The sequence below is a fragment of the Thalassophryne amazonica genome, chromosome 8, assembly GCF_902500255.1.
Source record: "Thalassophryne amazonica chromosome 8, fThaAma1.1, whole genome shotgun sequence".
Taxonomy (NCBI): Eukaryota; Metazoa; Chordata; class Actinopteri; order Batrachoidiformes; family Batrachoididae; genus Thalassophryne; species Thalassophryne amazonica.
The window spans coordinates 77,670,015-77,742,103 of NC_047110.1; the positions used below are offsets into that span (position 1 = coordinate 77,670,015).

Below are 72,089 nucleotides of genomic sequence, written 5' to 3' on the forward strand. Positions count from 1 at the left end.
TGGTTCGACTGTATTTCCCTTTATGAAACACGTTCTGTGTGATCATGATGACGCTCATATTCCGGTGATGTCTGTACTGGGTGAAAATTCTTACAACTTCAGGATGATCCGTTGCTTGAAAGATGAGATCGTCCAAAATAACCAGATGGCTCTGACCTTCAGGGAAAAGGCTGTCGTCCAGAAATGAGTCAGGGAGTCCTCTTACAAATTTAATATTTTTATTCTTCAGTTCAGAATACAGAGGTTGTTCAGACGTATACAGCCATACAATGTTGTCAGGCACATATCTCATAGCGTGGCTACAATTTTCCAGCAATGTTTTCACAAACACAGTCTTTCCCGAACCACTCGGTCCAACGATGAGACAGGAGAATGGGAGCTGAAGTCTGGGGTCAATCTCCACCGTATTTCCAGAGTGAGACATGTTTCAAAATCCGAACGGTTCGGTTTCCCCGTCCTTTAAAAGACGCCGCTTGTCATACACCACCCTGAAGGATTTTTGAAATGACACGTTTGTCAAACTGAAACTGCTTTTATGACGTTTAATTCCCTGCTGCGGCGTTATGATAGATGCAGCGAGGGCGGGATCTTTTATATAACCCTCGGCTAGATCTTTGACGCTGTCAAAGTTTATTTTCTGACAGCTTTCGTGGGTTTGCGTGATCCCCTTCACACGCATGACCGTTTTACCTCGTGCGGTTTTATATGCGTAACTTTTAGGTCCCGCCGCTGCAAACTCTGTGATGACGTCGCCGTTCAACTCGTCGGTGAGCTGCCCCAGATAATTACCGGTAGGCAGCGGGGTTTCACCCCGCCTACAAACGTAAATCAGGCTATCGGTATCATAATACAGAATCCTGTCAGGATTTGCCACAGCCTCCATAAAACCGTACAAGGTCAAACGCGCGTACGCCGTTGTAAATGCCGCGATGAAAATATTGACGGTTTTACCCGGTCGGCTGACGTGCCGCGGGCCGTACCTCCATTGAACCATAGCCGCCTGACTGCTGAGGAATGTTAGATATGTGACCTCGTACTCTTCAGAAAACAGATACCTGAACAGATCGTCAGCATTTTTAACGAGCGCGGTCTGCGTCAGATTTGCCCTCTGGGCGAATTTCCCCCAGAAGGAGTTGAGGCAGATCTTAGCCATCTGTCGTTTTGCCGGATTGTGACTGATTTTTTCTGGGTCTAAACGAATCTTCTGATTCAGCCAGTAGTCCGTGATGTATTTTTCTCTGCTCTCGGAGTCTTTATCAAATTCGGGAGGGAAACCAGAGGCTTCCTGCTTGTGTTTTAAGAAGGTGTTTATGTACCCCTCAAAGATTTTATCACTTTTTTCCTCAAATGCCAGACTTCAAAAATCTTAGCTACAGCATAGCCTGTATCCAGAGCTTTGTGGAATTCCGGGGTCGTCCAAGTCCCAGACAGAGCTCTCTGCTGCTGACTGTGTGTGCACGCTGCAGCTTGATTATTTTCATCAGCGCAGGTGCGACACAGAGTAAACACCAGTTTACCGTGAGGAGTTCTGTGTGGGAGGACGGGGAATTTTAGCCCCTGGGGCGGGTACACGATGGCTTTGATGAGCCCGAAATAAGTCCTGGGGTCTCTGAAATTTCTCTCGATAATTTCCGGATGCCCCGTGGGATATGTGAAATTTACGTTAACGTAAGGATACAGCGAGGTCACGTCGACGTAATAGACCGTCTCATCTTGCTCAGCCGTGTACCTCAGACGGGCCGCGCAAGTCCGACCGCCGTATAAAGCGTCGCGAGGTTCGAGGGGCGGCGGTAACCCCCTGCGGGCGAGGAAACACCGAACGCTCTCATCCCTCAGCCTCATTTCAAGCCATTGATGCTCCCAAATTACGTTGAGGGTGACGCCCGGCATAGCCCGCAGAAAGGCTATTTTTTTCTGACACGCTGCGTGGAGCTCTCCAAATGAGGTGTTTGTGAGAGGGTTTATTTCATGCTGTGTAAAACACCTTGCACACCCGTGGTAAAAACATCCGAGAAACTCCCACACTTTTATCCGGCCGTCAATCTGAGCATACCCATCAACATAATAACCTCCTATTTTTTTCTCGCCCCTGTTTAGAGCATGATCGATGATAATGTTTTGCGTCTCAGCAACCCATTCTAACCATTGCACGGCCACGTCCGAATATTTTTTATGCCTCGTTCTATAATTGTCGGCGGAGGGGATCGCCAGCGTTTTTGGAGCAAGAAAGTTAGTTTGGAAGACTTTCATACACGCCGAGGCGATTGTAACGCAGGTAAAAGGATCCACGAGTGTTTCAGCGATGAATTCAGACATAAATTTGGAGCAGGCTGCAGCCAAGATTTTTGTGTCGTTATCACAATACATAACGGCCTCGGCTTTAAAATCGAAAATTGCGTTTTTTTTTCCGCACGTACCACGCGTTAAATTCCTCTCTTTCTCCCTCTGACATATTTGCGACCCCGTAAGCCGCTGAGTCAGGGTACGGACCGACATAGTTCAGATTTTTTTCTGAACTGTACAGGTGCGGAAAGTAACCTTTGCGGATGATTTCGTCTTTCAGCCGGATCCCCAGGGCTTTAGGCATCTGAGATAAGCGCATTGTAAGGAAAGATAACGAATCTATATATTTCTGTTTAAAGGCGGCGTCTGTCATGAGTAATAGTTTACTCCCGGTCATAATCACAGCGGGGGTTACGCCCTGCTGGACTAAATACTTTAGAAGCAAATAGCCGTCAAAACCTTTTGAGTTGTGAGCGATGAACACGTATTCTTTGAATTTTCTCGTTCTAAAATGTTTAAAGAAGCGGGCTACGCAGTCTGTCCCCCATGCGCTCCAAAAATCACCCGTCTTTGTTACAGCGCTGACGTAAAACGGTACGTGTTCCCCGTTATTATCGACATACGTTTCAAAATCATAAAAAACATATTTCTCTGAATGCGTCTCTTCAGCTTTGACCGGCGTCATATAGCAGAGGTGACCCTCGCTCGGCTCCTGGAGAGCCTCGCCGCATATATGACACCTCTTCTGCTTACACACGTGCGGAGCGCTGTTTTTAGAAAACGCTATGTAATACTCACGTTTACATCGAGGGCATTTTTTTCTGTTATCACACACATTAACGAACTTACCGGCGGAAGGACGATACTTCGGCTGTTTATGCAGGCTGTAACAGGTGGGAGAGCGACACTCCTTGTTACATTCGCTGCAGAATACAGGGTTATTTTTCTCATAACACTGCGTGGATTCACAAATTTTACAATATGACGGACAATTATGGGAGGCGTGGTTATTGTACCCCTCAAAGCAAAACTTACATACATATTTCACTCCCAAAAATCTCTTTAAATCGATGATTCCGTAAAAATGATTATTAAACAGAAAAACGAAAAGAGTTTTCTGCTGCGCCGGTATTCCTGTCTGGAATTTTGTCAGCTTTCTCTCCCCTTCGGCTCTGAAAAACACCACAATTTTACAACCCAGAGCGTTTTCAAATTTTCCCACCTGCTCTAAAGATACCGGCGTAGCTTCCGTTAATCCGACGCTATTTTGTAACGCCAGTCCGCGCTGCTCCGCCTCGTGCGTACTCAGATGAGGATTCAATAACTGAACGAGGTTTATCGCGAAACATAAACTGTTGTCAGGATTATACACGATATTAAGGCATTTGGATTTTTTCCTCAGAACCTCGTGATGGAGGAGGTCATCTATTCTGCGCTTCCCCGCGCCGTTCTGGTTGCGGATGACTTGAACCACTAATTCCAGAGACTCGTCGGCTAAAACGTTGGAATTTGATTGTATCAATCGTTCTAACAGATTTTGGAAGCCCGTCACATCGCCAGCGTCGTTATATGAGCTGATCAAAGCGGCCTCGTTGTAGACTGAGTCCCCACGAATCTCCATTTGGATAAAGTCCCCGGCCCTGGCGTGTGTTAAAGCCTTTTCGACCGAGTTATGAAGAGCCCCAACGACGTTACGGTAAAATTCCGCGTAGTCGGGAATTTCGTCGGCGCGCTGGAAATTGAGAGGCAGCCTGATTTCGATATTGTTAAAAGCAGGTCTCCTGATGACGTTAGCAGCCCCACCACCCGTCATGGGAGAGTGTCGGCTGGACCCCGGTCGTGCATCATCCCCGTCTTCCATCAAAACAGAGATCGCCGCGTTTATCGGGGTTAAATGAGCTCTGTTTAAAATCTCTTCTCCGAGCGCATTGCGCGGGGAGGGACTTCTTAAAGGTGAAAAAGCGCGAGCGTTGTTAGGCGTTTGATTTAATTCATCCACCGCGGATTGGACGTGAGGATTAACTTCACACGCGAGGAGGTTTACGGCGTTATTTAACGGAGTCAGACGTACCTGGTTCAACGCCGCGGGACCGGACTCGTCTGGAGGTGAGGTGTGCGGGGGGTCAGGGGGCTCTTCAGTATCAGACTGGACCGTCGAATTTATAGCGTTAATCGCAGAAATGATGTAGGGGTTAATTTCTTCCGATTCTCGTTCAGCCGCTAAATTGTTAAGAGCCTCATTTAACGGTGTTAAACGAACACGGCTTAAAAGTCTCTCTCCGGACTCGATGTTATTTTGAGGCGGCGAATTTAACGCCTCGGGTAATGGGCCATCTGCTCCAGGAGCGCTCCCCGCTGAGTCGATTATTGAAGCGTTTAAATCCAATACACGTCCGAAGTTATTTTCCCGATGTGAATTCTCTCCTTCCATCTTTTAAAATCTGTAGCAGGAAGAATCTACCTCAAGAAATTCAGTTAATATACCTCTTCAAAATGAATTCTCCCGTTCCATCGGAATAAGAGAAAAAATAAAAAAATAAAAACAGACTACACATTTTCAAGAAAGTTGCGTGATGAGGTTAATCCCAGCTCAGAATATCTTCGAGCCTTGCGTCTCTGTGGAAAATAGACGGTCTCCCTCCACCGCGTGCTGAAAAAAGAGAAAATCGTTAGTTATTAAATATTTAAAATAAATAAATACATAAACTCCGACTCCTTACCGTGTACATCCGCGGATCGTTTTACGGGTCTCTCCCACTGACCCGCTGTGACAGAAAAAATCGGGTTATTCCAGAGTTTTAATCGTGATTTAATCTCGATCGCTGTACTTACATCTGCGTGGTGAAGTCGGGGCTTCCAGCCTTCGAACTTCTTCAGGGGGCTCTGACTTGATTTCTAGAATTAACATAAATAAATGAATACAAAGCATCACCCTCGCAAGCGGATATTCTGTACTATTTCAAATATATTACCGAGGACGGGTCCGAACGCGCTCTGGACCGTCTGCGTGGTTTTGTCTAAAAAAAAAAAAAAAAAAAAGACAGTTTCAGACGGCGTGCATCATTTAAAAACACTCATTTCTATCAAAACAGATTACTTAAATCACTTACCCTGAAAGCTGATGCGGTTTTCGCACTCTGCTCGAAGACAAGAAAACTTAATTAAACAACATGGTTTTCCAGGATTTTTTCCGCAAATTTATTCTATTTTATACCCATAGCTGGGGGTCCAGGCATCTTCACTCTTCACCGGTCGTAGTGGAAATGCTCGCTGACTCGTTCCCAGGGACGTAAGTGATAAGGAGCATTGTTTATTGTTCGGGCTCGGGGCAGCATCTCCGCTCAGTGGGTGTCCCGCGCCCCATGATCGATCGGCTAATATCTTAAAAGAAAACATCATCTGGCGTGAGTGATAAGGAGCATTGTTTATTGTTCTTCGGGTTCACACACACACACACACACACACACACACACACGCACACACACACGCACTCACACAGACACAGCGTCTGCAACAGGTTTTACAGCCGTGGGGTCATGTTTCCGCGAGCGGCTCTATGCGTGGGTATTTGACCATCTTGCTGCAAAGACTTACAGCCGAGAGAGACGGGTATTTGTTCCCCTTCTTTAATTTACGAATTAAAAAACAGAAAAGGAAACGTAATAATTTAAGAATTAAAGATATTAAAGGGGCATTAAATAATAGACAGTGATTTATGTTTAATTATTTCAGAATTAGTTAATTCTTTAATACATTAAAAAGATCTAGGTATTTTTAATCATTCTTTAATTCATGAAATAAAATGACATTAAAATATTAGACCCTGGGTGGGAGGGGAGGTATGGCTTGGAGGCGGTGCTTGGCCGGGGTTAGGGGAGGAGCTTGGGGGTGGGGCTAGGGGAGGAGCCAGGGGCGGAACTAGGGGAGGAGCCGGGGGGCGGGGCTTAGGGGCGGGACATACTGACGTCATCGACTCTGATTGGATGTGACGTCATAAGGGGCGGGGGCTCAGAGGCGGGACTAGGGGCGGGGCTTGGGGGCGGGGCATAATGACGCCATCGATTATGATTGGCTGTGACGTCATAAGGGGCGGGGCTTGGAGGCGGGACTAGGGGAGGGGCTTAGGGGCGGGACATAGTGATGTCATCAATTCTGATTGGCTATGACGTCATAGAGGGGGCGGGGCTTAGTGACGTGGCCGATTTTGATTGGCAGCTGTCACTTTTTTGACGAAAGGTGGGTCAGTTTTCTCTCTGCAATGGATAAGCCAAACAGTAACAATTTAATGTTGTAAATTGTGCACAACGGAATACAGACAACAACAAGTTTGGAACTACAGTCAATTACACGTTGGGTGACGTGTGGGCAGGCTTGAGGATAGGAGACGCCCGTCCAGAACCGAGCCGGATCCCACATGGCCCTCACCGCCAACGGATCTGAAGAACACCGGAGCCGCCAAGTCCTGAGTCCCCAGGTGGCCACCGTCTCCAGCTGTCAGACCTGGCACTGCTGGCAGAGAACAAAAACAGCACAGGTGAGTGTGAGTACGCACACTCAGTAATCCCACAGTCTGTGTTCTTTTGGGAGGGAGCACCTCCACCTCCAATCACACACTCGTGCAGCTCCTGTTTAACCACTTATCTGGTTGGGGTGTGAAGCGAAGCCGTCACTGATCACACCAAACTCCAATCCCACAGATAAGGCAAACACCACAGGAAAACGGCTGCAAAAGAGTTCAGACTATTATTCAGTTTTAAGTCAGCAGAGAAATTACCTCCAAGGTAGCTGATTTCTCGGCGGGGAGGTGGAGTTGCAGTCCGGCCTTTATGGTAGTGGTGATGTGGATGAGTGACAGCTGGTGCTGATGACGAGTGACAGCTGTCACTCCCGGTTGCTATGACGCCCTCTCGTGCTTGAAGCCCGCACTTCAAGCAGGGCGCCATCTGGTGGTGGTGAGCCAGCAATACCTCCTCTTCAGCGGCCCACACAACACATTCAGCATCTCAGTAAATCCTGGGTCCCGAAATAAAGATGTATTGAGTCTCCACCTACTGCTCCTAGCTGCCTCCTCCCCAAGCATCATGTCCAGCACCACAGTTGCGTGGTCTGTAAGTGCAATGGCCCCAATCCTACAATCAACACAGGCACCACTCAAACAATTTGAAATTAAAAAGTAATCAATTCTTGAAGCTGACTTGTGCTTGTGGGAAAAAAATGTATATTCTTTTTCTCTAGGGTTGATAAGCTGCCATATATCCACCAAACCTAGATCCTCAATTAGCTGATGAATTGCCTGCCTGTCCTTAGGGACCCGCTTTGTATAATTTGATTTATCCAATATACCATCCTGAATCTGGTTGAAGTCCCCTCCTAATATTAATTTTTCCCTGCCCAGTGCTCCCAGAATACTATTAGTTTTGTGAAAAGAATTGGTATCTTCCATGTTTGGTGCATATATGTTACATAGATCAACCCTGCTTCCATTAATCCTTGCTTCAATGCAAATAAACCTGCCTTCCTCATCCTTGTGTTGATTTAATTTCTCAAATTTTAACTTCTTATGTACCAAGATGACAACACCTTGTTTCTGACTATTAAAACAGCTGTGGAAAAACATGACCTACCCCCATGCCTTTAAGTTTCATCACTTCTTTATCTGTCATGTGCACTTCCTGGAGATATGCAATATCAACCTTTTGAGGATTTAGATAACTCAGGCATTTTTTCCTGTTAACAGGATTGGACAAACCGTTTACATTCCAAGTAATAATTCTGAGGTTCTTAGCCATTGCAGCTTTATATGACTATTAGCTGAATGTTAATAAACATAGCACCCTTACTATAATCAAGGAGACATAAAACAATTGCAGTTTGCTGTAATAAAACTCAAGTCTGTGCACAACAACCAAACCCAACCACCAAAACACATTAAGAACATATAAAAATAATAACCAAACTGTGCGGATAATCTGAGATGGTCAACCCCCCCTCCCCCAACCCCTCCCAAAAAAATAAAATAAAAACAGCCAACCATCCTATCCACTACCCCTCTCAATGGTCCGTGAGGTGCAACCATGGGTCACCTCCACAAATCTCCTACCAAGTCCCCATAATTTAGATTTTTACTTTCTACCCATTTTTGTGCTTGCCCACCGTATAAACAATAATATTGTGTTGAACCCTGGAACTCAAAACAAATCTCCCTAAGTCAAAATGCACCCCCCCCCCCCCCATTTCTTGTTTTTAAAAAGTAACCAACTTGTCCGCCTCCAAGTCCTGCTCCGTTCCAGCGACTCCACTCCATATTACACTGTCAGCCACTGCCAATGGACAAACAAATAACAAAAAGACAAACCCAGTCATATTCCCGTTGAAAAGCGTCAGCGGTACCGCTCGTTTGTCCTAATGACTGTTAATAAACTCCATCGCTTTCCGAGGATCCTCAAAACTTTTCCTCTCCTTTTCCCATGTAAAACGGAGAACAGCCGGATAAGCAAACGTAAATCTTATAACCAGCTCGTGAAGCTTCTTTCTGACTTCGTTAAACTTTTTCCTCTTCACCACCACGTCCTTGGTGAAATCAGGAAAGAAAGAGATTCTACTGCCATTCCACAGAATTCTCCCTCCGCCTCATGCACCTTGCCTTGCGGCTGCAAGGACTCGCTCCTTCTCCAAGAAGTTGTGAAAACATATAACAATGGGTCTCGGAGGTTTTCCCTCATTCGGTAGTGGGCCAGATGTGCGGTGAACTCGCTGCAGCTCAGTATCCGACAAATCAATGCCCAGTGTCTCTGAAATAATGCTTCTCAGCAATTAACTTAGTTTACCGTTCTCCGTCAGCTCCTTGACCCCCATCAGGTGAATATTCACTCTTCTGTCACGATTCTCCATGTCCTGTACTGCCCTCTTAAGTTCCTCATATTTTCGAGTTTGCTCCCTGGCAGCCTTGTCAAGCCTTTCATTATCTTTGTCCAAGTCCATGATGTGCGCATCAGCTTGTTCCAGTTTATCGTTAAGTGATGAGACGTCACCCTCCATTCTAATCTGCGTAGCTTTCACAGCCGAAACATCTGCCAAATCCTGCAAAATGCTGCTCACTTGAGCCATTTAACGCATTGCTTTTTCCAAAGTAGAATGCAGTCCTGTTATTGCATCCATTGCCGTGGGTGCAGAGGGGCCCGTGTCTGAAACATGCTCCTCTTCAGTGGCTAGGCTAACTAGCATGTCACTGCTAGCCACGCTAGCGTTAGCGGCCGCCTGCTTCGCTGCTTGCCTCGTTATAGTTGACATTTTTATGATATACCCGTCAAAAAACAGTTGTACCAGCGCTCTCTCAAAGCGAACCGACTTTTATGTTGTAGAAAGTAAGGAGTCACTTGAAAAAAGTAGGGGAAAATGGAGATTTCTCAGGAGATCTGCTCTAGGCGGCCATCACAGTCAGCGGTCCCACGTGACTCCCCACGAAAAATCCTTTTAGGTTTTTTATCAGTACGTACCACATTGATAGATTTTAGCCATCCCACTTTGCTGGCAGTGAAGCTTCAAAACCACAGAAGAAGAGGAGGGCCAAGCTTCCACATTCAGAGGACATGTCCACGTTCACTCCTCATGGACAGATCGCCAGTGAGAGGGCATGTCCACATCCACTCCTCATGGACAGATTGCCAGCGAGAGGACATGTCCATGTCCACATCTCACGGACGGATCGCACTCTCCATCGTGCTGCAGCTCTGCAACTTTCTTTCACTTCCAAGTTCTCTCAAGATTGTGGCAAGTTAAATACAGTCCATTAACTCCTGCTCATGGACCGATCACCAGCGAGAGGGCATGTCCACGTCCACTCCTCATGAAACGCATGCACAATTGCCAGCTGCCACTCCTCGGCACTTTCACCTTCTTAAATGCCCAGTCCCACTGGTGTTTAAGAAGATTTGCGTATGAATTGCGCACAAAACTGGTTTACATTTGTAAACATCGGCAATATCTATGAAACATGCTTGTATGAGTCAGCCGACATCCACACACGTCCGCAATTATTCGCGGAAGCACGTTTTTCTGTTGCCAAGATTTTTGAGCTACACAAAATTTTGGTTGTGGATGACATCTGCCTTACATATGCAAAACATACTCAATCTATGTGCTATATATCCGCCATTATCTGCTGATATCCGCAACTGACAGGGCATTGCGGCTTGGTAGCAGACTGGGACAGTGTGTAAAATGGATATATAGCGTGCCTATCAGGTCAACCTGGTCTCATGGCAAGTCGTGCTTCAGCAGCACGAAATATACATTAATCTGTTGGTTCATGATATTGTGACGAAAAGCGCCTCATTTTCGTCACGGCAGCACGAATTCATTCTCATTCATTCCATGATGGCTGCACGAAATTAAAAGTGAAGCGGGGGGGTCGGGGGTGGTTATGGTTAGCGTGGGGGGAAGGAGTAAGATTAGGTTATGGTTAAGGTTAGGGTTGGGGGTAGGAGTAGGGTTAGGAATAGTGAGTTTAAAAAAGCTCTGTCACGAAAATTTGACTAATTTCGTCACGGGCAAAAAATGTGACACTGGGCTGATCAAGTCCACATCACAAACTAAAATAAGTTGTACAAACAAACAATAAGTAAAAACAGACAACTATTTTTACACAACTACAACCCCTGGCAAAAATTATGGAATCACCGGCCTCGGAGGATGTTCATTCAGTTGTTTAATTTTGTAGAAAAAAGCAGATCACAGACATGACACAAAACTAAAGTCATTTCAAATGGCAACTTTCTGGCTTTAAGAAACACTGTAAGAAATCAGGGAAAAAAATTGTGGCAGTCAGTAACGGTTACTTTTTTAGAGCAAGCAGAGGGAAAAAAATATGGAATCACTCAATTCTGAGGAAAAAATTATGGAATCGTGAAAAACAAAAGAACGCTCCAACACATCACCAGTTTGTTGCACCACCTCTGGCTTTTATAACAGCTTGCAGTCTCTGAGGCATGGACTTAATGAGTGACAAACAGTACTCTTCATCAATCTGGCTCCAACTTTCTCTGATTGCTGTTGCCAGATCAGCTTTGCAGGTTGGAGCCTTGTCATGGACCATTTTCTTCAACTTCCACCAAAGGTTTTCAATTGGATTAAGATCCGGACTATTTGCAGGCCATGACATTGACCCTGTGTGTCTTTTTGCAAGGAATGTTTTCACAGTTTTTGCTCTATGGCAAGATGCATTATCATCTTGAAAATTGATGCCATCATCCCCAAACATCCTTTCAATTGATGGGATAAGAAAAGTGCCAAAAATATCAACGTAAACTTGTGCATTTATTGATGATGTAATGACAGCCATCTCCCCAGTGCCTTTACCTGACATGCAGCCCCATATCATCAATGACTGTGGAAATTTACATGTTCTCTTCAGGCAGTCATCTTTATAAATCTCATTGGAACGGCACCAAACAAAAGTTCCAGCATCATCACCTTGCCCAATGCAGATTCGAGATTCATCACTGAATATGACTTTCATCCAGTCATCCACAGTCCACAATTGCTTTTCCTTAGCCCATTGTAACCTTGTTTTTTTCTGTTTAGGTGTTAATGACGGCTTTCGTTTAGCTTTTCTGTATGTAAATCCCATTTCCTTTAGGCGGTTTCTTACAGTTCGGTCACAGACGTTAACTCCAGTTTCCTCCCATTTGTTCCTCATTTGTTTTGTTGTGCATTTTCGATTTTTGAGACATATTGCTTTAAGTTTTCTGTCTTGATGCTTTGATGTCTTCCTTGGTCTACCAGTATGTTTGCCTTTAACAACCTTCCCATGTTGTTTGTATTTGGTCCAGAGTTTAGACACAACTGACTGTGAACAACCAACATCTTTTGCAACATTGTGTGATGATTTACCCTCTTTTAAGAGTTTGATAATCCTCTCCTTTTTTTCAATTGACATCTCTCGTGTTGGAGCCATGATTCATGTCAGTCCACTTGGTGCAACAGCTCTCCAAGGTGTGAGCACTCCTTTTTAGATGCAGACTAATGAGCAGATCTGATTTGATGCAGGTGTTAGTTTTGGGGATGAAAATTTACAGGGTGATTCCATAATTTATTCTTCATAATTGAGTGAGTCCATATTTTTTTTCCCTCTGCTTGGTCTAAAAAAGTAACCGTTACTGACTGCCACAATTTTTTTTTCTTGATTTCTTATAGTGTTTCTTAAAGCCAGAAAGTTGCCATTTGAAATGACTTTAGTTTTGTGTCATGTCTGTGATCTGCTTTTTTTCTACAAAATTAAACAACTGAATGAACATCCTACGAGGCTGGTGATTCCATAATTTTTGCCAGGGGTTGTATCTTGCACAGTGCACAATCTTTGTCCTCCAACCACGCCCTCTTTCTGGATTATTCACCTCCTGCACCTTGTTAACTCCTGTCTATTGAAACTTCTCACAGCCACCACACCTCTGCCAGTTTGTCATCTTTGTACACATTCCAGCTCTCATATTCAGTCCTGTTTTTGCCTAGCCGTGTTATCGAATCCTGCTCTGTTTTCCTCGACCGTGCTTTTTGCCTCTTCCCCGATGTCTATGTTTGCTCATGCCACTGAACCCTGCTCGTCCATGACTGCATTTTTGCCTGATCCTAATTGTATCTCTGCTCTGCTGACTGATCACCTGTACCTAAGCCTGGAATAAAGACCATGATTTCTTTTACACCTAAGCCTAGTCTGGGAGTCTGCATTGCGGGTCCAGCCGCTTCGGGTGCCTGGCACCTGCCCTCCATGACAAATTCAATTTAAAGTTGTACATATGGTTCATTTCTCCAGATCTAGGCTTTCTGAGATATACCCTGATATTGTGGATGTATGTGACAAATGAAAACGCTCTCCATGTCATCTGGGCCACATGTTCTTTTTCTGGCCTTCACTATATAATTTCTGGTCAAGTTATTTCTCAATCATTTCTTCTGTTCTCAAAGTGAATCTGCAGCCTTGTCCATGCGTTGCTATATTTGGTATTCCTTACTCCTCTTTAGCATTCAGTTCTGCTCAAAAGGACATTATTGCTTTTACATCTTTAATTGCTACACGATCCTTATTGTTACATTGGAAGTCTGATAAATGTCCCTCAATTTCCTTGTGGCTTAAAGACATCATGTTTTTTTCCAAAACTCGAGAAAATGAAATACACTTTATGAGGATGTACGCAAAGGTGTTACAAAAAGGGGCAATGTTTTATTTCTTATTTTTCAAATATGGAGGTTTTGCCCAACTGAATGTACCTGTCATTGTCTTTACATTTCACATTTGTTGTGTATATGTGTGCATATATCCGACGAGGTTTTTGTGTTGACTTTGAGGAGCTGAGATGGGAAAGGGGGCGTTTTTTTTTTCTTTGTTAAAAAAACAAACAAAAAACTTTGTATTGTATTTTTTATTAAATTTTTTGTGCACTATTGTGTTAGTATTATATTGTTTGTATTAAAATGTGTATCAGTGGGTACATAATGTATGTAAAAAAAGAAAAGAATTATGTATTCTTGTAATTTGTTTGTTTGGTTCTAATAATATATATTATAATATTATATATATATATATATATATATATATATATATATATATATATATATATATATATATATAAAGAAAAGCGTTAGGATGTTAAAGGTATAAGCTCTGTCCAGGTGTCTCTTTATCTCAAATGCTGGGGACCCAGACACATGAACGTCACTGCCGAGATCTTTCATTATGGGCTTTAATGCAGCATCCCATTGATGATGCAAGCACCAAATTTGGTATAAATACTTCTGAAAACTCATTTTCTTTAAAAAAAAAAAATGCATTTTGGAAGGGTATAATGAGCATATCCGTGAGTCACAGCTGGACAACACATATCGTGTTATGACGGATATCACCTTACAAGACTCTGCCATGAAGCACGTGCATTGGCATGCTGTCCTCACGTGGAAATACATAAAAACATATATCACCTTTGCCACGGGCTGGAGTGGCCGCTCAGTGCGCACACCAGCAGGCTGTTCCATGTGAAAAAGACCGTCTGATCATGTGTACACTTAGCTGGCCATCTGAATGTCACGTCAGCTGTCGTCCACATGATGCGGTGTCTCTCTCGCTGAACATGCATGCCGCTCACTGGACACGTGCCCTGGGCCGGCTGGACATGATGGACCAGCAGATGTAGACATGATGAGCGCACTGCTTCATTCATGTCATTTCATGACTTGACATCTATGACCATGGGTCATCTACAAAGGAACAGAAAATTCATACTTGTATTGTCTGTTCGCTAAGAGAGATTAAATAAATTGCGGTGTTTTTTACGGTGTGTGGTTTTTATTTTATTTCTCCACAGCAGCAGAGCGATGCGGTGTCACACATTCCAGCTGCTCACACTGTATATTGTTACCACTGTATCGTGTACACCTGTCCGACCGTGTGTCCCTCCCAACAGCAGGTGAAATGTTTTGCACTTCCCCATTTCGTTTTTTTGTTTGTGGATTTTCTTCCAGTTTCTGCGTCTTTCACCCAATGTTGTGCTATGTATAAAGGGGCCCTTAACAGGTACAACATAGAAATTAACCGAGATTGTGTAAATATATGATGAAAATACATCTTGAAAAATGGTCGCCATCTTGATAACTGAAGTGGCTTACGGCTTTTTTGCAAAAAGTACACCAAGAAGTACCGTTGTGCCATATTTGGTGTTTGAATCACAAAATGAAAGATTCTTATGACATATATCCATTTATCTGCTGCACTGTTGACTTTCAGCTTTAATTCGAGGTGTTGAACAAAAATATTGCATTAACCATTTTGAAATTATGGCCAATTGCACACGTTGTGCCTCCCTTTTCAGACAATCAGACAAATTAAATAAAAGGATCATTTTTAATATCACTTTTACAGCCCACTTTCATCATTCATTGTACATCAGGGAATGGACACATTTCCAAGTCATTGAATATAACTGGCAGTCTGACCAGAGAGCACCCCACTTCTCGCCCAATGACTGCAGGAACAGGCTTGCCCCCACACCCTTTGTACCTTTCTTTAATTCCATATTAATAAAACATTGACTTTTCCTCAGGTCAATTTGTAATTGTTAGACTATCAGAGGATATTATTTACAGTATGCGGGTGGTTTTATTGAATCACCAAAAGTCTCTTCGGTCATTAACTCTGATTTCAGTCATACTTCCCACTGTCTATCCTCACACACAGTTTCCTAACATGTTTACTCCCACGTTACAGTTGGGTATATAAGTGCAGCTTCAGCTTCGGTCTGGCTGTTCTTCACAGACTTGCTCAGCAGTGTGAACTTCCACCTCAGAAGACACTGGCAGATCTGCACAGCAGGACCATGTTGTCCAGAATCTTTTTCATGTGCTTAGCACTCGCTCTGACAAATGGAGTGCCAACGTGAGTATGAGTCTACTTTTTGTGGATTAACACTCTGAATAGACCATATATGCAAAGCCATATCTGTTGTATTAATCCCAATTCAAAATTTGCTTTATGTGTATTTGCTGGCAGGTGTAGGGATGTTATTTTTAAATTCCATAAAGAAAAAAGACACATATGCTTGCAGATTATGCAGGGAAGCTTAAAATAAATATGTAAAGGGTTAATGTGTCTCACAGTAATGTACTTCTGGTTTCTTAAAATATGTTCTTTTGGTATATAAAATAACATATTGCAGTCCAATGTAATCACTTTGCAATAAACTACACTTTTGAAGAAAAAAAAACATTGATTCAAGTGTGCTGGCACAGGAATTCCAAAGTCCCCACCTCCCCACCTTTGGAGCACCACCTACATATATGTAGGCTGAACACCCCTCTACTCCCCACCCACCCAGAAAAAAAGGCAAACTGATTCTTTGCAAATGTTCCTTATTTTGTTTTTTCTTGGCAACAATTTAATTTAACACATATATAACTTAAATTACAGTTTATCCTCCTTTTAGTTTAATTTATCCAAAGAGGAAAATGATGTTTTTAATGAATTTTGATTGTCCAGTACGCAGTTTTTAAGCAAGTCTACATAACACCCCGCTACTGTACGTGAATCTACACAACATGGCGCTACTGTACACCAAGCCTCCGCAATTCAGCTTGGTGTACAGCTTGTACCGTGCACAACGATGGTACTTCCACACAACCTACTGGTGATCTCACAGCATGTACAACATCACAGACTCCACAGAAGACCAAGGGATAACCAGAGTAGGTCAAAGTTTGCAGCTGAAAGAGGGATTTTTATTTTATTTATTTATTTTTGCATTTTGAAAACCCCACCATGGTTAAAACGAGACCATGGCACAATGACAGAATGACCGGCTCACTATGAACACACTTCCCATTCCTCTCAGCTTGATCAAGGTATGGACAAGGCTTCAACCATGACCTTCGTTGATACAAGTCAATGAAAACAAAATTTTACTCTCTTGCCAGAGGTGTGCATGATGTAGTATTCTTCTATTTTATCCCTGTGATCATGAAGTGGGTATTTGTTAATTGTTTGTTTGTTTGCAAATGAAGTATTCTGTTTTGTGCCAAACTCTTATTTGCAATCAAATAAAGGTTTTTGGGGGGTTTTTTATGTCCACAGGGTCACTGTGGATGCAACGGATCAAGGTGGGTCCTTAACAAACAAATCCATTACCATCCCTTTGTCACTTATTTGTGGTAATATGTCTTGCATAGAGTACTCAACAAGTTCATTTCATAACAGTTTCATTTTGTTTTTCTTCTCTTGAAAAACATCTGAACTGATGAACCAGCAGCTCTCGCCCTCTCCTTTCATGATAAACAGCCACTATAAATGTTTAACCCTCAAGTAACCAAGTGGGGTCATTTATTTTTGAGCACCATTTTTCTAATTTTAATTGGAAAAAGTTTCCTACCACGTATTTGTCAATGTATTTGTCCTGTATTTCTTCATAGAATTTTGCAAGGATCGGCCGATCTTTGTAGCAAGTATAATCCAAACGTGTAGGGTCACTTAGAATGAAAATAGCTTATGATTGTAACAAAGGATGACTGATGGGTTCATTGAGATTTGTGTTGAAGTATTTGCATATTTTGTAGTTACCGGTTCTTCTATACGTATTTGATGCTAATGATGTTTTCTGTGTTAAATAAGATTACTGATGCAACATACAGAAGCAATTATGAGTTCCAAAGATTTAGGGCTTAAGAAATCACAATAAGTACATCTCCTTAGCATTTCCCTTGTTTTTCGATCACGGTCACCACAGTAGATCCACTTCATATCTCAGTGTTGATTTAGCACAAGTTTTATGCCAGATGCCCTCCCTGATGCAACTCGACATGACATGCACAGATGTGTCTCTTTAACCACTTGTCCACCACGGCTGCTCGCATAAGAAATCATAGTATATGTACTAAATTAATCGATTTGATGTTCTCCAAGTATTTTGCACACTCAGGTAGACACACCCAAAACTGCATATTCATGAAGGCTAATGTTTAGAATTGACAATACATGATGTTTTGCTCACAGATGCAGCCATCAGGGTTCACATTAGTAGATCAAGTTGCATATTTTTTTATGGGTGATATGGAGTTTGCACATGTTTTTACAAACACTAACCTTCAGTAAATCAGGCCCTTATGACTATGCCTGCATTAAATTTGTTGGTTTACTATTTCACAATAGAATGTTGTCTTTTTAATTTAATAAAATAGTTTTGACATTTGTTTGTCCTTATTATATGTTTTGTTTTGTTTTTTTTGGTGTTTATTTGTTTGTTTTTGGTTTGTTTTATCTAAAACAGCTCCAAAAAAATGTTCTGAACTGGCAAACAGTAATCCTATGCCGGGAGCATACATACCTCAGTGTGATCAAGATGGAAATTACTTACCTAAACAGGTATCATTCTGCATATTTATGGAGTATACATCTCCATTTTTTAAAGCTAATTATCAAAACTCATTTTTAGTGCCATGCTTCTACTGGACATTGCTGGTGTGTGGACGAAATGGGGACTGAGAAAGAAGGAACCAGGTGGTCGGCTGGAACAACACCCACTAACTGTGAGAAACCAGGTGAGACTTCTGCTCAACACTTTCCCATTTAGACAAGTCAAATATTCTTAACAACTCACATGACTCCTACTACAGGTCTGGATCATTCATAGATTTTGTCTGTGCCTTCAAAAAAACTCAGGTAGCTCAGTGAGGTCAGGAATTGGGCTACAAATATTTAGACCTGGGTTTGAACATTACCTGCCTGTACCCTTGAGCAAGAAACTTCACCTGAATTGTCCCAGTTCACTGACCTGTAAACAAGTACTAGCCTTGGCTGGAAGTGTAATCTGCGATGGACTGAAGCCCAGTCCATTCTGCTTCACACTGCAGAATCTGGGGGCAAAGACCACCACCAGCTGGGCCTCATGACTTATGTAGGACTTACTACTTCTACAAAAAACACAAAATACAAGAAAATTGGTGAATGGGGGAGGTTTAGCTCATAAACACCATTTACAATTGAATCAGTTAGTACAAGTGCTTCTTGCTTGAGGCCCAATATTAGCAATGAAGCCTCTGAGTGTTTTTCTTATCAATTCTTTGTAAAAAAAAATTAGTTTCGGAAGTTAATCCATTTGAGTCAACAGGGCAGCCACTCCAGCAATAAAAAAAAATGCTGTAGATGGGTTTGGCTTAAACTGTATTTTTGTGTGGTTTCTAGGTGTGACTATTGTTGTGATTTTTTTTTCTGCATATAAATAAACTGAATCTCAATCTACAGTACAATCTAAATGATAATGCTGGCCACCTACGACATATTAGTGGTAAAAAATGAAGAACTACAGGTACTTTGTTGTAATCTTTTTTTCGTACGCTTTATACAGTTTATATCAAGATAGAAACAGCCAGTTTGTTTATGGCGACAATATAAGTTGTAGCTTATCTTAAAATACATAATTGCATTAATAAGTATCCAAACAATTTCAAAGTTTAAAAGAAAAAACACAAAAAAGGCTTTTAAGCTCATTTATATCTTAATTGCCTGCGCATTGTTCACTCATGTATTTTCGACACTAATTTCTTGTTTATGACGTAATTGTCCAAGATTAGCAGATCACCCAGACGGTTGATTGCTAGCAATGCTTTAATATGTCTGAGGCTGTACAAAAGGGAACTTGTCCTTTCAAGCTACAGTATTTAGGATTTTGGGGTGTCTGTTAACATCAACTGTTGTGTTTTCACAAGTTTCAAATAAGCCCTTCATGTCTTCATGGGAGTGGGGCCCCTCATGGAGGCCGTCATGAAGATACAGTAGCTTTAAAGAGACATACTTACTCCATCTTTCACATTTTACAGCATTATGTTCATAATTTCAGAATCTTCACATTCTGCTCCTCAATATCTTTTCACTATGTGTTTCTTTACTATTTCAGTTTTTTTTTTCACAATTATTCCATAAATTGGCACCTTTGATGGTAATGTTGTAATATTTATTTAAACAAACTGGTTCCCCTCAAGTTGTGCTGATTTTCTCTTGTTTAGAACAACTCCTGAAAATTATTGGGTGTCCTAAATCCTACATACTGTAGCTTTAAGACTTAGAAAACAGGAGCTGTAATATTGTCTTTCGTGAACCTTCTGTCTTTGATTGCAGGTGATGAAGTCCCAAAATGCAGTGAAATCAAGATTGACGCCATCACCACTGATGACTCCGGCAAATCTTACATGTTTATGAGTAAAAGTCAAATCCTGTTCCCATAGTTTCACACAGTTGATATATTTGCTGCCATGCTTTGGACTGAGAAATTCACTGTGTTCAGATCAGATTTACTCACAACTGGACGGCAACCGTGACACCTTTTATATCAACAGCACATGGAAGGAGGTGAACGATGGCGTGGATGCTGTCTACTCCTACGGTGACACAATCAACTTGATTAAGGTAAATCTAAATAACCTGTCAAAATGCTGCCACAATCTCGAACTGTGCTGAAGCCAAAACAATTCTCTTATTGTACCAAACACCAGAACGATCAAGTTTACATCTATAAAAAAGAAGCTTCTAAGTACACGCTGGTTGATGGTTACCCTAAAACCCTGAAGGAAGAGCTGAGCATCGAGGGACATGTGGACGCTGCTTTCATCTGTAACAATGAGCACATCGTTCATGTCATCCAAGGTGCACCATTCATTCTCTTTTATATTTGTTTTTTGGGTTGAACTTACTTGATATTAACAAAATTTACAACTTTTCAAATGTCACTTTCTTCCAACAGGACACATGATGCACAATGTTAATCTAACTGCCACACCCAGGGTCATAACCGAAAACTATCCCTTACCCTTGTCGGACATCGATGCCGGGCTGTGTAAATCAGAAGGAGTGGAAGTATACAAGGGCTCCACGTATTATGAATACGCAAGCCCATTTGTACTGGCTGTGTCCAGAATTGCTCCTGAGCCTCTACAGGTCACCTCCAAACAACTCAAGTGTCAGGATTAGGACAAGAAGTTAAAAGTCAGCTTCAAGAAACAACTCAAACATAGGGACAGCACCATCCTTGCACTTAAAGCAATTCATGGTGGAAAGAAGGTTAATGGAAACAAAATATTCAAGGAAGCCCAAAACAAATACTACTAGTACCATGTATTTTTTTGTGTGTAAAATGCTTATCATCAGGTATGAAGTGGTTGTACGGTGAATAAAGAGCATTTGAAACATTTGAAAAATGGAGTGTGTTCAATTATAATTTCTTGTTTGTTTATATTTGTTTGTTTTCTTTTTTTTCTTAAATGCTTAACTCATTTTTGAAACATACAGTGCATTTGGAAAGTATTCACAGTGCTTCACTTTTTACATATTTTGTTATATTACAGTCTTATTCCGAATTGAGATAAAAAAAATTTCCCTCAAACTACACAAAACACCCCGTAATGACAATGTTAAAACAGGTTTTTTGAGATTTTTGCAAATATATTCCAAATAAAAAACTAAGAAATCACTTGTACACAGGGCCGGCCCAAGCCTTTATGGGGCCTTAAGCAGAATTTCATTTGGGGACCCCCTACCATCACCTCAGCACCAGATGCCTCATTATTCCATAGGCTACACTGTTATGTGTGTAATGTACACACAATCATTAGCATTATTTGTAATTATCTTACATCATACAGGTGTCATTCTTGTTTTTAACCTTAAAGGGGTAGCAAACTCATAAATATGTTTTAATTAACTTCTACATACAGAGTGATGTATAAGTATGGCTCATTAATTTAAATATTTGAAAGTAACATCAGCAGACAGGAGACTGCATCTATAGTAAACACATTAAATAGTTTAATTTCTTTCAGATGTGCAATGGTGTGCAAAATGTTCAATATCCAAATACAAAATAGAATCAAATGACATTCACATCTTACAGAAAAATAAAGTTGTAATCAAAATTAAACATTTAAATAATAAATACAATACTTAAATAATCTCCAAAATGAACACAGAAATCCACAACATAACAGCAATGTGTGTGCATAGCAATGCACAAACATTGCACTGGGGGTTACTGCTTTAACTTTGGCCTGCAAACCATTGAGAGCTGAGCTACTTTTCCCCACCTTTTGCACCAAATTAATCTGAGGAGTTGATCTGCCCTGCTGTTTAACTCCAAGTTTTTCTTCGTAAGGAAGAGTATCAAATGGCTTCGCCAAAATCCGGTCCACAACATTCAAATTGTCTGTCATTATGTGCAGCTTCCTACCTAGCTAGCTCGCTAGCTGGGACTGGCGCGAGGCTAGTGTGACGTTTGTCCGCCTGTGAGTGCTTTGTGACGGTGGAGGAGCTCAGCAGCACCCGCTGCTCAGTAGGAACAGAAACTGCGATAGAAGTCAGAAAGAGTGATAGAAGTCAGTCTCCAAACACAAGCAGCTACAAAAAAAAAAAAAAACACCAGAAATAGAAGTTCGATTTGTTGCTAGTCAATGCCGGTAAGAGGATTAAGAAAGTCTCCGGTTCAACTCAGAACAGAATGAAAATGCTCCCACGGATGTTTACACCAAAAGATCGCTGATTCGCTCATTTCGCTGTCAATCAAAAAGGGATTCAGCCTCAGACAGATCATCCAATCATCATGCAGAAGCTGAGCGTCCGGGCCAGCCGAGGCCAGCCCACTGCCCCTTAGACCCCCAGACACGCTGAGCACTTGATGGGCGGGACAAAGCCCAGCATTTATCCAATGACTCGTCTCGTTTCGCTGCATGCTTTGTGTCGCTATTGAAGTCTGTGGACGCTCAGCGTCCACACTGTTTAAAGCACTGTGAAGCTGCGGGTTTGAGTGAGAGGAAAGCCGCGTCGTTACCAGTGATAAGAAGCTGATTCTGAACAAAAGTTGAGCGCGTTGTAGCGCATATTTAGTCAATGACATGTACACACAACAGTATATATTTGATCACTTATTTTTTGACATTTTAGGGGAAGCTGAGGTTCCCTTGCAATCGCCTCTGACTTTAAGACACCTAAAGCACTTTACACTAAACGAACGGAGCATTTCACAGATAATGACAACAAAAATTGTAATATTGGACATGCAAACCTACCTTTGTCTTGTTGTTTTTTCTCGTCTTCCAACTTCTTCTTTTTTCTTTTCTCCGCTCCAGAGGGATAATTTCTTTTCTGAGACATGACTTACACTCACTTCGTCATCGACCTCCTGACCCAAGCGGTGCATCTAAATTTGCCCAACGGTGGCAGCAGCCAACAGGAGGCATCAGTTAACCTAGTATTGGTATTTTGTCAAAATGGATATTTTTTTCGGGTGTAATACAATTTCGTTTAAATTATTCAATATTATTTTAATTTCATGTATATATTTACTTTTTTATCACAACGTCTCAGTGCTCTTGGGCCCCCGGTGTCATGGAGGCCCTAAGCGACCGCGTAGTTGGCGTATGCCTTGGGCCGGCTCTGCTCGTACATAAGTATTCACAGCCTTTGTCATGAGGCTCAAAATGGAGCTCAGGTGCATCCTGTTTCCATTGATCATCCTTGAGATGTTTCTACAGCTTAATTGGAGTCCACCTGGGGTAAATTCAGTTGATTGGACATGATTTGGAAAAACACACACCTGTCTACATATAAGGTCCCACAGTTGGGTGACTAAGAACCCAATAATCACTCTGTCAGAGCAGCAGCAATCCTGTGTGGAGAGAGGAAAACCTTCCAGAAGGACAACCATCTCTGCAGCAATCCACCAATCAGGTCTGTATGGTAGAGTGACCAGACAGAAGCCACTCCTTAGTAAAAGGCACCTGGAGTTTGACAAAAGGCACCTGAAGGACCATGAGAAACAAAATTCTCTGGTCTGATGAGACAAAGATTGAACTCTTTGGTGTGAATGTCAGGCATCATGTTTGGAGGAAACCAGACACCATCCCAACAGTGAAGTATGGTGATGGCAGCATCGTGCTGTGGGGTTGTTTTTCAGTGACAGGAAATGGGAGACTAGTCAGGATTGAGGGAAAGATGAATGCAGCAATGTACAGAGACATCCTGGATGAAAACCTGCTCCAGAGCGCTCTTGACCTCAGACTGGGGTGACGGTTCATCTTTCAACAGGACAATAACCCTAAGCACACTTTCAAGATATGAAAGGAGTGGATTCAGCACAACTCTGTGATTGTCCTTGAGTGGCCCAGTCAGAGCTCAGACCTGAATCAGATTCAACATCTCTGGAGAGATCTGAAAATGGCTCTGCGCCGACGCTCCCCATCCAACCTGATGGAGCTTGAGAGGTCCTGCAAAGAGGAATGGGCAAAACTGCCCAAAGACAGGCACACCAAGCTTGTGGTATCATATTCAAGAAGACTTGAGGTTGTGATTGCTTCCAAAAGTTCATCAACAAAGTATTGAGCAAAGGGTTTGAATACTTATATACACGTGATTTCTTAGTTTTGTGTTTTGTTTTGTTTTTTAAATAAATTTGTAAAATTAAATAAAACTTTTTTCATGTTGTCATTATGGGGTGTTGTGAGTAGAATTTTGACAGAAAAATGAACTTACTCTATTTTGGAATAAGGCTGTAAGATAACAAAATGTGGAAAAAGTGAAGCAATCTTAGCATAACCATATTCCTGAAAGATCTGAAATGTTAGTGTTGAAAATGTAAATCCCCAAACACAGAAACACAACACTGAAACTTACAATTTTACACCTATGCTTGGTTGTGCCATGTCACTTTGTATTGTAGGTAAGGACACAAAATGCTGTTGAACCTTTCAGCATGTGAACGTCTGCCTGTCTGATCCAATCTTGAACCTTGCTTGCACTCATTATCCTGTTCCTCCTGACTGGAGACCCTGATTTTGTACACTTTGTTTTTTGGGGGGTGTTTTTTTTCCTCTGTCTCTCTCTCTCTTTCTCTCTCCTCTGGTCTACCCCCTGGTCATCTGAAGAACAATCCTTGTTCCCCTTGTTCCACTGCTGTAGTTACTCTGTATTTGTTGTTCGTCTCGGCTGGTGTGTACTTTGACCCTACTGTATCACTGACCTGCGTTCAGTGACTTGTGGTACATGGTTGTGGTACAAGGGGGGGGTGAGCCTCGAGCAGGCTCTCGCTACTGGTGTCAAGCACCCGACCCGCTCTTGCGACAGCAGCACATGTAGAGTTTGGCTGGGGCAGTACACCTGTCAAACGGTAACGTAGGTGTCAAACCTAGGCAGGACAGAGTATGGACTACGAGGTCTATTAGAAAAGTATCCAACCTTATTATTTTTTTCAAAAACCATATGGATTTGAATCACGTGTGATTACATCAGACATGCTTGAACCCTCGTGGGCATGCGAGAGTTTTTTCACGCCTGTCGGTTACGTCATTCGCCTGTGGGCAGTCTTTGAGTGAGGAGTCGCCCACCCTCTCGTCGATTTTTTCATTGTTTAGGAATGGCTCAGAAACTGCTGCTTTGTTTGATCAAAATTTTTTCAAAAACTGTAAGGCACAACTGAGTGGACACCATTCGATAAATTCAGCTAGTTTTCGGTAAAAATTTTAACAGCTGATGAGAGATTTTGGTCTGGTAGTGTCGCTTTAAGGACGGCCCACGGCGCCTGACGACGATCTGCGCTTCAAGGCGGCAGCGTCTCGCCGTTTCAAGTTGAAAACTTCCACATTTCAGGCTCTGTTGACCCAGTAAGTCGTCAGAGAACAGAGAACTTTCAGAAGAAGTCGGCATGAGGAGTTTATTCGGACATTCCATTGTTAACGGACATTTTGTAATGAAAGAACGTGCGGGCAGAGTCGCGTGTCGGGCTGGACCCGACCGCGGGGGTTCGCAACGGGAAAAACACCTCCGTTGGAAACCTTAACGGGCAAGTTGGAACATGCCCAAGCTGTTAAACAATTTCTCAGTTACTCACTTGTTGAAAGCCATCAAAAGCCGCCTGAATTTTACAAATGGTTTTTAACATGGAGGTGTTTTTCCTGTCGCGGCACACACAGATTCATTGAGTCGTCACGGAAACGACTCGGCGAATTTGCGCGCACGTCTTTCATTACAAAATGTCCTTAAACAGTGGAATGTCCGCATAAAGTCCTCATGCCGGCCTCTTCTGAATCTTCTCTGTTCTCTCACGACGTCCTGGGTCAACAGAGCCTTAAATTAGGATGATTTCAGGTCGAAACAGGCCGATGACGGTGCCTAGGAGCGCTGCATGACGTCCCGCTCCGTGGGAAGTCCTTACATCGACAGAAACACCCCATAATCTCTCATCAGCCGTTAAACTTTTCACCGAAAACCAGCTGAATTTCTCGAATAGTGTCCACTCCGATATTCCTCACAGGTCCAGAAAAAAGTTTGATAAAGCAACGCGCGCCGTCTCGAGCAGCGTGTGAAACAAAGGAATTCAGCCGAGAGGGCGGGACCACATCTCACTCAAGGCCTGCCCACAGGGAAATGACGTCACCGACACGCGTGAAAAAACTCACGCATGCGCACGAGGGTTCAAGCATGATTGGTGTAATCGCATGTCATTCAAATCCATATAGTTTTTTTTTATAAAACTGCTGGTTAGTTTTGTAAGATACCTCGTATATGCACGCATTAGTTCCGCGTTCTACGCCTGATGGCACCGGAACTTCTGGTGGCGGGCAGACTATAGCGGAGCGCACTGTACTATGAAGATGGCTGAGTCCTCAGAGTTTACTCGCTGTTTACTGGAACTTCCCAAAGTGTCAGTAAATGATGTGAGGCGGATTGTTCGTTTAGCGACCTCAACTCCACAAAGCCCGATTGAGAAAGGATTTAAATTTTATGTTTGTTCCTACAGCCCTGACCGGAGCACTTCGGTCTCTTCAAGTGCCAGATCCACTGCACCTGGCTCTGTGGAAGAGCAGTAGTCGTGGTCAGGCAAAGTTACCTCCATTGCTAGTTCCTCCAGGTGATCAGCGAGAGGGTTTGGTTGCTCTCTTCGCTCCCAAACACCGGGACGAGGGACAGGAATGGAGTAGTTGTTCCACTCAAAAAGAACAGGGACGGCTCCTTTTTTTAAAGAAACGACGCCCCTATGTGGTTGACGGCTGGATCACATCAGCAGGCAGAAACTGCCGAGAAAGACTCTGGTGTTACCCGTTACTACAAAATGATCCCTTCAAATATTTATGACCCATTTCCTTTACTGCTCAGCATCTTTCGGGAAAGAGAAAAAACTCAAAACGGAGTTACACCACGCAGAACCTGTACATTTGGGTACACAGCAGTGATAGCTCGATGTGCTAGCCTCTCACCTCTGGAAAGAAAACTTGGTCTTCTTCGATGTTAAGACGGATACACATAACCACAAAAATATGAGCAATGACAAAAAAAAAAAAACTAGAAACGTTATAAATTGATTAAACGCTGGCATCCACCATAACTGGAAATGACACAGCAATCAGAGATTTTAACGGAAATATGTCACACCCAGTGATGCCGGTAACGTTACTTAGTAACGCGTTACTCTAATCTGACCACTTTTTTTAGTAACGAGTAATCTAACGTGTTAATCTTTCCAAATCAGTAATCAGATTAAAGTTACTTCTGCAAGTCACTGTACGTTACTATTATTTTTCATTGTGGGTCGATAGCAGCATTAAACTTGGTCTGTGGGCAGGAGGTCGGGGTTCGACTGAACTGCCCACTTTAAGCAAGCTGTGAGCTTTTCATCTGCGGTTTTCTGCAGCAGCTCGTCCTCACCTCTCAAAGCACGGTGACAACAGCACACCTGCACTGAGCTTTACAAAGACATTTTTATGTTTTTAATCCTTTATTTAAAATTCTGAGCTGAGCTGTTCCATATCTGGTCATTAGCAACAGTTGATCCTCCGCGACGCGTCAACTACTAACACTATTTTCCACTCAAATGCACCTAAACTCTCTTTCTGAGGACCACATGATGTGAAAACGCAATAAAACTTTCTTACCTGTAAATCTGGTCATGTTTTCTGCATAAATAAATGTTATCCATTCTTTTTACATTTGCGCAATATCTCTAAAATTAGAAAGGTCTTGTCTCAGAGTGATGCTGAAAAACTAATTCATGCATTTATTTCCTCTAGGCTGGACTATTGTAATTCATTATTATCAGGTTGTCCTAAAAGTTCCCTGAAAAGCGTTCATTTAATTCAAAATGCTGCAGCTACAGTACTGACAGGGACTAGAAGGAGAGAGCATACCTCACCCATATTGGCCTCTCTTCATTGGCTTCCTGTTAATTCTAGAATAGAATTTAAAATTCTTCTTCTTACTTATAAGGTTTTGAATAATCAGGTCCCATCTTATCTTAGGGACCTCATAGTACCATATCACCCCAATAGAGCGCTTCGCTCTCAGACTGCAGGCTTACTTGTAGTTCCTAGGGTTTGTAAGAGTTGAATGGGAGGCAGAGCTTTCAGCTTTCAGGCTCCTCTCCTGTGGAACCAGCTCCCAATTCAGATCAGGAAGACAGACACCCTCTCTACTTTTAAGATTAGGCTTAAAACTTTCCTTTTTGCTAAAGCTTATAGTTAGGGCTGGATCAGGTGACCCTGAACCATCCCTTAGTTATGGTGCTATAGACTTAGACTGCTGGGGGGTTCCCATGATGCACTGAGTGTTTCTTTCTCTTTTTGCTCTGTATGCACCACTCTGCATTTAATCATTAGTGATTGATCTCTGCTCCCCTCCACAGCATGTCTTTTTCCTGATTCTCTCCCCTCAGCCCCAACCAGTCCCAGCAGAAGACTGCCCCTCCCTGAGCCTGGTTCTGCTGGAGGTTTCTTCCTGTTAAAAGCGAGTTTTTCCTTCCCACTGTCGCCAAGTGCTTGCTCACAGGGGGTCGTTTTGACCGTTGGGGTTTTTCTGTAATTATTGTATGGCTTTTGCCTTGCAATATAAAGTGCCTTGGGGCGACTGTTGTTGTGATTTGGCGCTATATAAATAAAATTGATTTGATTTCTGCTCAACCACCAAAGCAGGGGCGAATCCAGATGGAATGGGGGCGTGGGGCAAGGATGTGCCCTCCCCCCACAACACCCCTAAGGTCCAGTTTTGAAGCCTTTTTTTACTACAACTACTAATACTACTTATAATAATAATAATTTCGACAAGTAAAATGTTTAGAGAGAATTTAAATGTTAGAAAAATGTTAGAAAGAGTTTAATAGTTACATTTATAAACAATGTAGGCTAGAAATTGCAAGTTTTACTGTTACAGTGCTGTCAACAGTTAAATATGAGATCAAGAAAGAGGTCTTTATTTTACTTTTTATAAAACAAGTATTTATTTTCACTGAAGTCAAGAAAGGGTGACTATAAAGCAAGTTTTGGATAAACAAGTATCATTGTCATGTTGAGGTGGCAGAGGGTTGTTGTCGACAGCTGGTGAAAGTAACTAAAAAAGTAACTAGTAATCTAGCTTAGTTACTTTTACAACTGAGTAATCAGTAAAGTAACTAAGTTACTGTTTCAAGGAGTAATCAGTAATCAGTAATTGGATTACTTTTTCAAAGTAACTGTGGCAACACTGGTCACACCACTCCGTGCATATAGTCCATAGTATAACCAGCAGGAGACCATTGATGTGTTCAGTGAATTTGGTGACATCACACCTGAATTTTTTGAATGTTTTTCTGGTGTCTCTCTTCATCTTTGCACTTTGTAGACGGCCCCTATGCTACCATTTCTCAGCCGCCTGCTCGTTCAGATCAGTGTTATTTTTCCAGCTCAGAGGACAGCTCGTATGGATAAAAATAAGGTTGTAGCTCGTTGTCTAGCTTCCTGAGGTTAGAAACTAGTGTTGTTTGTTTTTGTACAATTTTTCCCTTAAGATTTATTGAGCCGTGAACTTTGAATCTGTGAATTCTCGAGGTTGCTGCCACGTCACTTTGGCGAAGTGGCCAATCCAAAGGGGAGAATTCGTATTTCCGTGGCTGGCCGCTTGGTGACGTCATGCTCGGGCTGTATGCTGTTCTGTTAAAATCAGCTGGTTTGTTTTTGTTGCTAGCTTGCTTCTATCAGCTAGCTGACAGCTATCATTGCCTGGAATGGTGAGATTTAAACACCAAGCTGACCTGAAATAAACCATCATACATTAAATTGACTTTATTGACGAGTCTGAACCCTTTGAAAAGTGACCAAATTACATGTATTTGTATTGAGTTTGGCGATGTTTTCACCAACAGCAAACAGCCCCTAGAGGTTTAATGCATGGATAACCGACCTTGAGAATATCTTTCTAACTTTACCGGAGTCTCCAGGGGAGGTTTCTGTCCTCCCAGAGTTGAAACCTACATTACCGTTTGACAGTCAAACGCAACACCTGCTGCTGTCCCCGGAGCAGGTCGGAAGCTTGACACCAGAAGCGATAGCCCGCTCAGACCACCTCCCCGAGGCTCATATCCGATAACAAAATCAATTCTGCTGCAACACCCCATAAATCCTGTGGTAAATGCAAGTCAAGATGTGGTTTGTATGCAGTACCTCGTAAGCGCCATCCCAGTTTGTGTGCAAAACCACATAGTGAACAGTGCACCACTCACTGGCATGTATCTCGGTCACGTGACGCAAAGATTGCAGTGCCCACGAGAGCTTCTCTGATGCTGCGTTTACACATAACGACAGCATGTCACGAATGCCACAAAGTATACATTCGTGGCTGCTGATCACGAATGTGATGATTTGAGGCAGAGGCGTCAGGTGTCCTCAAGAACTGCTGCAACCTGTTACCACATAACAGCACATCGTTAAGTTCTGTCACATTGTGAATGAGGCAACTTGTCTCTACACACACACACACACACACCCACACCCATATTCATCCATTTGCTGATGAACAATTCAAATCTCTCCAGTTTGCTCCTTTAAATCCACGCCAGAAGAACTTTGTCACTGCATGCTTAGTTGGGCTCTGTGCCGTGGAGTGGCGCAGATAGGAGGAGGAGACAGAGAGAGCCAGATGTGTGGCTTTAAGCGGGTCTCATCTCGCTCGTTTTCCCAAACATCAGGCGCAGCAGCAGGTGGAAAACCTGCAGGAGCACGCTGAGGAGCATTGGAACGAAACTTTTAGCCAACTTGGTGTCTCTGTCCTAGCGTACATTAAAGTGATGGACTTACTGAGTTTTGCAAACAAACTGAAGGTGGAGATACCAGGTTTTGCAATCATATATATTAAAGGTTGCTAATTAACACATTTCTGAATAAAGGTTGATTTTTGAGATTCTGCTATTTTGTTCAGTGCACCATAACCATTCCATAACACGAAAGAATGATTCATGAAGATGTACAACTTCCTTCCATTTACGATTTGCATCTGATTCACGTTTTGAGGTTAACCACCCCTACGTTTTCTGGTTCAGGCTCAAAACCTCTGATTCACCCCTCGTACCATAAGTGACTCTGAGGTAAATGTACCTCCCTTTTTTAAACAGACTTGAGTCACATGCCTTTTTCAGGTTTGATTAACCTCCCTTTCTGAAACACAAAGCTCAGTTTCCCTCATTTTACGGTTAAAAACTCAGAGTTTTCACCCAACTTGCTTTCTGGAACAGACCCCAGATGGGAAACGACCCAAGGAACTTTTGCAATTTTATTATTCCTGTAATAAATTTAACAAGAAGGCCTGTTCTCTTTTAGGTGGTAAACTTCCACATTTTCAGAATGTTGGCCTGTCACCCTCCCTTTTCTCAAGTTCACAAGTTCTGATTCCTGGATACAGTTGAGTCAATAGGATGACTAATGACAGAATGTCTGTTAGTCCATCGTGTACCAAAACAAACAGAAACAGGGGGGAATCAACACATGTTGTGGCTCGCAAGTGCAGTGAACTTCCTCAGTTCATCCCAGTACAGTGAGCAAAAAAAAAAAAAAGAAGTTTGAATAGTGCGAGGAGATCAGTGGTGTGGTGGTGGTGGTGAGAAATCAAGGCTGAAAACAGATTTTCAGTTGCAACTTGTCAACTTTCTGGTGGAATTTATGAAGGCACTAATGGTTGGAGGGGACCACTTTGGGTCCTGCATGGCAACCACCCAGTCCCAGACAGACAACCAGTCCATCCCCACTTCACCGTAAAAGTGACATTTACATATAAGGGTAGACAGTTACCACTGTACTGTACATATTTTTTTATATATAATGCACAGTGCAACAGCTAAGCATTTTCTCTTTTCTTACATCTGTTGACTTGATTTTTCTCATCATTCACATTTCTGCTTCTTGTATCTTCTTTGCACAATCCACTGATCATACATACATCATTGCTCATCCATTAGCCTGACTGTCTAAAGTCAAATGTTATGAAGTTATGGGGGTTACAAATAGCAAAAATGATGACAAAGGGCAATTTTTAATTGTCCAGTGGTCACAAATAAAAAAAAAAGAATATTCCAATATTGGTTAAAAAAGGTAATGCAAAATGTAGTTAATCAGCTAATCAGATTTCAAAAAGAAATAGTTAGCACCATTTGTTATGTTTAGTTATCATGTTATAGAGTCGAGTGGACGTTGACCTTGTTTGCGCTTTACTTTGGAGACCAAACATTCAGACCAGCAAAAACTATTCCATTTTTAGTCCTCACTCATCCTATCCTCACATGCTTCTCTGGTATTCCTTTGTCCAAAAACTCCTGATGTGACATGATGGCATCATTGCAAATGACCTTGCAAAAAAAAAAAAAAAAATCCTTATTTTGCAATAACTGAAATTCTACCCACACATCTTCTTGTTCATAGTGTGCTGCAGATGCACGTACTGTGTTTCCTCATATGTTTACTTACACACACATTTTGGTATAAAAGAGCTTCTGCCCCTGCATAGCGTGCACTTGAAAGACCTGCTCAGCAGCGTGAAATCTGCAAGGCGTGAAGATGTTCTCCCCAGGAAGCGCTGTGTTCCTGTGCTTAGCACTCGCTGTAACTAATGGTCTACCTGTGTGAGTACAACTGATCTCTTCTAATGTGTGGACATTCTGTGGATTTACATTCCTATCAACACATACCTGTGCATCCATATCTCCAGTACTCGTGCTAATTTAAAATCACAAAATCTTTCACATGTGCATTTGTTGGCTGAATTTAGGGCAGTTTTTAATAAAATTATATCAAAGACAAAAGTCAGACATTACTCAAGATATATGCTAAATGTAAAGGTTAACACACATCAGAGTGACATATGCATGCGTGCGTGCGTGCGTGCGTGCGTGCGTGCGTGCGTGCGTGCGTGCGTGCATCAGACAAATAATCTCAGCAACTGCTTGGCCAGTTTCATTCATATTGTACTTGTGGAATTCTATTAATCCCATTTATATAAAGGTCAGTGGTCAAGGATAACTAAGGTCACTGAATAGTCTGAAAAATCAAATTTTTTGCAATAACTTTTAAACTAAATGAACCAGAAGAATACTCTCAAGTGTGTATGAATCAGTAAATTAAGCACCATCTGCTGATCTATATGTGGTGTCATGCTGATGGCACCACATGACATCATGCTAAAAAATATATAACATTTTCTGCAATAACTTGCATATGAATCAGTAATGCCATATGCTCATTTGTAAGTGACAACATGATGATGACACCATATGCCATGGCGTAACAATGTATGATGCAAAGACCAGTTTTCTCAGTAACCCTGATACTAGTAGGTACAAGGATGATGTATATTAATCAGAAAAAAGAACATCATATAATTTTTGTGCGACATCATGATGACGTCATGGCATTATTATGGTTTATAGTGGCCAGTAAGCCTTCTCTGTATGATCCTGATGTGTACAGGTCAGTCTAGAAAAGAGTGGTTCCTAACTTTCCACACTTCTTTTGGTTTGATTTGTTGCAATCAACTTAATAATTTTCCACTGCTGCTGCTGCTGCTGCACTGTTTGCAGTATTCACCAACACATGTGGGGAGATGACAGGGGGGAGACTGTGAACTCTCTGATTGCTTATTGTGTACATTGATCATCTTCCAAAGTTCTGCTTCAGACCGATAACACCAGTGCCAGTGCACTGGTCACTGTTCATTGGTTTCATAAGTCTGTTTGTTTTTCCCAAAGTTCAGTTGATGGATCAATTGTACAAATACAATAATGTCAAGTAATCACATTCTGACTGTAGTTTGTCACTGATTAACTTCTGATAGACACTGTTCTATGCTAAAGTGTCATTTGTATTTAAATGACAGAATTTGTTTTTGTTTTGTTGTCCACAGAGTCCAGAGTCCAAATCAAGGTGCGTTCTTAGCAAACCATGTTCAACTAATAATGTTTTCTCACTTACTTGTCACATTATGCAAAATGTACTTATTCATTTTTCACAGGAATATTAGTCTCTGATTGTCCACCCACCACTTTAATCATACCTTAGATCTTGTTCTGACTTATGGTATGGAAATTGAAGACTTAACAGTATTCCCTGAAAACCCCCTTCTGTCTGATCATTTCTTAATAACATTTACATTTACTCTGATGGACTACCCAGCAGTGGGGAATAAGTTTCATTACAGTAGAAGTCTTTCAGAAAGCACTGTAACTAGGTTTAAGGATATGATTCCTTCTTTATGTTCTCCAATGCCATATACCAACACAGGGCAGAGTAGCTAGCAGAGTAGCTACCTAAACTCTGTGAGTGAGATAGAGTATCTCGTCATTAGTTTTATATCCTCATTGAGGACAACTTTGGATTCTGTAGCTCCTCTGAAAAAGAGAGCCTTAAATCAGAAGTGCCTGACTCCGTGTTATAACTCGCAAACTCGCAACTTAAAGCAGATAACCCGTAAGTTGGAGAGGAAATGGCATCTCACTAATTTAGAAGATCTTCACTTAGCCTGGAAAAAGAGTCTGTTGCTCTATAAAAAAAAGCGCTCCGTAAAGCTAGGACATCTTACTACTCATCACTAATTGAAGAAAATAAGAACAACCCCAGGTTTCTTTTCAGCACTGTAGCCAGGCTGACAAAGAGTCAGAGCTCTATTGAGCCGAGTATTCCTTTAACTTTAACTAGTAATGACTTCATGACTTTCTCTGCTAATAAAATTTTAACTATTAGAGAAAAAAATACTCAAAACCATCCCAAAGACATATCGTTCTCTTTGGCTGCTTTCAGTGATGCCGGCATTTGGTTAGACTCTTTCTCTCCGATTGTTCTGTCTGAATTATTTTCATTAGTTACTTCCTCCAAACCATCAACATGTCTATTAGACCCCATTCCTACCAGGCTGCTCAAGGAAGCCCTACCATTAATTAATGCTTTGATCTTAAATATGATCAATCTATCTTTATTAGTTGGCTATGTACCACAGGCTTTTAAGGTGGCAGTAATTAAACCATTACTTAAAAAGCCATCACTTGACCCAGCTATCTTAGCTAATTATAGGCCAATCTCCAACCTTCCTTTTCTCTCACAAATTCTTGAAAGGGTAGTTGTAAAACAGCTAACTGATCATCTGCAGAGGAATGGTCTATTTGAAGAGTTTCAGTTAGGGTTTAGAATTAATCATAGTACAGAAACAGCATTAGTGAAGGTTACAAATGATCTTCTTATGGCCTCAGACAGTGGACTCATCTCTGTGCTTGTCCTGTTAGACCTCAGTGCTGCTTTTGATACTGTTGACCATAAAATTTTATTACAGAGATTAGAGCATGCCATAGGTATTAAAGGCACTGTGCTGCGGTGGTTTGAATCATATTTATCTAATAGATTACAATTTGTTCATGTAAATGGGGAATCTTCTTCACAGACTAAGGTTAATTATGGAGTTCCACAAGGTTCTGTGCTAAGACCAATTTTATTCACTTTATACATGCTTCCCTTAGGCAGTACTATTAGACAGCATTGTTTAAATTTTCATTGTTACGCAGATGATACCCAGCTTTATCTATCCATGAAGCCAGAGGACACACACCAATTAGCTAAACTGCAGGATTGTCTTACAGACATAAAGACATGGATGACCTCTAATTTCCTGCTTTTAAACTCAGATAAAACTGAACTTATTGTACTTGGCCCCACAAATCTTAGAAACATGGTGTCTAACCAGATCCTTATTCTGGATGGCATTACCCTGACCTCTAGTAATACTGTGAGAAATATTGGAGTCATTTTTGATCAGGATATGTCATTCAATGCGCATATTAAATAAATATGTAGGACTGCTTTTTTGCATTTGCGCAATATCTCTAAAATTAGAAAGGTCTTGTCTCAGAGTGATGCTGAAAAACTAATTCATGCATTTATTTCCTCTAGGCTGGACTATTGTAATTCATTATTATCAGGTTGTCCTAAAAGTTCCCTGAAAAGCCTTCAGTTAATTCAAAATGCTGCAGCTAGAGTACTGACAGGGACTAGAAGGAGAGAGCATATCTCACCCATATTGGCCTCTCTTCATTGGCTTCCTGTTAATTCTAGAATAGAATTTAAATTTCTTCTTCTTACTTATAAGGTTTGAATAATCAGGTCCCATCTTATCTTAGGGACCTCATAGTACCATATCACCCCAATAGAGCGCTTCGCTCTCAGACTGCAGGCTTACTTGTAGTTCCTAGGGTTTGTAAGAGTAGAATGGGAGGCAGAGCTTTCAGCTTTCAGGCTCCTCTCCTGTGGAACCAGCTCCCAATTCGGATCAGGGAGACAGACACCCTCTCTACTTTTAAGATTAGGCTTAAAAGTTTCCTTTTTGCTAAAGCTTATAGTTAGGGCTGGATCAGGTGACCCTGAACCATCCCTTAGTTATGCTGCTATAGACTTAGACTGTTGGGGGGTTCCCATGATGCACTGAGTGTTTCTTTCTCTTTTTGCTCTGTATGCACCACTCTGCATTTAATCATTAGTGATTGATCTCTGCTGCCCTCCACAGCATGTCTTTTTCCTGGTTCTCTCCCTCAGCCCCAACCAGTCCCAGCAGAAGACTGCCCCTCCCTGAGCCTGGTTCTGCTGGAGGTTTCTTCCTGTTAAAAGGGAGTTTTTCCTTCGCACTGTCACCAAGTGCTTGCTCACAGGGGGTCGTTTTGACCGTTGGGGTTTTTACGTAATTATTGTATGGCTTTGCCTTACAACATAAAGCGCCTTGGGGCAACTGTTTGTTGTGATTTGGCGCTATATAAATAAAATTGATTGATTGATTGATTGATTGATTGATTGATTGATTGATTGTGTCTGCTGAACCTTAACCTGTGAAAACAGACTATTCTCTGATTCCTACACAGTTTGTTGTGATGACAAAGGTTGTTGTACAGAATTGTTTCTTTAAGATCTCTTCACTTATTAGACTTGTCCATTGGGCTTTTTATTTATCCATACTTCTGGGTTATTTGTGCACCCCACCACTGCTTTGGAAACTTTTTTGGAGCAAATTCATGCAAACATTGCTGCATTTTTCAGTATTATTCATGATGATGTGGGTTCTGATTATAGTAGTTTTACTCAGTTTTGTATATTAATAACTGTTTCATGCCAACTTTATTATTTGTATTTAGCTCTGCCAGACCGGTGTGAAGGTATTGAGTTTGATGCCATCGCTCCTGATGAGAAAGGAACTGTTTTCTTCTTCAAAGGTATGGAACATTTTTGTGAACTCCATCTTTTTTTACTTAATCCATTCTGTGCAAAATATAACATAAAAATTGCTTAACAATGACCTTTAAAAATGAAACTTTTTAAGATTTGTAAATATATTTGGTGTGGTATAGTAAAAAATGCATTTGATATATCCGTCCCAGGTAGCCACCTGTGGAATGGCTTCCATGGTCCGGCTCATCCAGCCAATGAGACCTTCAAAGAGTTGGATAACCATGATGCTGGCCATGTTGATGCTGCCTTCCGCATGCACACTGAAAATCCTCAGGACCATGATCATATGTACTTATTCTTGGTAAAATCCAAATATTTTGTGTATTTTCTCTTAACAATCTCAGATCAAGAGATATGGCTGGAAAAGCATAGCATTGGTATCACTCATTGATTTTTCTGATGTTATATGTATTCTTCAACTGTAATGTCCAGGATGACAAGGTCTTCAGTTATTTTAACCACACTCTAGAAGACGGGTATCCTAAAACAATCCAGGAAGATTTTCCTGAAGTCCCCAGTCATCTGGATGCTGCAGTGGAGTGTCCAAAAGGAGAGTGCAATGAAGACTCAGTTCTGTTTTTCAAAGGTTGTTAATGTTCTGCAAAAATAATAGTATAAAATTGTGTTGATGGCATAACATGTAGATGTTAACTGGTTAGATTATTCTAGTGCTACACAATATAATAATCACAGTAATTTTACAGATTATCCTAAGTAGGGGCTATGACTTTCTAAGAAAGTCTTAAATATCCTGCTAATACAGCACAGGGAAAGAATTCAGTGTTGGCTTTGATGACCAGTTAACTTACTGGGATATGGGTTGTACTTCAAATCGGTAGAACTGGGTTCAGTTCCTGGTTATGTTACCAGCCTGTGACCTTGGAAAATACATCATCTGTCATCTGCAATGTCTCAGTCCACCGGACTCTAACTGGGTACCAGCATTCACTGGGGAAGTAACCTGCACTGGACTGGGGGGATTTGTAGACTCTCACCCACCTCACACTGTGGTATCTGGGGATAAGCATGGGCACCAATGGGCTTACAGTTTGCACAGTACTTATTTCTTCTTTGGTGACTACAAGACCCATTCATCACTAGGAATCAGTCTTGGGCTTCTTCTATTTTTTCTCTACATGATACATCCTTGAACGTGGCTATGTCATCAAAAAATACATTCATACTCATAATGCTGCTGATGACACACAATTACACATTTCATATATGGAGAGAGAGGAGCACAATCTCAGTTATGCAATACTACATCATTATGGCGACACCTTCTTAGCATCGCACCAGTCTCCACTCTCGTGGGTTAAAACTGGGTGAACATTTTTACGGTGATTGGTGTAGTAGTTCAGCAACACTGGGGGAGTGAACCTAGTGTGGCTCTTTCAAATCAAAGTACCTGGAGTAAGCATATAATGAACATATGTTGATGATATTGTTATATATTAGTAAAAAGTAAGTCCCTTCAGCATATCCCTTGTTTTTCACTTGGGGTCGCCACAGCAGATCTGAGGTGGATTGGCACAAGTTTCACACCGGATGCCCTTCCTGATGCAACTCCATATTAGAAAAAGGCCAGGGATGGGGTTTGAACCAGGAACTGTCCACACTGGAAACAAGCACACTTAACCGCTTGACCACACCACCCGTATTGTTATACATCAGTACTTAAGGAAATGTCTAAAAGCAGAAGTGATGTTGCTGCATTTTGAGTACAGTATTAAGTGAAACAGACTTTGCAAGTTTAAGTTGCTCATCATGCAATTAAGGCAGTCAATTTTTAAATAATGATTCCCACTTCAGGGCATGACGTGTATGTATTTGACATTGCCACAAAGACAGTGAAAATGAAGACATGGTCCCACCTGCCTGTCTGCACATCTGCTCTTCGCTGGTTGGAGCATCACTACTGTTTCAATAATCACAGCTTTACCAAGTTCCACCCCATGTCTGGAAGTGTAACCAATGGCTACCCAAAGGATGCCAGAAATTACTTTATGAGTTGCCCCAACTTTGGTGAGTTCATAATGATATATCAGTAAAAGAACACTCATAGTCTCAAACACTGGATACAATTAATATATGAATATTTCATATTTATCAACTTTTGACTAAACTTTACACAGGTCATGGAGCTGGCAGCAAAGTCCCAAAATGCAGTGAAATCAAAATTGATGCCATCACCACTGATGACACAGGCAAAACTTACGTCTTTATAGGTACTGATCAGATCACATTACTGCGGCCTCAGAAACACGAAACCAGCAGCCAGTAATTCTGAACATGTGGATTTCTGTATTTACTATCATGGTTTTCATCTGTTCAGGTCACAAGTACATGCGTTTGGACAGCCATCGTGACGGACTGCACGCCTTCTCAATCACCAAAAAATGGAAGGAAATGACCAACGGAGTGGACGCTGCTTTCTCCTATACTAATAACATCTATTTCATTAAGGTCATTTTAAATACGCAGTCAAGATGTATTTTAATATGCATCCAAAAAGCTAAAATGTATTGTATTATTTATTCAATTAATGAATAAATAAATAATAAAATTATTTTCTTCTGCCAACCACTGCCAGGGTGATCAAGTTTACATCTATAAACCAGGTGCTCAGTACACACTGGTCAAAGGTTATCCTAAAACCCTGAAGGAAGAGCTCAACATTGAAGGACATGTGGACGCTGCTTTTGTCTGTAACAATGAAGACATCGTTCATGTCATCCAAGGTGAGTGTTTCATTATAGTTTTACCTCTGCCAAGGAGACTATGATTTCATGGCTGGCTGTGGCACGCTGGTTGGCTGGTGTAGTTGGCTGGCTGTGTATTTCTGGTGGCTGGTTGTGGCTGACTATGGCTTGCTGGCTTTGGGTGCTGCTGGCTCAAACATATATCTCAAACATATACGTATATGGTCTCGTGGTTAAGCATTGGGCTTGAGACCAGAGGATCCTTGGTTCAAATCCTAGCCTGACCGTAAAATCACTAAGGGCACTTGACAAGGGCCGTAATCTCCTAGTTGCTCCCAGTGTGTAGTAAACACCTTGTATGGCATCACCCTGACATTGGGGTGGATGTGAGCCATTATTGTAAAGCGCTTTGAGCATCTGAGGCAGATGGAAAAGCGCTATATAAATGCAGTCCATTTACCATATATTTATTTGATTAAATTGTGAATTCTCAATGTGTGATTTTCTGCTGTGCAGTCATTTATTTTGTATCAAGTGCTAAATGTAACAATTTATTTAAAAATATAGTATTTACTTAAGTTACACATTTACTATCAAAAATTCTATATACTGTGCATTTATTCCAACAGGTAGGAAGTTGATTGATGTTAACCTGGTTTCTACACCAAGGGCCGTGCTCTCAGAGAGGCCAATGCCTCTGTCTGGCATTGATGGTGCCATGTGTGGGGCAAATGGAATTCATTTGTTTAAGGGCACTGTATATTACCACTATGAATCTGTGATGGTAATGGCTATGTCCAAAATTATGCCTATACCTCATCCTGTCACCTCAGCAATTCTTGGATGTGAGGATTAGGAGCAGCAAAACTGAAAGTTAACAGTACATATTCCAACCTTCTTCACAACACCGACCCCTGAACATTTCAAGGACACAGCCTCCAAAAGCTTAATCACAGGAATTGTATGCAAAAGCAGTAAAACATCAAGGGCATATTGATCATAAAATAGACCACATCTTGTCACAAGTGCATGGAAGCAAAATTATAGCACGTGTGTATTTTGAAAAACAGGCAGTCAAGTCCAACTTTTACATGGTGAATAAAAGTGGAACTGTAAAAACTGGTGTGTGGTCATTATTACAAGAACAGTTTGTGGTATTATTATTTTGTTTGTAGGCATCACATGATGCACTGAAAATAATTGTGAAGGATAAAGTCCAAATTACCAGCAAGTTTTACCAGCAAGCTCTTTTGGCCTGAAAATTATGTTATGTTTCCCCTCATAAGACGATTATTTGGAATAATTACAATGCTGTTGGGAATAAATCTATTTTCATTCCAAATTGGCTTGATAAAGGTATTGTGTATGTGTTTGATCTCTTCGACAATGATAGTATAATGCTTAGTTATGAATGTTTTCTTCTCATTAAATTTTTCCCTATAACAAGTAGAGAAATTAACCAGGTTACAAAAGCTCACCTCAACACCTCAAGGTTTGTGTTAACTTGTGAAAATTCATCTTCAATATCAAGACGTGATAAGAGTAGAGTCTCCTTTAATGATTCATGGTATCGACATATTGGATTCTATGTGCAAGAATAAACATATTAGGAACACACTATATTAAACAAGGAAAATAACTCCAATATGGGATTCTGGGACAACACCTTGTCGTATATTTTTTGTGGGGAAAAGCATGCTTGTTACCATACCAATACTGCATCAACCCCAAGAGAGGTTCACATCATGGTTGTACACAACATATATATCACAAATGCATAGCTATCAAAATTTTTAATTTTTAGATATTGAAAATAAATGTAACTTCTGTAATGATGAATCTGAAACTTCACTACACTTATTCTATCATTCCATCCACTCTATTACATTTTGGACTAAATTAGAAACATATATGCTGGGTAAAATCAGACACCTATTGTTTTTAATTGTAAATCTGTTATTACATTTTTTTTTTCTTCTTCAAGAGAGAAGCATTGAATACATTGTCAACCTTTTAATATTGTTTGGTAAATTCCATATTCATAAATTCAGAGTATTGAAAAATGTCATATAACTGTCAATCTCTATAAGGAACTTTTTAAAGAGAATTAAATGTTGAAGAATCTTTTTACTTTTGTTACTACTTTTGTTATTGTACAATTTATTTTATTTTTTCCTCTATCTCTTATTATCCATGTTAATGCTGTTGATGTTATTGTGGCCTTGTCTTTTGTTCGTTTGTTTGTTAATGTGTTTGTTGAAATAAGGTTTTGAAAAAAGTCAAGGATAAAGTCCAAAGGATATAGTGTGGGTAGCATGTGGCCACTAGAGGCCAGACATTACAAAGGAACACATTATGTTGACTACTTGATACTGTATGGAACCTGCAGAACTTTAATACGATATGTTTTCGAAAGGAAGCCTTGAATTCTTCATTTATTACGTTCACCAAGAATCAAGTTTCACTTTATAGTCTTTGAAGGATTACATCAAAACTACTTCGCAGATACATATTGGGGCATGGAAGATTCCATTAAATTTTGGAGGTGATCTGCATCCGAATCCGGATTCTGAATCAAGAGATATGATCCAGACCCAGATCTGGATTCTGGATCGAGATTCACTTTATATAGGCTTTGAAGGATTACGTCAGAACTACTTTACGGATTCTTACCAAATTTTCACCACGGATACATATTAAGCCGTGATCCGGATCCAGATCGGCGGATGTCAGAAATCTGTGATTGCTCTTGTTATTATTATCATTATTATTTACCTTAACATTAAACCATAGGGACACATGATTTGATTGGTGATGCCATACAAGTATTATATGTATGCATCTTACACTGAGTACACTATAGCCAACCATCACTTGTTTCCTCTGTGAACCGACCAGCTTGTTTTTGCTACAACAGTACAATCAGCTGCTAATAACAACTGTTTATATTTTACATCAGTGTGGTTGCCTGCTTCAGGGTCCCCACTTGTACTGGAAATGTGACACTTTTTATTAACAGTCATCCATAGCTATTAAGAACAGACAGAAAGAAGCCTTGCAGAAAGATACAGTTTAAACTTATAATGCTGAATGTGGCTTTGCTGTATTTTAACACCACAATCACTTATCAACACAACTTTCACAAGATCATTACAAGGCCCAGGATAAAAAAACCCACAATAAATCAAAAGTTTTTAACCGTTATTTCCAGATCTCCCAGGAGCCCTTGCTCTTCTTTTCCCATGTCAGGGTGGGGGGGTTGTATTATAATCAGGGACACCTTACATTTGGATCAATACAGTACATTACACTCAACAAAAATATAAACGCAACACTTTTGGTTTCGCTCCCATTTTGTATGAGATGAACTCAAAGATCTAAAACTTTTTCCACATACACAATATCACCATTTCCCTCAAATATTGTTCACAAACCAGTCTAAATCTGTGATAGTGAGCACTTCTCCTTTGTACATTTAGTCATGGACATGAATATTGTTATTTTGATATGAAACAGGATAACAAATGACCTGCCAGTGGTTTTATATTTGATTTCATTAGTGTGTTTCAGTTGAAATTTACATTTACATTTTCAAATAAAACTGCTTTTAAGCGGCTTTTGAATTCATTTTTGGGTTTCACATATACCATGCGATTAATCATGATTAATCACAGAAAGTCATTGAGTTAATGTGATTAAGATTTTTTATGTTTGCCCACCCCTAATGTAAATATATATATATATATGTGTATATGTATGTGTATATGTGTGTATATGTATGTGTATATGTGTATATGTGTGTGTATATATGTGTATGTGTGTGTGTGTATATGTGTATATACACTCAACAAAAATATAAACACAACACTTTTGGTTTTGCTCCCATTTTGTATGAGATGAACTCAAAGATCTAAAACTTTTTCTACATACACAATATCACCATTTCCCTCAAATATTGTTCACAAACCAGTCTAAATCTGTGATAGTGAGCACTTCTCCTTTGCTGAGATAATCCATCCCACCTCACAGGTGTGCCATATCAAGATGCTGATTAGACACCATGATTAGTGCACAGGTGTGCCTTAGACTGTCCACAATAAAAGGCCACTCTGAAAGGTGCAGTTTTATCACACAGCACAATGCCACAGATGTCGCAAGATTTGAGGGAGCGTGCAATTGGCATGCTGACAGCAGGAATGTCAACCAGACCTGTTGCTCGTGTATTGAATGTTCATTTCTCTACCATAAGCCATCTCCAAAGGCGTTTCAGAGAATTTGGCAGTACATCCAACCAGCCTCACAACCGCAGACCACGTGTAACCACACCAGCCCAGGACCTCCACATCCAGCATGTTCACCTCCAAGATCGTCTGAGACCAGCCACTCGGACAGCTGCTGGAACAATCGGTTTGCATAACCAAAGAATTTCTGCACAAACTGTCAGAAACTGTCTCAGGGAAGCTCATCTGCATGCTCGTCGTCCTCATCGGGGTCTCGACCTGACTCCAGTTCGTCGTCACAACTTCGCACAGCCATTGAAGAGGAGTGGACCAACATTCCACAGGCCACAATTGACAACCTGATCAACTTTATGCGAAGGAGATGTGTTGCACTGCATGAAGCAAATGGTGGTCACACCAGATACTGACTGGTATCCCCCCCCCAATAAAACAAAACTGCACCTTTCAGAGTGGCCTTTTATTGTGGACAGTCTAAGGCACACCTGTGCACTAATCATGGTGTCTAATCAGCATCTTGATATGGCACACCTGTGAGGTGGGATGGATTATCTCAGCAAAGGAGAAGTGCTCACTATCACAGATTTAGACTGGTTTGTGAAGAATATTTGAGGGAAATGGTGATATTGTGTATGTGGAAAAAGTTTTAGATCTTTGAGTTCATCTCATACAAAATGGGAGCAAAACCAAAAGTGTTGCATTTATATTTTTGTTGAGTATATATATTAAAGTCCCACTTGTTTTTGCGCCATAGTTGCCTCTGAATTAAAAAATATATATGCTTTAGAAAAGCCTCACTTTTTCTGCCAACTTTTTCTTAATCCAATTTTCTACACTGTGGAATAAGTCATAATATAATTCATTTAGTTATTTTTATTTGGAAATGTATTTTGTACTTGAAATGGCAGTCAATCAAATACAGAAATCTTATTCATGTTAAAGATAATAGAAAAGATAATTGAAAATAGAATAATGGAAAAATTCTATGCCGGCCCCCTTAATGATACAATTCCATGTTAGATGGAAGAATGGGGAGGGGTGGGTTTGAACGGGCAGGGGAGTTGGACTGAGGGGGTAAAGGGTACTATATAGCCAGGGCCCAGAGCATGGGGGGGGCACAAAAAACGGGCATTAAATACATTTTTGTGTTGCATGTTATTAATGTCCATACAATTCATGTTGTAAAAAAATATAATTAGAATGAATGTATAAATGTGAAACATAATTCTGCTCTAACAATAATACTGAAAGATCTCTGAGGGCCCTTCCACCAATGGTTTAGTCCAGGCGCACAGGTGGCACTCTGCCACACACACACACACACACACCCCAAACGGGATCTCACAGAATGAGGAGGTGTTTAGTAGTGCTGAAACAACTCATCGATTTAATCGATTATTAAAATAGTTGTCAACTAATTTAGTCATCAATTAGTTGTTAAATAACTTTGTTTTACCGCAAAGATACCGAATGTTTCGTTTCTTCAAATCAACCGTTTCTGCAGCGCCGCTTTGCTTTGAACCTTGAACCAATCAAAGCAGTGATTCGCAGATCAAAGCAGTGCTTTGTTGATTCAGTGTTTTATTTCGCTTAATCTTCATTTTTCCCCACTAAAACCCCAAAGAGCATATGTCTGTGAATAACATTTACCTTTTTATGTTAATCTGACCTGTTATGGTCTTCTGAAACAGTTGATAGATGTATTTTATAACTTAAAACAAGACCGATGCTAATGCATTAGCATGTCTATGGCGTTTTCAATGTTAAAGTTAGCATTAAGCTGTTGCAGCTGTCAGCACCTTTGTTTTCTATATAATAATTCATGGCTCAGCGTTTGTTGGCATAAAAGAGTCAAATGTATTACAAATTGTGATATTTTATTCATTTATTTTTATTTATATATCAATAATAATAAAAAATAATAGCAACAACAATAATAATAGTAATAATAACTAATAATGCCACAATACAGTTTTAGAGAAATGGACAAAAAGAATCTGATAAAACAAAACAGAAAAGATTAAACCAACTGACAATGAACATAAATAAATAAATAGAGGAATTAATTGTTTCCTGGGAACACCTAGTGACTCTTAAACCTCCACTTCACCCCTGTTTTATTTAAGTTTAATGACTATTTGTTTTGGTCAAACCACATCTAAGCTGTGTTTTTACACAAGAAAAAAATAAAATGCAGTAAACTGCACATTTGTGTCTTTTTTCATGAAAATATCTTATTAAATATAACATATTACACTTTCGTCAGGCCTTTAAAATACCTTTGTGGACTCTTGCTGTAATATGCTGTTGAGATAGTTGCTGTAGGCATCTAAAAATGCTCATAATCGGGTGAAACCTGATGGAAATCTCTTTGTGGTGTGTCAGTGATGTATGTACGAGCTCTTCCACCATTCGGAAGATTCAGACGTCTTTCGGTGGCTTTTCAGTCGTGTGAATATCCAAGAAATTGTGGACGAGGTGGGCATGTCACAACATGTCCTGTGAGGCTTCAACACGGTGGCGCTTTTGCTGCGCCATCAGCATCGTGCCGATGAATTTCGCTGCAACTCTTTTCATGGCCAAATCTTCTGTCACAGTGGAATGTGTCGAAAAAGTGCTGATGTCCACCTCTTCCGCAATTTCTCGGATAGTCACACGACGGTCCCGCATCACCACAGCATTCACTTTGGAAATGATCTGGTCATTTCAGCATGTTGATGGCCACCCGGAGCGCGGCGCACTCTCCACCGTTGTGCGGCCGTCTTTAAACCGGTTGTACCGCTCCTTAATCTGTGTGATGCTCATAGGATCATCACCGAAAGCCGTCTGAATAATCCGAATGGTTTCCACCTGGCTGTCACCCAGTTTGTGGCAAATTTTGATGCAGTCGTGCTGCTCCAGTCGTTCCATTTCCTTGCAAAGAAAAAACGACGAGAGACTACACCCATCCTCACACAAAGGCTGCTTACAATCAAATGACGCAACCGACAGGCGTGAAAAAAATCACGCATGTGTACTAAGGTTCAAGGTTGGCTCATGCAAGCACACGTGATTGAAATCCATCACCTTTTTGAAAAAATAAAAGTCGGATACTTTTCTAACAGACCTCGTACAATGTGATTTCTGGATATTTTTTTTTTTTTTTTAGATTATGTCTCTCACAGTGGACGTGCACCTAAGATGAAAATTTCAGACCCCTCCATGATTTCTAAGTGGGAGAACTTGCAAAATCGCAGGGTGGTCAAATACTTATTTTCCTCACTGTATACCAAGTTTGTTCAAGATTGAAAAGGATAGATCAAGAAGTTACTATATGATGCTTCAAAACATGCCCAGATTTGCTATTTGGGATTAAACAGGAACAGGACCAGGAACAGCGCTCTGTGGAATAGCCCTGTAACTTGTTGCCCACCACCCGTCCTACTCGACAATCCAAAACAACCAGCAAAAAGAGCTTGGTGCAAAATGAATCAGAAATCAATCTCTCAGACTCAAACTCATAGTATAACCATTTTTATTATAGTATTTCACTTATTAACAGTCATGTTAACACTGAAAGGCCACAAATTCAAATTTTAGAAATTCCTTTCATACTTATAGCAGCACAAGTGTCAAATGAATTCATTAATGACAATCATTCAAATGTCACAGATTGCTTTCCCATGGTTTATTCAGATTATTTTATTCTGTCTACAATGTATTTCCTATGTAATATATTCCAATATTTTTCCTTTAATCTGCAGTGATATGATACTTCGTGTTCACTGGTTTCCAGGTTCACATGAGTCTGCACTTCTGTGATTGTTTGTTAGGTTTTATAACCTCTCACAATGTGTTCCTTCTTCACCAGAATGTTTAGCTTCATGCCTACTTTTTTGCCCTGTTTCTCAGTGTTTGCTGTTGTGTTACTGACCCACACTGCCATTCCATAGTTCCTGAGGCTTGCCTGCCAATCCCAGATTTGGCTGTCTGGTATAATAGATATCTATGTACTGAACCTCTGCTTGTATTTTTTATATATTGTCACCTTCCTAAAATAATGGCCTGCCCTAAGTCATATTTTCCAAAACATGACTTAGGCCATTATTTTGGGAAGGTGACGATATATAACTCTTCTGCTCCCTTTAAGGATATGGTTGCCTATTGGACTGATTTTTCATGTTGCTGACCTTTATCTGATAAAGCAAGTGTCCTCGTCTGCCTCTTCAAGGACTGTTATTGTATGTTTTTGAGTATCACACAGCCTGCTGGAATTGTTTTCAATAAACCTGCTTTTTACAGACTATCGTAGTGGTTCTTTGTATTGGGGTGTCCTGTTGTTCCATTACATCATACATATTTTTTTTTTTTTTTTTGAAAATGTATTAACACTAAAAATCTAAGAAATCACATGTACATAAGTATTCACACCTTTTGCTCAATACTTTGTTGATGCAATTACAGCCTCACGTCTTCTTGAATATGATGCCCCAAGCTTGGTGCACCTACCTTTGGACAATTTTGCCCATTCCTCTTTGCACTACCTCTCAAGCTCCACTAGGTTGGATGGGGAACATTGGTCCACAGCCATTTTCAGATCTCTCCAGAGAAGTTCAACAGATTCAGGTCTGGGCTCTGGCTAGACCACTCAAGGACATTCACAGAGTTGCCCTGAAGCCACTCCTTTGATATCTTGGCTGTGTGCTTAGGGTCATTGTCCTGCTGAAAGATGAACCGTCACCCCAGTCTGATGTCAAGAACGCTCTGGAGCAGGTTTTCATCCAGGATGTCTCTGTACATTGCGGCATTCATCTTTCCCTCAATCCTGACTAGTTTCCCCAATTTCTGCTGCTGAAAAACATCCCCACAGCATGATGCTGCCACCACCATGTCTCACTGTAGGGATGGTACCTGGTTTCCTCTAAACATGATGCCTGGCATTCACGTCCTTCAGGAGCCTTTTGGTAAATTCCAGGTGGGCTGCCATGTGCCTTTTACTAAGGAGTGGTTTCTGTCTGGCCACTCTACCTTATAGGCCTGATTGGTAAATTGCTGCGGAGATGGTTGTCCTTCTGGAAGGTTCTCTTGTCTCCACAGAGGAATGCTGGAGCTCTGACATAGTGACCATTGGGTTCTTGGTCACCTCCCTGACGAAGGCCCTACAATCCTGTCTCAGAGGTCTACAGACAATTCCTTTGACTTCATGCTTGGTCTGTGCTCTGACATGCACTGTCAACTGTGGGACCTTATATGTAGACAGGTGTGTTCCTTTGCAAATAATGTCCAATCAACTGAATTTACCCCAGGTGGACTCCAATTAAACTGTAGAAACATCTTAAGGATGATCAGTGGAAACAGGATGCACCTGACCTCAATTTTGAGTTTATGGCAAAGGCTGTGAAAACTAAGAATTCACAGTACATGTGAGTTCTTAGTTTTGGGGGGGGTTTGTTGTTATTGTTGTTGTTTTTTATAAATTTGCAAAAATCTTTTAAAAAAAAGTATTTTTTACATTGTCATTATGGGGTATTGGGTGTAGAATTTTGAGGAAAAAATTATTTTCATTTATTTTGGAATAAGGCTGTATTTGTAACATAGCAAAATGTGGAAAAAGTGAAGCCCTGTGAATACTTTCTGGACGTACCGTATACATGCTACACACATCAATGTGAACTAGATAATAAATGATAAAGTCTCGGTTTCTCCTCTTGCCTCTTTCCACTACACATAATTATTATATACAGCATAATATTCAACAGTAATTTGGTTCCTGAACTCTTTAATGCATCATTTTATCATAAAAAATTTTACTTATGATTTGATCCTAGTCTATTTTCTTACATTTGATTAAATTTGATTCCATTAACCAAGTTCTGGTAGGGAAGAGCACAACAGTGCCACCAAGGCAGAACAATTTTGCATTGCGGTTAACAGCATTACTGCACATTGTAGCCGGATTCCTTACAGTACAACAGCTTCATTACCACCACCAGTCTGATACAGATTTTAATGAAACAGAGCTGGGAGCTTTATTTATCTACACAAATTCTCTGATTGACTCCTGGGTATCCAGGTCTATAGGTCATCCTCTTGTTTCCTTTTTGAGAGTTAGTAGTGGGATTGATACTCCAGCCACCATAAAACATTGCACATAACTCAACACTGCAAAAACAAAAATAAATAAATAACAATGCTTTCTGAATTTTGCAGGTGTAGCACTGCTGCTTATTGTTCAAGGTTCCATCTATCCATCCATCCATCCATTTTCTTCCGCTTTATCCGGAGTCGGGTCGCGGGGGCAGCAGCTCAAGCAAAGCCGCCCAGACCTCCCGATCCACACACACCTCCCCAGCTCCTCCGGGGGAACCCCAAGGCGTTCCCAAGCCAGCCGAGAGATGTAGTCCCTCCAGCGTGTCCTGGGTCTTCCCCGGGGCCTCCTCCCAGTGGGACGTGCGCGGAACACCTCTCCAGCGAGGCGTCCAGGGGGAATCCGGAAAAGATGCCCGAGCCACCTCAACTGACTCCTTTCGACGTGGAGGAGCAGCGGCTCGACTCCGAGCTCCTCCCGAGTGACCGAGCTCCTCACCCTATCTCTAAGGGAGCGCCCAGCCACCCTGCAGAGGAGACTCATCTCAGCCGCTTGTACTCACGATCTCGTTCTTTCGGTCATGAGCCAAATCTCATGACCATAGGTGAGGATCGGAACGTAGATCGATCGGTAAAGTGAGAGCTCTGCCCCCCTACTCAGCTCTCTCTTCACCATGATGGTCCGATACAGCGACCGCATCACTGCAGATGCTGCACCAATCCGTCTATCGATCTCACGCTCCATCCGTCCCTCACTCGTGAACAAGACCCTGAGATACTTAAACTCCTCCACTTGAGGCAAGGACACTCCACCGACCTGAAGAGGGCAAAGCACCTTTTTCCGGTCGAGAACCATGGCCTCGGATTTGGAGGTGCTGATTTTCATCCCGGACGCTTCACACTCGGCTGCAAACCGCCCCAGTGCACGCTGAAGGTCCTGATTTGACAAAGCCAACAGAACCACATCATCCGCAAACAGCAGAGACAAGATATCCTGTCCATAAAAATAATGAACAGAACCGGTGACAAAGGGCAGCCCTGGCGGAGGCCAACGTGCACTGGAAACAGGTTTGACTTACTATCAGCAATGCGAACCAAGCTCCTGCTGTGGTCGTACAGGGACTGGATAGCCCTTAGCAAAGGACCCCGGATCCCGGACCCCGTATTCCCGGAGCACTCCCCACAGGGTGCCCCGAGGGACACGGTCGAACGCCTTCTCCAGATCCACAAAACACATGTGGACTGGTTGGGCAAACTCCCATGAACCCTCGAGCACCCGATGGAGCGTGTAGAGCTGGTCCAGTGTGCTGCGACCAGGACAAAAACCACACTGCTCCTCCTGAATCCCAGGTTCGACCATCGGTCGAATTCTCCTCTCCAGTACTCTGGAATAGACCTTGCCGGGGAGGCTGAGGAGTGTGATCCCCCTATAGTTGGAACACACCCTCCGGTCCCCCTTCTTAAACACAGGGACCACCACCCCGGTCTGCCAATCCAGAGGCACTGTCCCCGATTGCCACGCGATGTTGCAGAGGCGTGTCAGCCAAGACAGCCCCACAACATCCAGAGACTTAAGGTACTCAGGACGGACTTCATCCACCCCAGGAGCCTTGCCACCGAGGAGCTTTCTGTTTGGGCCTGCCAGGTCTGACCGGCTTCCTACCCTCCCAGCGGATCCAACTCACCACCAGGTGGTGATCAGTCGACAGCTCTGCCCCTCTCTTCACCCAAGTGTCCGAGACACGTGGCCGAAGGTCAGATGATATGACTACAAAGTCGATCATCGACCTCCGGCTCAGGGTGTCCTGGTGCCACGTGCACTTATGGACACCCTGTGACTAGCACAGAAGTCCAACAACTGAACACCACTCGGGTTCAGATTGGGGAGGCCGTGCTTCCCGATCACCCCCCTCCAGGTCTCACTGTCGCCGCCCACGTGGGCGTTGAAATCCCCCAGGAGAACAATGGAGTCCCCAGTCGGAGTGCTATCTAGCACCCCTCCCAGGGACTCCAGGAAGGTCGGGTACTCTGCACTGCCGCTTGGCCCGTAGGCCGAGACAACGGTGAGAGACCTGTCCCCGATCCGAAGGCGTAGGGACGCGACCCTCTCATTCACCGGAGTGAACTCCAACACTTGGCGACTGAGCTGGGGAGGAATAAGCAATGCGACCCCAGCTCTCCGCCTCTCCCTGTGGGCGACGCCAGAAAATGAAGCATCCAGCCCCTCTCCAGGAGTTGGGTACCAGAGCCCAAGCTGTGCGTGGAGGTGAGCCCGACTATCTCTAGTCGGTATCTCTCAACCTCCCGCACAAGCTCAGGCTCCTTCCCCCCTAGCGAGGTGACATTCCACATCCCAACAGCCAGGGGCTGTGAGCATGGACCGGGCCGCCGGGCCACCGCCCTCGACCGCCACCCAATCCTCTCTGCACCCTTCCAGAGGTTCCTTTATCATCATTTACATGTTTCACATGAAAATGAAATTTGTCCTCAGGACAAGCGGCATTGATGTCTTAAATAAATAGATAATACTAAAATCAATAAATTATTTCTGTACTAAAATATGAATGATAATAATGAATCCCACAATAAAATCATATGTGCCTTCCACGAAAGGTGGCACCCATTATAAAGGGGGATGGCATAAAGTATAAAGGGGGATGGCATAAGTAGTTTGGATTCTCTCATTTAAAGAAGAAACACTGGAGATTATAATGGTCTTGTCTTTGGAGGGAGGTGATGGGTGCAACACTGAAGGATTGTACATTGCATGTGCATGTCAGGTTCAAACCTAAAGTGGCTCATGTGGGTGGGCACTCTAGAACCTCCCTTCTCTCACCAAAGATCTTCCACTGCTGCGATGATGGAGCTTGAAAGGCTGCACTCTCTGAGGACTCTGACTCTGTGGGTGGGTACACCTACTTTTAATCTGGTATTCCCAGTAGTCAACATATAGAGGCTGTGGCAGCTCGCATCCTTCCCATCCCACCCAAGACTCTTGGGGTGTCGTGTGTGTTGTTTCAGTCAAGACTTTTTGTCATGATTCGTGGTGGCTTGGCCCTGAAGGTTGTAGGAGGCATATGCAGACTCACAGACACAGGTGTAGGATTAAGAAAAGAGGCTTCATCTGGTAAGCAGGCAACAGGTTCGGTACACAGGGTATCAGTCAACGTAGTGGAGGTACAGGCAGGCATCAAGCTGAGGCAGAGTCCAAAAACAAGCAAAGTTCCAAATACACAGCTTCAAGGAGTTCACAGGGCTGAGCCAGAGGCAAAGTCAAAAAACAAGCAGAGTTCAGGGATAAGACTAGGCGGAGATCAGTTACACAAGCAAGGTCAGAAATACAACAAGGCAAAACAGGATTATGATGTGAGGCTGGAAAGTGCAAAAATACAACAATCTGGTGAGGGAATGTGAGACTGTGAGTACTTAAATACTAGTGGAAGAATCAGGGTATGAAATGAGGAACAGGTGCTGGAAGGGGGCGTGACCGGGGAAGACAAAGGTAAGCGCAAGAGAGTGCAGTAAGACTAAAGCAAAGTGAAGCAAGATAATTAAGTGACAGAAAACCCAACGGTGCAAAATGTGACGTGCTTTACAAACCATAATAAATGCAAACAAAACAAAGGGGCAAAAATAAGAACTAACGTGGTGAGTCAAAAAGTGGAAAGCTAGAAAACTAATGTTTTCTAGTTCCCGAAAAACAAAGTAATGCTATGAATGACTAAACCACAAATAAATGATAAACAGAGAATTAAACCGGTAACAAAAGCATTACACAAAGTAAAGAAACGAACAGAACCAAACCAAGACGTAAATGACAATGTATAATAATATGAAAAGTAAAACCGTAAAATCCTCAGCGGAAACCTAGACCCAAATAAGGGGAAAACCCAGACATGAACCCCAGGCCAGGGAAGATCCTGACACTTTTGGTTGCTGTGACCAATATCTCAGTACAACGTCCCTCTGTGATTGGTAAGGTTAGACCTTACTTGTGTGAAGCACCTTGAGGCAACTTTGGCACTATATAAATGAATATAAATTCATTTATATTACATTTATATTAAATTTGCTCTGCTTTGCTCTTTTTGCTCTGTATGCACCACTCTGCATTTAATCATTAGTGATTGATCTCTGCTCCCCTCCACAGTATGTCTTTTTCCTGGTTCTCTCCCTCAGCCCCAACCAGTCCCAGCAGAAGACTGCCCCTCCCTGAGCCTGGTTCTGCTGGAGGTTTCTTCCTGTTAAAAGGGAGTTTTTCCTTCCCACTGTCGCCAAGTGCTTGCTCACAGGGGGTCATTTTGACCATTGGGGTTTTTACGTAATTATTGTATGGCCTTGCCTTACAATATAAAGCGCCTTGGGGCAACTGTTTGTTGTGATTTGGCGCTATATAAATAAAATTGATTAAATTGATTGAAATTACAAATAAATTGAAGCTGAAATTGAGGACTGTGCCAGAAGTAACACTATTCTACTCATAGTTCATTTCAATGCAACCATAGGCGCTGACAGGGCTGATTATAAGGACTGCATCAGCTCCAATAGATCTGGGATCCATGGTAAAAAAAAATGGCTCAGTGAACCTTGAACTGAAAAAACTATGGGGTTATGAGTTGTTGGATCCTGGTTTCAGTGTCCAGAGAGGTACTGCTGGACATGGTATTCTAATACTGGTGGTGTGGCTAAGGAGATAAATTATGCCCTTTTGGGAAGATGCTGGAGACTCCAGCAGAACTGCAGGGGCCTCGTGTACAAAGGCTGCGTACTTACAAAAACATGGCGTACGTCCTTCTCCACACTAATGTTCAGATGTATCAAAAGTGAAATGACCGTGGAAATGTACAGTGTGACTGCAGCTGGCCCAGAGCGCAATGACGAGAGGCCAGGGGTTGTCTGTGCCCACGCAGGTGGTGCGCACGCTGGGCTTCCTGGCAACAGGGGCATTCCAGCGGGAGCTGGCAGCTCAGTCAGGAGTGTGCCTGTCAACCTTGAGCAGAGCCATGCCAGCTGTGTGGAATGCAATCATCCGAATGTCATACAGGTACCTCACTTTCCAACATTAAAGTGCAATTTGCAGCAAGAGCCGGTTTCCATAATGTAATCAAAGCTATTAACTGTACACATATTGCTATAAAGGCACCATCACATGATGAATTTGTTTTTGTTAATAGGACACATTTTCATTCCATCAATGTTCAAATCATAAGTAATGCGCAAATGCATTGGGCTGGGTTGGGAACAGGTTAGAGGCTGGCACGGTACATGATGGGTGGCTGCTTGCTGAGTAATAGTTTATTTGTGTAATTGTTCTGACTCAAAACCAGCAAGGGCACATTTGGGTATGTGTACATTCAAATGTTTTTGTTAGTATTGTTCATGTTTTTTTTCTTGATGGTGAAACTAGAGCTGCAGATTCTTAAGCCCCCAATTGTCTCCCTGTGTTCAGTGTTTGTCAATAAACGTGTGTAAAGTTGTGAAAGTCACACACTATCGGCCGTGGCGCACCTCTTTTTTTTTTTTTAAACTTCATTGTGTGAGCGCTGTTCTGAGCTCACACCATTTGCAGCCTCACACACACACCCACTTCCACTAACTATTTTCCATTTCATGTTTATTTCATTTGACAAGGTACCAAATAATTTATCCCAGCATGTCTCCACATCATTTCCAGTTATCTGTAACTCACACTTGGTACAGTTTCTTTCTATGTTCATGTTGACTGGTCTTACAGAGTGGCAAATCCCAGCTCCCAGGGCTTATTTACATAAATTTGCATATTTAAATAGGGGTATGGAAAGGGAGGAGTTTGGTACATCTGCATGTACACTCAATTCTACGTCGATTGGGATGTACAAATGGAACATGCTTGGATCCATGCATACACACACTTTGATACATCTTGATATTTTTGTGCGTACAACAGTTTCTGGGTTTTAACGTACGCCATGTTTCAGTAGGAAATCCACGCAAGTCTTTGTACATGAGGCCCCAGGAGTCTATAGAAGTGGCCAGTTTGTGAACTCTCAGCACATACTTGTTATAAGTGCCTTAAGTATTCAGTTGAGACCGTGAGCCAGACTTTATCTGGCTGGACTTCACTGTTTTGCACACAAAGCTATCAGGGGTTGTAGTGTAGTTTGCAGTGTTCACATGAGGAGGTGTTTCACCTCTGACAGTACACTCAACATCATCCAAAGGCGGTGCAATGCAGGGCTTGGAGGAAATTATGAGCCATATAAGAATCTGAGAAAACAGGTGTTGACAGCACTGAGGGCAGAGAAGAGGTGGAGAAATCTGTGAGAATCCTGCAAACAGACAGATAAAACAGATGATACATATACAGGGAACAACTCAGACAAATGCAATAATCCATTGCTTGCTGAAGCCTCTGAATGACAAATGTCCTGAGCTGGATCCATGTGGTCAGTGAAGACAGTTTTAGAAACCAGAGAGCTGTGTACGAGGATTCAGCCCAGGATTCTTCCTAAAGAGCTTTGATGCCTCCTTTGCATCACAACACGCTCTAATCACTCGTACCAGCTGTCAGTGTCAGCCTCCCTCCTTCCCTCTCTGCATCCACTATCATATCCTCACATCCTCTCTGCCTATAGGCCACTGCACATTAGTCAAATTTGAAACTTACTTAAACTGAACAACTTCTAATATAGAATTGTCTTTGAATTGTCTTTGAGTTCGTTACTTTCTGGGTGTGATTGAGTTTCCATCGTGTTCTGACACTGCAAGAACACACACATGAGGGGCCATTCAGTGTGAACACTTCTATGCGGCGCCACTTACAAATGCAGCATACAGCTTCCAGAATGTGTCACCTTTTACCTTTCTTACAGTTACAGCGTGTAGGATTTAGTGTCATCTAGTGGTGAGCTTACTTATTACATTCTGCTGCTGCCCATAAGGATTTTGTTTCATTCATTTATTCTCCTAATATCTATGATCTGCCATTTCACAAAAATGAAGGCTCTGAGGCCTGTTCGCCTGCACAAGCGGCCAGTAGACAGTGGACAGGGGAGCAACCAATCACTTTGTTTCTTTGTACTTCAGGCTTCTGGTTGCTCTGCAAAATGTAAAAGATAGCATAAGGATGACCCTTTGGGTTTCTGCATCTAGTTTATGGACCAAGTGGGATCATAACTACCTCTTGTGGTGAACAAATGCTCACAACTATTTATCTGGAAGCTGCATCTTGATAGCACTCAATATCATGGAGCTTACCAATGTTACACCCTTTCAAACTAAGCCCAGATTGACCAGAATTTTAGTGTGTGTGTGTATACACATAAATGCCAAATACAATATAAATATCTCCATTATTTTGTGAATTGAAGTATAAATCTTTTATTTTTCCCAGTAGGAATAATTATTTCCTTGAAAAGGTTGGATAAATAAAATAGAATAGAATGCATTTGCCATTGTCTCCTTAATTGTTTAAAAAAAAAAAAAGTTTCAAGCAATAAAAAGCATCTTGTTGGGAAAATATGAGAAGGATGCATTTGATATATTTTTAGCCACCATCTTGGATGTTGGCAGCCATATTGGGGTGTGTGTGTGTGTGTGTGTGTGTGTGTGTGTGTGTGTGTGTGTGTGTGTGTGTGTGTGTGTGTGTGTGTGTGTGTGTGTGTGTGTGTGTGTGTGTGTGTATGTGTACAACTGAGCATCAAATAATTCTGTTTAGCATTTATATTTGTTTCAACGCCTTAATTGAAATAAGCAGATACAAAAAATGAATGTATGAATGAAAGAATGAATGAATGTGTTTAAAGGCAAAAATGTTATTTCATCAACATAAAATTTTGGTTGATTGGGGTTCACTGCCTGTAAAATCAAGAAGCTACACAATATTAATTGCCATCACCTCCATGACCATCACCGATGGTCTGGTGGATAAGCGTTGGGCTTCAGACCAGAGGATCCTTGGTTCAAACCCCAGTCTGGCTGGACAATCACTACAGCCCTTGAGCAAGGTCTTTAATCCCCAAGTTGCTATGGTGTGTAGTGAGCGTCTTGCATGGCAGCACCCTGACATTGGTGTGTGAGTGTGTCTGTGTGTGAATATGAGGCATCATTGTAAAGCGCTTTGAGTTTCTGATATAGATGGAAAAGCCCTATATAAATGCAGTCCATATTAATTGCCATCATGTTGAAATTAACTCTAGCAATATGTAGCTTTTAACAAAATATAGTAAACATCTACCCCCAAGTGGCAGTCATGAGCCAAAATCTGTGTGTCTGGCCCATACACTAATCAACATGGCGGTGCAGCATGGCGGTCTCTGTGAGGGAGCCCGTGCCTATGTAGATATAAAGGGATCATTCTAAGCATATGAAAACAAATTGATGTGTTGTTGCAAGTAATAATACACTAATGACCAGATGGTAATCAATGATATATTCCATTTCTGCTGAGAAACAACTATTAAATACTACACACTGTAGCTTCAACAGCATGAGCTTTTAAGTGTTCAACACACTAAATAATAATAATGATAATAAATCAACGGCATCCGTTGACGAGTTTGAAGATTCCTTTTCCTGTGATATTCCTGAGATGGTGGATGGCGGCAAAGAAGCTCTCAGTCAGTTGTTGGCAAGTCTAGAACCACCGGATCGTTCCATCCCACCAGAGTGAGTTCTACCATTGCCAAACACTGTGGGAGAGCATACGTGTCATCGCCATCAGATCTGCCCCCTGACTGAGGTTCAGGTTACACGGACAGCATCTCTGAGGCACAGCATGGATCTCCATGGCAACCAGTGACATCTGAGAGGGACCATGCAATTGATCAGATACCTACTTCATCCTACCCGTCGCTCCCTCTGCACACAACTCACAAACGGAAGAGCAAGATGTTTACGGAACAATAAGTAGCTGATGTCCTCCGCTTCAGGTTTGGCTTTTTAACTTCGAAGACACAGAGCTGGGGGCTGTCTTGTCCGATATCAGCACTGCACATGATTGCTCTAACAATGGGAAACAAAGCAAAAATGTGCTAGTGCCAAAATGGGCAAAGAAGACGGGGAAAATTTTAGAAACTGGGCCATCCTGACATTTAAAGTTAAAGTGGAGTTAGGGCAAAGTCATGGGCATTGTGGGTATTTCACTGCTCTGTTTATGGCCCTATGGTAATTCACTGATAGCATTCTGTGACAGTGAATTCTACCAGTGCCATACACAGAACAGGAGGAGATCAAAGCCCACAACCAAGTCTTCTGTGAGATTTATCACATTTGACTTGAGAAGTCCAAAAGGCCTTTACAGTCCTGTGAGAAAACGAGCATCTAATCAATGCCACAAGAGTCTAGTGTGAGGCCTGTAGCGCCCTTTCTCTAATTTCAAGAAACTCCTGCCCTAACTTAAATGCTTAGAAAATAAGCTAAAGTGCAAGTGTATTGCTGCTTTTTTTGGAAGTGCCATGTTATGGGACAGTTCTGGCTTCCACATAGAGAGCCATCGTGATCTGTCCTACACTGCATAGATTGATTCTGAAAGTAGAATGATGCGCTAAGTGATTTTTGAGATGCTGCAAATGGGTCCCACAGCAAGGCTCATCTTCCTGTTTCCGGGAGAGATCAATAGACTAAAAAGCTTCAGAAAGAAAGAAAGAGAGAGAGAGAGAGACAATCCTTAGACACTACATGGTTTTGTGCTTTTGTAGAGGCTCTGCATCAGATTGTGTGTGTGTGTCCTCTGTACAAACTGTCACTGCTCAGGTTAATTTTTTTTTTTCATGCGCTGGATAAAGGAGATAAATCCCTCCTGCATCCCTCCTCCCTTTTCATTTGTATAAAATATTTTGTAATATAAATGTCTTCTGCATAAATTAAAAGCATGCACTAGTTTTGTTCTTATTTGCCTTGTAATGATGACCATCCGGGTTTAGGGTGCAACTTGTGATTTGCTGCATTTTCATTCACAAAGTATGAACACAACCTACTAGGATAAAAATACTCATACATACATATTTCTTACCTTTAAATCTGATTACATATACTCACAAAAGTCTTTGTTAATTAAAATAACGTCTTCTCCGAGCCACTCCTCCACAAACTCTCTTTGGATGGTGTATCCCACAAGTGCCGGTGTCAGGGTCGACACTGGTCCTTCATCTGGATGACTTCTCCGTGTCTCTGTCCCTATTTTGAGTTCTATGACAGGGGATTTTCTGGAGGAAAGGTAATTAGTGGGTAAGCATCTTAACCCACTGGGAGCTGAGTAATCCACGCCGCCCTCCTCCCTCTCCTTCTGCCGCCTGTATGCGCAGGCCTGCGTCCTGTGCGCCTTTTACGCACGGGATGCGTAAAAAGCGCACGATCAGCGTGATGATAACCGCAGACCCACTTCTTAGAAAATCATTCATATTTCAATTACAGGTTTACATCCGCTCAGCTACTGAAGTGAAGCCACTCGTTAAGATGAGTAAATCATTTATCTTGCTGCTGATGCCATCACACGGCAGACCTACCTGCAACCTTGCGTGGCGTGAGTGCACGTCCTGGAGTTCATCTCTCCGTGGGCCAAAGTTTCTCCGCTGCTCCTCCTTTTATACGTTCCTCTACAGGGCTTCATTTACCGGCTGTCGATGGCTATTAGACAGATTGCAGGTGGAAAAGGGAGCATCATCCTTTCAGTTGATGGGACTCGGTCGCTGTGGTTAGGCAGGTTTGGATTACGTCCCACCCCCCCACCCCCCTCTCTCGCTTTCTTTATTTTCTAAAGTAGACGCGTAAAGCCCTTTGTCCTCTCCATGCATTATGGAGGTGCAGCCGGACTGCATGCGTCTCTGCAACTAGACTCCACAATGGCCGAGAGGATTGTTGAAATAAATAATGCAAAATTAATTACACTGACGGAAGAGCTTGGCTTATAAATTAATTATCATCTTTATTAACTTTTAAATAAGTGAATACGTATACATGTGGCATATTTTTTTTATGTTTAAGATACACAAAAAAACATATTTAAGAATAATCTGTAATTATTTAAAATGGTATGAAATAAGACGAATGGTTAAACTTTTAAAGTTAGGTTGTTGGGTTACCATCATTTTCACGCTGTGATGTTAAAACTAGACACCAAAAACAGGTGAATATTACGGAAAATGTGCCTCCATCATCTGTTCTGGCGTTTCATTCATTCTTTTCTATTTTTATTGGAGCTCCATGTTTAAGGGACGCACTTGATAAAGTGAAAAAAAATGGGGCATGCTGACAATCTCCTGTTTGAATAAAAGTGTCTGTTTATACGAATTTTCATTCACAAATGTGGGGACAAGAACGGCCAGTAAATGGAACTAAATACAAATTCACGTTTTCTGTGTGCTGAAACAATGACAGAAATTTACATGCACATACACTCATGGTTATCCAATTTGAAAATATGTAACCCTGCGTAGTTTTTGTTTTTGTTAAAAGAATGGCAAGTTATGTGACGAAAAGTGATGTCAATGCCACCTAGTGGACAGCGCAGGAATAGAGGTGAGACACAACGTGCAAAATATGAAAGAATTTGAACAAACTGTTTACATGTTATTGGTAGAAGTCTGTGCATTTGCATAGGTGTACCTTTAAATCTCCATTTTCAACTGCATTTTTCTCCATTTGAAAAAAAAAAGGACTTACTGGGTTTTGCATCTGAACTGTTCTCACACACACACACGAGGTCTATTAGAAAAGAAACTGACAGTTTTATTTTTTTTTTTTTAAATATGCATTTGAATCACGTGTGATTACATCAGCCAAGCTTGAACCCTCGTGCAAATGCGTGAGTTTTTTCACGCCTGTCGGTGACGTCATTCGCCTGTGAGCACTCCTTGTGGAAGGAGTGGTCCAGCCCCCTCGTCGGATTTTCATTGTCTGAGAAGTTGCTGAGAGACTGGCGCTGTGCTTGATGAAAATTTTTTCAAAAGCTCTGAGGCACATCCGAGTGGACATCATTCGAGAAATTCAGCTGGTTTTCGATGTAAATTTTAACGGCTGATGAGAGATTTTGGATTGTTTCTATCGCTGTAAGGACTGTAAGGACGTCGCGCAGCGCTCCGAGGCGACGTCGTCATCCTGTTTCAAGCTGAAACCTCCAAATTTAAGCCTCTGTTGACCCAAGACCTCGTGAGAGAACAGAGAAGTTTCAGAAGAGGTTGGAATCAGCAGTTTATCCGGACATTCAATCAATCAATCAAGTTTTATTTCTATAGTACTTTACAACAGTTTTCACTGAACCAGAGTGCTTTCCAATAGCACCAGCTAGAGATAAAATAAAAAGAACTGTACGTAAAACACAATAAGAGCATCCAAAATCGAATAAAAATAGACAAAAAAGTGTCAAAGCAATTATGTGCAAAAAGCTGCCCTGAACAAGTATGTTTTTAACTTAGCTTTAAACAGAGGTAAGCTATTAATGGACTTCAGTTCAGGAGGTAATGCATTCCACAACTTAGGACCTGCTACTGCAAAAGAACGGTCACCCCATTGTTTGGACCTGGACCTGGGAACCTCCAGAAAGTTTTGGTCAGCAGACCGAAGTGCTCTGACAGGGTTGTGTTTTTAACAGGTCACATAAATAAGAAGGCTTTACAGCTTTAAAAACAAACATTAACAGTTTAAAATCAACTCTAAAACGGACTGGAAGCCAGTGCAGGGAGTAAAGTACAGGAGTGATGTGGCTGTGCTTCCTGGTGTTGGACAACAGGCGAGCATCCGTGTTGATAACCATTTGTAAAATCCAGGCGGCTTTTGGTGGCTTTCAGCTGAGTGAGTATCTGAGAAATTGTTTAACAGCAGGGCATGTTCCAACTTGTCCTTAAGGCTTCCAACGGAGGTGTTTTTCCTGTGGCGGGCACGCCGCGCCGGCTGCGAGCTGACGCACCAATCCGTCCGCACGTCTTTCATTAAAAAAATCTCCTTTAACAGTGGAACGTCTGTATAAACTGCTGATTCCAACCTCTTCTGAAAGTTCTCTGTTCTCTCACGACGTCCTGGGTCAACAGAGGCTTAAATTTGGAGGTTTTCAGCTTGAAACAGGATGACAACGTCACCTCGGAGCGCTGCGCGGCATCCCGCTCCGTGGGAAGTCCTTACAGCGATAGAAACAATCCAAAATCTCTCATCAGCCGTTAAAATTTTCACCGAAAACTAGCTGAATTTCTCGAATGATGTCCACTCGGATGTGCCTCACAGCTTTTGAAAAAATTTTGATCAAGCACAGTGCCAGTCCCTCAGCAACTTTTCAGACAAAGGAATTCCGACGAGGGGGCTGGACCACTCCTTCCACAAGGCGTGCTCACAGGTGAATGACGTCACCGACAGGCGTGAAAAAACTCTTGCATGCCCACGAGGGTTCAAGCTTGGCTGATGTAATCACACGTGATTCAAATCCATATAGTTTTTAAAAAAAATAATAAGGTCGGATACTTTTCTCACAGACCTTGTACATAATATATACAGTAGTGTTCAGAATAATAGTAGTGCAATGTGACTAAAAAGATTAATCTAGGTTTTGAGTATTGTTACATGGGAAACAAGGTACCAGTGGATTCAGTAGATTCTCATAAATCCAACAAGACCAAGCATTCATGATATGCACACTCTTAAGGTATTGAAATTGGGCTATTAGTAAAAAAAAAGGATAAAAGGGGGTGTTCACAATAATAGTAGTGTGGCATACAGTCAGTGAGTTCATCAATTTTGTGGAACAAACAGGTGTGACTCAGGTGTCCCCTATGTAAGGATGAAGCCAGCACCTGTTGAACATGCTTTTCTCTTTGAAAGCCTGAGGAAAATTGGACGTTCAAGACATTGTTTAGAAGAACAGCGTAGTTTGATTAAAAAGTTGGAGAGGGGAAAACGTATATGCAGGTGCAAAAACTTATACAACCCCTGGCAATAATTATGGAATCACCGGCCTCGGAGGATGTTCATTCAGTTTGTTTAATTTTGTAGAAAAAAAGCAGATCACAGACATGACACAAAACTAAAGTCATTTCAAATGGCAACTTTCTGGCTTTAAGAAACACTATAAGAAATCAGGAAAAATAATTGTGGCAGTCAGTAACGGTTACTTTTTTAGATCAAGCAGAGGGAAAAAAAATATGGACTCACTCAATTCTAAGGAAAAAATTATGGAATCACCCTGTAAATTTTCATCCCCAAAACTAACACCTGCATCATATCAGATCTGCTCGTTAGTCTGCATCTAAAAAGGAGTGATCACACCTTGGAAAGCTGTTGCACCAAGTGGACTGACATGAATCATGGCTCCAACACGAGAGATGTCAATTGAAACAAAGGAGAGGATTATCAAACTCTTAAAAGAGGGTAAATCATCATGCAATGTTGCAAAAGATGTTGGTTGTTCACAGTCAGCTGTGTCTAAACTCTGGACCAAATACAAACAACATGGGAAGGTTGTTAAAGGCAAACATACTGGTAGACCAAGGAAGACATCAAAGCGTCAAGACAGAAAACTTAAAGCAATATGTCTCAAAAATCGAAAAAATGCACAACAAAACAAATGAGGAACGAATGGGAGGAAACTGGAGTCAACGTCTGTGACCGAACTGTAAGAAACCGCCTAAAGGAAATGGGATTTACATACAGAAAAGCTAAACGAAAGCCATCATTAACACCTAAACAGAAAAAAAACAAGGTTACAATGGGCTAAGGAAAAGCAATCATGGACTGTGGATGACTGGATGAAAGTCATATTCAGTGATGAATCTCGACTCTGCATTGGGCAAGGTGATGATGCTGGAACTTTTGTTTGGTGCCGTTCCAATGAGATTTATAAAGATGACTGCCTGAAGAGAACATGTAAATTTCCACAGTCATTGATGATATGGGGCTGCGTGTCAGGTAAAGGCACTGGGGAGATGGCTGTCATTACATCATCAATAAATGCACAAGTTTACGTTGATATTTTGGACAATTGAAAGGTTTGGGGATGATTAAATCATTTTTCAAGATGATAATGCATCTTGCCATAGAGCAAAAACTGTGAAAACATTCCTTGCAAAAAGACACATAGGGTCAATGTCATGGCATAGGGTCAATGTCAACGAGCAGATCTGATTTGATGCAGGTGTTAGTTTGGGGGATGAAAATTTACAGGGTGATTCCATAATTTATTCCTCAGAATTGAGTGATTCTATATTTTTTTTTCCTCTGCTTGGTCTAAAAAAGTAACCGTTACTGACTGTCACAATCTTTTTTTCTTGATTTCTTATAGTGTTTCTTAAAGCCAGAAAGTTGCCATTTGAAGTGACTTTAGTTTTGTGTCATGTCTGTGATCTGCTTTTTTCTACAAAATTAAACAACTAAATGAACATCATCCGAGGCCAGTGATTCCATAATTTTTGCCAGGGGTTGTATAATCACAACCACAGAAGCCTTTCAGTTATCAGTCATGTCTTGACGGCTTCCCTCACTAGTCTGTGTTCCATGAACACGCAGATTTTGAGAACTGCCTACTCCAGACAGATTTTACAATACAGTGCCATACAATTCACATTTCTTAATGACTGATGAAATCCAAGGCCTTTTCAGCCACTACCAAAGTGTAGCTTTAACAGAAGATAATGTGCGAAGACCTTCCAACACCTTCAAGACTACACTGTCTGGGGCAGAAATAAGAATTTAATTGTGGATCATTGTCAGTTGTAGGTTTTTAAGAATTACGGTAGTTTATGAGAACCAACAGGTTGGGGTGTTTGAACAAAATGTCCGAGTCAAGATCATCTGCATAACAATGGTATATCTGAAATTGCTTAATAACCGCTCATGTAGAAGTAAGCACAAGGAAAGAAAGCATCAAGTTCAGAACGGAACCTTGGGAAACACCACAGAATACATTCATAAATAAGCAACTACCAACTGTGAGGTACGGGGAGAACAATTTAAAAGGGATCCATTTGTGTCCACCCACTGCCTGATGCTCTTGATAAAATGTGATGATTCACTGTACAGTGGAGGTAGCTGAGTGGATAAGCAGCCAGCCTGCCAACATGTAGACCTGGGTTCGAGTCTCGCTCTTGCTACCCGTCTGTGCCCTTGGACAAGACACTGTTTCTACATTGTCTTCTCATTGTCGGGTACTGGCCTTGGCTGGAGAAGTAACCTGCATTGAAATAGGCGTCCCTTTCAGGGGAAGTCATGGATTCATCTGTGGAATCTCTTATGGAATCTAGAGATAAGCACAGTCTGGACCTGTGATTGTCGGAAGGGGAAGATCGGGTCCGATATCAGCCTAATTATCCTGCAGTGTGAACCCGGCCTTAGAAAACATCTTTATGTTCTCAATTGGAATAAAACTAAATTGAACAGAAATTTTAAAAGGCAAAGTGACAAAAACAGGCAAAGATGTGTGCACAGAAGTTTAAAAATCCCTCAGATAGATTTTTGTTGTTTATTTTTTTTTTTTTTTCAAGTTACAAGGGAAGCACATTTATTTTATTTTTTGTTTTTGCCTTTCAAATCAGGATTATCTTGACTTGTATCCTGGGCATACGATTAAAACCAAAAATAAAACATTCATAGAAAATATCAATTGTGCGTCTCATAAAAATAAAAAAAAATAAATAAATAAAATAACGGACTGACAGATGGTGAAGAAGAAAAATGCCAAACAGGTTGCTTTTCAACTCAAAGAAAAACTGTTCATATGTCCTGCTGCTCTGAGTTCTGCACCAACATATGCTCTGACTGGTGCAAAGGATATTTACATCCTTTTCAAATTCTTTCAATGCCATGTTCACAAAAACAATTGGTTTCACCATTTTGAAATGAAGGTATATTCCTTCTTGCAAAACCTCAAACACCAAGGCAGGCATCTTCAAAATTTTACAACTATACTGTGATGGTCTTTCCCCATAGTTATAAAAATTAAAGAGATTTGTTCAATTTTGAATTTTTGTTTTCTTCAAACAAGAAATAGTCCACCTTTCTTCTACAAATAACACAAAGTGTGCCATGTGACGACTGCATGTTCCACGCGTGCAGCAGTCTATCAATCTTTGGACTTGTCAGTGCTCGGTCATCAACTCTTTTCCTCCAGTAGGGATCACTGTTATTTAACACCAGCTTTTCCCTGACAAAATAAACAGCATGCCTGAATTAAAATTTTGTGTGTAAAATGAGACTGGTGTGTTTATGGAACCTCCAACGTGGCTTGTTTAACACCCACCCACCCAAGTCCAACTTTCTCTCAAAACACAGTATCTGGTGTGTAACAACTATAAAACTATGGTGCAAAAAAGGAAACCTGACAATAATAATTTTCTTAAATGTTACTTTAGGGATTTCTTGAGAGTTTAGTAATTTTAGGACCTTTATTAACTATCTACTCAAATTCAAAGTAAACACCAAGATATTCCATAACCACCCCTTTATCACCAGTCTGAAGGGGGTGCTGTGCTCCTCTTTTGGGATATGAAGCTCAGCTCATACATCCATTAAATAAATGTTGGCCTCATCCTGTCACTTTCAGTTTTAGAAAGTGACAGGATAAAAATAAGGATGTGGCTACAGGAATGAGAGTTTATCTCAAATGGCAGTGGCTACCGACACACTTGATTTTGGCAGAAATTGCACACCACAGCCACAAACAGTGGCTGGGTTAACAGTAGCAGCAGCACTCCAATTTAATGTTTGTACATTGTTAACACTATAAAATCATTTGTATCATATTTGCTATGCGAGTTTCTGATGAATTCTATGCCCACTTTTTGATGTGTCAGGCTGTACAGGGTTAATACTAAAAGGGTCTGGCTTAGCTGTTCAGTGTCGGTGAGCCACTGCGTGGAAATGTTTTGTACCTGCAGCCACTACCACTTTGGATACGACTATCGCATCCAAAAAATAAACCAAGAGGAATGGGAATGAGACAAAGGGCACTTCAGCACAACGCTGTAAATACGTATTTTCCAGTGATAAAGATGGAGACATTTTGCATAAGAAGGGTTGTGTGTCTTTGGAGGATTCTACAGACAGCTGTATCAGTGTCCTCATCCTCAAAGGACAGTTAGTTTTCTTTTTTGAACTAGTGTGTATTGTTAAGTATTAAACCACACATTGTTACAGGATTCACCACCTGCAAAAACTATCCCTACGCAAGTCAAACACCTATTATAGTTCAACACAAACAATAGGTAAAGTTAAGAAGTTCAACAGTTAAGAAGGAGCTAGGTAATTCCCACCCTGCCCGAAAGCTCAAACCCAGCCCGGACCGCCACGGCATGGCCTGAGCTCGTAGGGGCCGTGCTCGCCGCAATCCTCCCCTTGTCTACAGCATTACAGTACTTTACTTCTGAGTCATGCCACAATATACAAAGATACTCAGAGAATGACAAATACTTTCCTAAAACGGAGAGGAGGACACTGAAGAGAAGGGTTGCATTTGTGAGCTTGCTCTTTCGATTTCTGCTATGCGTCGGCGGTCAGTACAACACAGGCATCGATAATGCCATGATTCTGTCTAGATTGCACTGTACATGGTGGTGATTTATGACACTGGCGGTGCAGGTGTGCACACAGGCCCTTGAGCCTCATGGGTGGCTGATGACCGTGTGCCGCTGCACTGGGCAGTACGCAATGTGCAGACAACTGCATCGTGGCCTGTCAGTCGTTCTCGGATCGCACAGGCCATTTCTCCAAGTTTCACTGCCGTGTCAAAAATGAAATGTGACTGTTTAAAATGGAAATCCGTGGCCAACTGAAGCTGAGCCCATCCAGAAATCAGGGATTGTCATCCTGCAGTCCTCTGTTGGCAAGAAAGAGGCAGCTGATGATGCTGATTAAAGGCCGCAGCACCTCGTATTTGACCTGTTACGATAAGAGGTGGTCTCTGGAACAAACTGAAATCTGAGTGTAAACAGTGAACCTGTGCTGATGAGTTTTTGTCTCCTCACCTGCAACTGTTTGCTTAATCAGGACAGATATCCAGCAAAGGTCAAGCAGGCCAGAGGAATGAAACAATCACAGAAATGAAAGACTGCACCTCTCTTCCTGACCTCGGCAGGCTTGTAAGGACGATGTTCAGAAGAACTGGTTGTAATGAAATCCTAAATAAGGGTGAGTATTCTGCAATACCATACTGCAAATCCTTGTGTAGCAATAAAAATCTTTGTTTCAGTAAAAAAAAAAAAGAAGTCTTTTTTAAATATGAATATAGTATAGAGTTTCTGCTCTTTAGGAAATGACAGTCTGCTGCGAGGTGAAGGGGATCATAATATCCTCTTCACTACAACTCCATGTCCTGAGCCTCATCCTCCGAAAAGTCTGACATGGAGCTCTCAGAAGATGAGTCACCCCCTCCCTCCTCCTGCTCCTTTAGTGCCTCCTCTGTGGCGTACTTCTGGATGTACTCTGGAACAAAGAGATGGGCCACTGAGTCAGTGTGACATCCACAGCAACTTGGCAACCACACAACAGCTCTATTCACATCAGCAGATTATTTCAGTGCACTGGTCACATGTGACAAATGGGTTATTTCAAAGTAATTGACTATTTTGTGTCCTGCCTGAGAGAACTCCCAAAATATGTTATTTTTTGTTCTTTAGGCCCATAATCAGTGTAAATATGACGTAGAAGGCATAGTATTATGCCGCGTTCACACCGGATGACACACGAGCGACAGCAGCGACAGGTTGCCATGTAATCCCTATGGAAGGACGCGTTGTGGCGCCACAAAAGTCCAAGCCCCGCAATGCGACGCGATGGACGAGAATGAAGCGATTTTGAGCGATTGGCGCATTTGTGGCGCGATATCGCGTTGCGTCGCCCTCTTCCCCAAGTTGAAAAATCTCAACTTTTTCATCTTGTCGCATCGCGATGACCAATCAGGGACTGGATATGTAGTGACGTGGAGATGTCTGGAGTTTATACTTGATGTGGACATGTCCTGTCTCTGGCAGCCAGTCTGTGAGCAGGACTTATGTCCCCTTTGTCCTTTATTTAACACAATTATGACACAGTTTGAGGGGAGAGCGAGCAGCAGCACCGCAGCAGCGGCAGCAGCCAGTTTTTTTCTTTTGTTTTTCCACGTGCGCGCACGAACAAATCGTCCGTGAAAACAATTTTATTAACTACACAGATGTATAATAAAACAAATGGTGACTGGTTTATAACACAATTATGACAGAGTTTGAGGAGAGAGCGAGCAGCAGCACCACAGCAGCCTTTTTTTTTTTTTTTTTTATTGTTCACATGGGGTGTGCAGCCAGTACATTCTGAGTGCCGGTCCCAAGCCCGGATAAATGAGGAGGGTTGCGTCAGGAAGGGCATCCGGCGTAAAACAAGCCAACCCAACTATGCAGACTCAGAATCGAATTCCCATACCGGATCGGTCGCGGCCCGGGTTAACAACGTCCGCCACCGGTGCTATTGCCCAACAGGGTGCTGGTGGAAATTGGGCTACTGCTGGGCGAAGACGACGACGAAGAAGAGGAGGAAAACGTTGCCACGAACAGCGGGAGAAGAAGAAAACTAGAAGGGTGGAAATGAGAGTGGGGACTTTGAATGTTGGTAGTATGACTGGTAAAGGGAGAGAGCTGGCTGATATGATGGAGAGGAGAAAGGTAGACATATTGTGTGTGCAAGAGACCAAGTGGAAGGGAAGTAAGAGCAGGAGCATCGGCGGTGGGTACAAGTTGTTGTACCATGGTGAGGACAGGAAGAGAAATGGTGTTGGGGTTATTTTAAAGGAAGAGTATGTTAAAAGTGTGTTGGAGATTAAGCGAGTGTCTGACAGGGTGATGAGTGTGAAGTTGGAAATTGAAGGGGTGATGATGAATATCATCAGTGCATATGCCCCACAGGTAGGTTGTGAGATGAAGGAGAAAGAAGATTTCTGGAGTGTGTTAGATGAGGTGGTGGAGAGTGTGCCCAGGAGTGGTGATAGGAGCAGACTTCAATGGGCATGTTGGTGAAGGGAACAGAGGTGATGAGGAAGTAATGGGTGGATATGGTATCAAGGATAGGAATGGGGAAGGACAGATGGTAGTTGATTTTGCAAAAAGGATGGAAATGGCTGTGGTGAATACCTACTTTAAGAAAAGGGAGGAGCACAGGGTAACATATAAGAGTGGAGGAAGGTGCACACAGGTAGACTACATTCTTTATAGGAGATGCAAGCTAAAAGAAATCAGAGACTGTAAGGTGGTGGCAGGAGAGAGTGTCACTAGACAGCATAGGATGGTTGTTTGTAGGATGACTTTAGAGGTAAAGAAGAAGAAGAGAGTGAGAGCTCAACAAAGGATCAGATGGTGGAAGCTGAAGGAGGAAGACTGTTGTGTGAAATTTAGCGAGCAGGTGAGAGAAGCACTAGTTGGAGGGGAAGCAATTTTGGACAACTGGAAAAGTACTGCAGATGTGGTGAGGGAGACAGCTAGGGCAGTACTGGGTATGACATCTGGACAGTGGAAGGAAGACAAGGAGACTTGGTGGTGGAATGAAGAGGTCCAGGAAAGCATAAGGAGAAAGAGGTTGGCGAAAAAGTTTTGGGATAGTCGGAGAGATGAAGAAAGTAGACAGGAGTACAAGGAGATGCGGCGTAAGGCGAGAAGAGAAGTGGCAAAAGCAAAGGAAAAGTCATATTGCGAGCTGTACAAGAAGTTGAATAGTAAGGAAGGAGAAAAGGACTTGTACCGATTGGCCAGACAAAGGGACAGAGCTGGAAAGGATGTGCAGCAGGTTAGGGTGGTAAAAGATGCACATGGTAATGTGCTGACAAGTG

The 72,089-nt window shown here is 41.8% G+C and overlaps 3 protein-coding genes and 1 long non-coding RNA gene across 4 annotated transcripts in view; 2 read left to right on the forward strand and 2 right to left on the reverse strand.

Moving 5' to 3' along the window:
• The first annotated feature begins 14,405 nt into the window (after positions 1 to 14,405).
• On the forward strand, positions 14,406 to 20,936 carry LOC117514934 (hemopexin-like). The gene is made up of 9 exons (XM_034175505.1): positions 14,406 to 14,464; positions 15,539 to 15,706; positions 16,898 to 16,923; positions 18,087 to 18,181; positions 18,252 to 18,357; positions 19,934 to 20,014; positions 20,100 to 20,221; positions 20,308 to 20,458; positions 20,556 to 20,936. The coding sequence occupies exons 1-9, from the start codon at positions 14,406 to 14,408 to the stop codon at positions 20,780 to 20,782; spliced, it is 1,035 nt and encodes a 344-aa protein (XP_034031396.1). The 3' UTR covers positions 20,783 to 20,936.
• A 5,512-nt stretch (positions 20,937 to 26,448) lies between these two features.
• LOC117514935 (hemopexin-like) lies at positions 26,449 to 41,104 on the forward strand. The gene is made up of 12 exons (XM_034175506.1): positions 26,449 to 26,527; positions 26,595 to 26,705; positions 32,636 to 32,708; positions 36,502 to 36,524; positions 37,248 to 37,325; positions 37,491 to 37,642; positions 37,774 to 37,927; positions 39,154 to 39,366; positions 39,477 to 39,569; positions 39,677 to 39,807; positions 39,935 to 40,082; positions 40,673 to 41,104. Exons 1-12 carry the CDS (start codon positions 26,449 to 26,451, stop codon positions 40,897 to 40,899), a joined length of 1,482 nt encoding a protein of 493 aa, XP_034031397.1. The 3' UTR covers positions 40,900 to 41,104.
• A 26,569-nt stretch (positions 41,105 to 67,673) lies between these two features.
• LOC117515948 overlaps positions 67,674 to 72,089 on the reverse strand; it is a 30,815-nt gene continuing 26,399 nt past the window's right edge. Inside the window, exon 2 of the long non-coding RNA XR_004562266.1 lies at positions 67,674 to 68,325. This is a non-coding gene — a long non-coding RNA (uncharacterized LOC117515948). The remainder of the gene's footprint in view (positions 68,326 to 72,089) is intronic.
• Positions 69,438 to 72,089, reverse strand: part of LOC117515947 (ubiquitin-conjugating enzyme E2 H-like) — a 25,840-nt gene continuing 23,188 nt past the window's right edge. Inside the window, exon 7 of the mRNA XM_034176763.1 lies at positions 69,438 to 69,721. Coding sequence (XP_034032654.1) covers positions 69,597 to 69,721 — 125 coding nt within the window. The 3' untranslated portion in view covers positions 69,438 to 69,596. The remainder of the gene's footprint in view (positions 69,722 to 72,089) is intronic.

Bases quoted from the DNA above. Each gene is read 5' to 3' on its own strand.
- LOC117514935 (XM_034175506.1), top strand. From the start codon at position 26,449: ATGGCTGAGTCCTCAGAGTTTACTCGCTGTTTACTGGAACTTCCCAAA. The intron at 37,928-39,153 runs GTTGTTAATGTT...TTCCCACTTCAG, and splicing joins CTCAGTTCTGTTTTTCAAAG to GGCATGACGTGTATGTATTT. The intron at 39,808-39,934 runs GTCATTTTAAAT...AACCACTGCCAG, and splicing joins ATAACATCTATTTCATTAAG to GGTGATCAAGTTTACATCTA.
- LOC117514934 (XM_034175505.1), top strand. From the start codon at position 14,406: ATGCATGCCGCTCACTGGACACGTGCCCTGGGCCGGCTGGACATGATG. The intron at 18,182-18,251 runs GTATCATTCTGC...ACTCATTTTTAG, and splicing joins GAAATTACTTACCTAAACAG to TGCCATGCTTCTACTGGACA. The intron at 20,459-20,555 runs GTGCACCATTCA...TTCTTCCAACAG, and splicing joins CATCGTTCATGTCATCCAAG to GACACATGATGCACAATGTT.